General features: G+C 39.5%; 3 protein-coding genes and 1 non-coding gene across 4 annotated transcripts; 2 read left to right on the forward strand and 2 right to left on the reverse strand.

Annotated features, from left to right (window-relative positions):
- Positions 1-1999: 1999 nt before the first annotated feature.
- Blos4 (biogenesis of lysosome-related organelles complex 1 subunit 4) lies at positions 2000-7641 on the forward strand. The gene is made up of 4 exons (XM_019056589.2): positions 2000-2329; positions 3332-3403; positions 4595-4816; positions 5597-7641. Exons 1-4 carry the CDS (start codon positions 2246-2248, stop codon positions 5729-5731), a joined length of 513 nt encoding a protein of 170 aa, XP_018912134.2. The 5' UTR covers positions 2000-2245; the 3' UTR covers positions 5732-7641.
- Positions 7642-7926: 285 nt separating this feature from the next.
- Positions 7927-37589, reverse strand: LOC109040605 (uncharacterized). Its single transcript, XM_019056588.2, has 9 exons — positions 36679-37589; positions 30014-30457; positions 28055-28422; positions 24944-25178; positions 23547-23678; positions 20129-20316; positions 14031-14174; positions 12862-12986; positions 7927-11990 (listed from the first exon to the last, which is right to left on the reverse strand). Exons 1-9 carry the CDS (start codon positions 36934-36936, stop codon positions 11899-11901), a joined length of 1986 nt encoding a protein of 661 aa, XP_018912133.1. The 5' UTR covers positions 36937-37589; the 3' UTR covers positions 7927-11898.
- Positions 16721-16792, reverse strand: TRNAC-GCA (transfer RNA cysteine (anticodon GCA)). The gene has a single exon. It is a non-coding gene; the product is annotated as a tRNA-Cys (tRNA).
- A 1507-nt stretch (positions 37590-39096) lies between the features above and the next one.
- Positions 39097-57351, forward strand: LOC109040604 (uncharacterized). The gene is made up of 5 exons (XM_072305105.1): positions 39097-40679; positions 46763-46876; positions 48160-48405; positions 50235-50441; positions 57163-57351. The coding sequence occupies exons 1-5, from the start codon at positions 40412-40414 to the stop codon at positions 57333-57335; spliced, it is 1008 nt and encodes a 335-aa protein (XP_072161206.1). The 5' UTR covers positions 39097-40411; the 3' UTR covers positions 57336-57351.
- The last annotated feature ends 14738 nt before the right edge of the window (positions 57352-72089 follow it).

Raw genomic sequence — 72089 nt, forward strand, 5'->3', positions numbered from 1 at the left:
TTCCTTGAAGATTACGGTCCCGAATGGCCTGATCCAACTTCCCATCTGAAGTCAGCTTTTATTTATAATCCTCCTATAAAAATTACCCATTTGCTGTATACAATTCTAGCTGGAGCGCACTTCAGCTATGCATTCACCACTGCAAAAATGTCAAAGGAAATCGACAAGCACAGCGTGCATGGGGGCTATTTCCATTTAAATCTTCCGTCACATTCTTACGGCGCAATGATACAACTATTTGAACTCTCCGGAATGCGTGAGGTATCACGACGCATTTGAAGGCGTTTTCAAAACAGTTAAGTTTCGATACTCGGATTATCGTTTCGCATAGTTCATATTCTTTTGTTATATTCCGTACCACTCGTTTATTTTTAATCCTCGTAGAAAAACCACCCATTTGCTAAATACAATTCTAGCTGGAGCGCACTTAAGCGCATTCATGACTGCAAAAATGTTAACGGAAATCGAAAAGGCCAGCGTGCATGAAGGCTATTTCAATTGTAATCTTCCGTCGCATTTCTAAGGCGCAATGATACGACTATTTGAACTCTCCGGAATGCGTGAGGTATTACGCCGCGTTTGAAGGCGTTTTCAAAACAGCTTCGTTCCGATACCCGGATTATCGTTTTGCATAGTTCATATTCTTTTGTTATATTCCGTACCACTCGGTTATTTTTAATCCTCGTAGAAAAACCACCCATTTGCTAAATACAATTCTAGCTGGAGCGCACTTCAGCTATGCATTCACCACTGCAAAAATGTCAAAGGAAATCGACACGCCCAGAGTGCACAAAGGCAGGCCCGTCACAAGGGGGGGATACTGGGTCCCTGGTACCGGGCCCGGGCCCGGAGGGGCCCGCGTTACCCGTGAAAAACCACTACGAATTCACATGCAACCCTTGTTTCGTAAAAAAAAGTGAAAAGTTTACCCTAAAAATTTCGCAAAAGGTGAATAGATTTTCAGAAACACGCTGGGGCACTGTAGAATTCCTCTTAAATTTTCCAAGAAGTATACTTCTTGGAAAATTTCTATCTATTTTCAAGATTTTCAGTACAGAGGGATATTCTTAGTAACTGCGCTTCATTTTCTTCCGTCGTCAGATGCTAAGAGTCTCCAGTCTGGGTATCCTCGACTTCAATGGTTCATGGCTCAACTCCCTTGCCATAGACAAACGAAGGGGTAGTCCAGGGGGGCCTGGCTCTCTTAGAACTGAAAATAGTATCATATGCCTCCCCCCCCCCCAAAAAAAAAAAATTAATAAAAATTTTCCAGATGTTTTAAGTGCAACAATTTGCAAGTATTTTGTGTTGAAAGTAGGAAAAAAAAACATAATTATTCCGCAAAAATTGATGGAAAAATTCTCTATGGAAGCTTCAAAATGCGTCCGATTAGTCGTATAAATTTTAAAATTTCTAGGGGGATGCCCCTCGGACCCCCCCCCCCCCTCCGTGCTTGGGGCTTGGACCTTAAAACTGGTACCAGGGCCCGAGATGGGATGTGGCGGGCCTGCTATGGGGTAGATCATGAAAAACATAACGCTTTGGAGGGAAAGGAGGGTTTCAAGGGGTTCAAGGTTGCAAAACGTATAACGCCGATATCGGTATTGCTTCAATTTTTCGAAAACTGAAGATTCTTCCCAAAATCATCGAAGAACGAAAGTTTGTGGGAGGGGAGGGTGGGTGTTGAACAGAGCGTTACACAATTTAATTAATATGAGGAATGCAGACTTTTTAAAAACGTACCTATTCTTTGGAAGTTAACTGATTAGCATAAGAATGAATTGTTTTAGGTATCAACAGCCTGGTCAACAATGTTACGAGGCGAGGTAGCAAAAGTTCTGTGTAGCAGGTTCGATTTGAAAATGCCTACGGAAATAAACTACTACTGCAGTCTACTGTCCGAGAATTTAAAATTCCCGCGCTTAATACAGATGCCTCACTGCCCTACTAGTTTAGAGCCGAGAAGTTGGCAATCATATTTTTCTTATCAGCGAAGTGCGAACAGCTGATCATTGTTTTGATTTATTTTGTTGTGTGTGTTCGATTGTGTTATTGTGTTTCGTTGGCCTAGCATGTCATGTCTTTTTTTCTGATTTTCGAGTGTTAGTTTCTTTTTCGGTGTTACTTTTATTAGTGCTCTAATATCCTTCAGCTTGCGGTGCTAGTTTGCCTAGCTCGAAGACGTCCTTAGTTATTTATTTCAGCGTGATCCGACTTGGCATTACACTCAACTACTTCTGCTGCCATGGCCTCCGACAAAAGTGAATTCAATTTGGAACAACTTGCATTAGACTATTCAAAATATCTAAAAATCGAAACCAGCAAAGATGTAAGTAGCGCCTCTATCAGGGATTTTTTTTCTCTAACTTGTCAGTTAACAAAAGTTACCATGTCACTCGGGCGTATCGCTAAAGAATCCGAAAGCACTCCTTCGAGTGTTAAAAGATGTATGTGTAGAATATGGGCAGTTTTGAGTTCCTAAAGTTAGTAGACTCATAACTTGAACCAATAATATATATTCTTAAACTGATTCTTCAAGCTCTCCGATGTGGTCGTACTGGCGTGCGATACATCGCATCAATTAGGTTAAAAATCTTGGCAGATTTTTAACTTTTAGCCGGAAATAGGATGAATGCCCCTGCGCATGAGCCTAAAGAATCATCCTATACCAAAAAATTGGCATAATGTGGGGAAATGAAAGCAGAATCGTATTTGGAAGAAACCTCCCATTCAATATAAAAATCTACATCCGTTTTGAACGCAAGGCATTTTCCAGACAGGATTCGGCTTTCATTCCCCTACATTTTGCCAATTTTGTGGTTTAGAATGACCCTTCAGGCTCATACGCAGGAGTCCTCTTTTTGGCTACAAATTCAAATTTTACCCAGATTTTCAATCTCATTGATGCTATATATCGCAAGCCAGTTCAACATCACCACTTAAGTTTGAAGAATCACCTTAACCATCATATGCTTGAGACAAGTAGCTGCTCTTTTTAAGATCCTTTTACTAAATGGTGCACAAACAAAACCATAGTTAGGTAGTTCAATAAATCAAATGAAGTACCATGAGAGAACAAAGAACCTTAATAAAATAGTGCTGCATGAAAATTATGCAAAATGAACCCTGTTAGGGTGTGGAATAGTAATCTCATCCCCTTCCTCACCTTAAAACGCATTTTGCCTGGTTCTGTAATATTTTCCAGATTCAGTGGTTCTTCATGAAACTGTGTCCAGGTGTTGAATGACTCTCTGGTGGAGAGACAAGAAATGAAATAGTCGGCTGCCAAGAGTCCTGCCTACCTACATTAACAATTTTCTCTATTTTTCAGGTCAAATCCATTGAAGAAAACATAGATGACATGCTAACTCGATTGGAAGAATTCAGTGGAATAATGAATATGGTAAATATAAATATTTATATTTCTGACAATTATCACTGGTTTTATTTGGTAAGGATGGACACGAAGCTTTCAATCCTTCAGAGAGCCCTTTGGCTTTCGAAGATCTGAAATGTCTTACCCAGTGAAGAAGGGTCAAATGATGAAGGGCCGCCAAGGAGCTACATATCATTAGCCGATGATTCAGCATAATGTAGGGCTCTGTAATAGATCCAATTAGTCCTAGAGCCTTGCCATATAAGTTAACGCAATTTCAGACTGCGACAGAAGATCTACTATCTTGATTCTTCCATTTACTTTTCATGTAAAAGTGAAGTCAGACAATCTTTTGTGGCCATCTTCTATTCCATCAAAGTCTAATCTTGGCTAGCAGACAAATACATAGGTAAATCAGGATCTCTACAAGTCTGGGAAACTAGGGATTGTCATAGTATTACACCAGGTCAGAGAATTCATGGAAAGGTAAGGAGTATTTAAGAAAAAGACCGGCAATTTGGAACTTGAAGTCGGAATTAATGTAAGTGCCGTCCATTTAATCAAACTGATTGTGAGTCTCACAATCAGTTTGGATCAGGTTTCAATGCTCTAACTCTGAGTTACCCCCTAAATAGTTAATAAAGGAATAACTTTTGATGAGTAATTGAAATTTTAAGTAATTACATAATTAACAGTTTCACCTGCATGAAGAAATAGATGCAAGCGCTTCACCTATTTGGAGTGAAATTAATGCCAAAAATTTTTCATTTTCAGTTATACAAACGCAAATTGTAACTGTGAATAGTCAGGGAAAACCTGGAAAAGTCAGGAAATTTTCTCTGCCGAGTTTGTGATTACCCTATAATTTCAGTAATCAGCCTGCTGAAGAGCTGAGCTGCCATGCTAAGGAAAATCGCCATATGAACATTCGAGAGTTACCAAATTTCCTCTGATGAAATTTTTATTTTGGAGGAGGGTTGTTAATTTTCAGATTGTGTAAATCTGATTGCGAATAAAATTCTCTGAAAATTTGAAGAAAAATAATCGCAGATTTTCCTGAAGATTCATATTCTATCCAAGGAAATTTTGCAACGTCTCAAGGCGCACATGGGGTTCTTCCTTAGCACGACAACAAGTTATTCTATAATTTATATCTTATCCTTTGAAAGTAATACACATTGAACTTTCTGAACTTACACCAATGTTACTTTTTTTCAGATGTCTGTCGAAGTTCAGAAATGTGCTGATACATGCATACCAGACTTGCACCGGATTAGAATTCAACTCATGGAATTTTTTCGTCAAATTCATATGTTGGAGGCTCTGGTCGGCCGTGTCCATCAGGATTTGAATGTTGTCGAATCTCAAGTTATGGAAGCAGAATTAGATATTGGAGTATCGGATGGTCTTTTCAAAAATATTTTGAAACCATTCTTCTCGGTAAGTCTTCTGTTCTAAAAGTAGAAAAATCATCAGTGTTTTCATTTCAATTCATATTTCTGAACAGTTGTATGGGAATGTAAGGGAAGAATTAGATAGACGGCTTAATAAAATCCCCATTATTAGTTCTTAGTAAAGTCTTTTAAGGAGAACAAGGAATTGATTTATTGCTTCATTACGTTGGAAACTAGGATATTTGGACCAAATTTCATAGACACGCAGCTAAGTAATCCCTTTTTTAAGTCTGGAGGAAGAAAAGATAGGAGTAGTTTCGAATTTAATTGGTCGGAAATTTTCTCTTAATAAAATGTTAAGTTGAGAAAAAACATTCTGAACATGAAAACAGTTGTTAAACTTTGTCCTCAACATCGATTCCTAGGGAGGAAGTAAATTTCAAACCTCCATTTTTCAGTTCAAATGCGGTGCGTTGCTGTTGACCTCCATCCATTTGCTATTTTTTTGTGCCTCTCTTTTATTCTGTTTGATGGATTCCCTATTCTTTCTGTCTTGTTGTTGTCCATCTATAATCTTGCATTCATGTGCGTATAGTTATAGAAACACTTGCAAATCGGCATCGCTGTTCGGGCTCCATTCAAAAATATGCCCAACAATTGATATTTAGGATGGGTTTATATGGCAAAAAACCCTATCGCTAACTTGCGAGGATTGCCACTTTGTATGATGTGTTAGATTTTTAATCCTCAACACTTACCGTCAGTCATTTCAGATTGAACATTTTACAAATGCATATTTTATCAAGTCGTTAATTTTTTTTTTCAGAGTAAATCCACGGATCGGAGTAGAAATGAGCCAACCAGTTCAACAACAAAAAAGTCACAGATAGTATACATACCTCCTGCCATATTCAAAACTTCTGACTTTTTTCCCCCTCAAGAAGAGCAGCCAAAATCGTAGAGATCAAGATTTTGAAGCTAATTCATTTGGGAACCTCAATCAAAGAAATGTGTCATCATTTTGTAATTGTAAGCTTGCTCAATACCTTTGAACTTACTTGCCTCAGCATGTTTGATGTGTTTCAATCAAGAAGATAATATTTTCTTAAATAGTGGTAAGTAAAGACTATCTTCCAATAGGAGCTTTACTTTTTTAATTTTCAGAATTCAAAGGACTGTATCCAAAATGTGCCCGCAGACAGCCTTTATGGCCTAACTATTTCCAGGTTATTATGGTGTTTTTTAACGTTTTTCATAATGATTGTTATTTGCTCTTGAGCGATAATTTTGTATGTTTGTAGCAGTATCATGGTGAAAGATAGTATCAGGTGAAAATTTTCTACTGCTTCAGTTCTAGTCAAAATGGAGTTTCAATGAAGCACAACAAACGAATTTATTAAGTAACAACTGGAAGATAATTTCAGTAAGTTAGGAACGAAAGACAGTATTTTTAAGTTTAGTGAGAGCCTAAAATTGTTGTCCTTGTGTAAGTTTTGCCTTCCAGATTTCTGTTTTGTTCTTGAAGAATATGTCAGTGATTGTGCTCTGCACCACGATTTTTGTTTTCCTTGAATGGCTTTTTGACTAAACTGAATTAGGAACAAATATCTGTTGTGATGAAGCGTTTGATGGCTCTTACTTTATAACCTACCATCAAGTAGTTGATGATTAATTGTAAGTCTTTTTACTTAATCATCTTATGATCTCTAGGAAAAATTGTATATGTTAAGAAAAATTACAATTATAGTGGCAGCAGGCTGATTGTTGAAATTGATGGACAAAGCGATAGACAAAGAAGACATAGGGAGAATGGAGCAATCCTATCGGTTGAAATGGATGGCTACCTGAAACTAAGGGAAAAAATGATGGACATTTAGTTGCATAATTGCATTTAGTTACTCTATCATCCATCTTCTTTGTCTATTGTAACTACCCGCCTCCACTAATAGGACCCTGCTATATCCCTTTCGTAATCTTTGTCTGTAGTTATGTCCATAAATTTGAACAATCAGCCCGCATATTCAATGACTTTCCTAGATCCGTCGGTCAGTTTAATGAGACATTTTTGTAATTTGAGTGAGTAGCAAGAATGAAGGACAGTTCATTAGAAATTTTACTTGCTGGAAGCATTAGTTATGGGAGAAAATAAACTAGGTGCAATTAAAACCAAAGACAGAAACTGGAAACTTTTGTTTGAAGTCCTAACGAATGGAAAGTTCGAGGATTGTTCTGGAAGCTTTGACCAGTGCAACTGACCCGTTTCGGAATCTTCATCCGGATCCCTCCTTCATGACTCATCTACACACATTTTATTTTCATGGTGTCCAGTACGTTCAATTATAATTAAAGTCCCTGATCATGGACGATTTGCAAGGAGCAAATTCTGTCATTCTTCTATCAGTTTTGGAATCAAAACATGAAAAATTCTGACTGCGAAAGTGATTTAAAAAAATTCTTCGGCCAACTATTTGTTTACAGATTACCTGATGTTTTCCCAGGTTCTTTCTGATGCCCAAAAAATTCTTTGATAGATTCTAATTTTCCAGGTTGCTATACACCCTGATTTTTACTCTTCGATCCTCAGAATTCTTGAGAAAATCATTTAAATGTAGGAACTGTTGCCAATTCTCTAATTATATGATCGTTAAAATCTGTTAATATATATTTCATGTGCCTGTATAAATGTATTTGCATGACTTTTCGACTTTACTACTTTGTAGAAATACATAAGCTTGTCTTTAACAAATCTTTCTTAGAAGCAGTTATCTAAGAATTTTCAGCGGTTTAGCTGAAAAATAGTGAATAGTTATATTGTGAATTCGTGTTAAAGGGGATGCATTTGATTAAAAACATTTCATATATTTTTACCAACGGTGCATTATTTTTTCCAATTTTCTGTCGCTGAGAGACTCAAAATTTTAAATAAAAATGCCTCTCTCTTTCAACAAATAAAAAGGTTTTTTTTTTTTTAAAGGTTATGTCACATATTGCAATGGAGATCCAAAGTTTCGCCTTTGGCAATTGAAATGTCAAATCAAATTACATGATACGAATCTTTGAATTCCAAGGAAAAAACTTCAGAATCGTTTCTTGAAATGTTTTCCAACAGAGAAAAAATTTACTTGATAAGCAGTCAAATGAATGAACTAAACTAAGTTGTGGGGGAAAGAACTTTATTTTCAATCAAAATATATTTTTTCATTATATCTTATTTACATGCTGGTTATCTTATATACAAACGCTGATTTAAATGCGTGCTGAAATGCTTAGTTCCAAATGGAAAATGGCAGAATTTGAAATAAAAATTGTTGTTTTGATATAGATACAGAGGCTGAAACATTTGAAAGACAGATGACGGATTTTCAAAGTGCTGGAATAATAAGTATGTACCTTAAAAATTGTAGGGAATTACTAGAGACATTATTGTTGGGCTGTAGGATACAAAAACTCTCTTCTTACATGCGGACAGTTTGTGACACATTTGGACACTCATGAAATACAGAAAAAGAGAGACGTCCAACACGGGTGACGTTTAATTTTATCATTCTATTACATACTACACAATCCCTAAAGGCACTTTTCAATGAAAAAATTGCAATTGTGAGATTAGGTTGCGATTTTTTTACGACTTTTTGGTGATAATATTGCTAGGATCATCAACATCGAAGCGGTCATTCTTGATTTTATCGTAATTTTATCTCTATGAAATCGCGTTTGAAAAAATCAAAATTTTACCTCAAATTATCACAATTTTTCGTTCAATACTATTGCGATAAATCACTGTTGATAAAATTGCAATTTAATTTCAAATTTAGGCGATGAAATTGCAATTCATCACAATTTTTTATCCAGCAATGTTGCAATAAATTGACGTCGATAAAATCACTTTACATTCTTTAATCAAATCGCAACTTATTGTGATTACAGTGCACGGGAGACTGTCAAAAAAATGTATCATTTGTTAATTTTTGCTCAGAATAGAAAGTGGAACTACGCATTTCAGTATGATAGGTACTTTTCCCATTTAGATCTTTGTTATAAAAATTCAAACTTTGGACAATTTTTCAAGGAGACTATGTTCTAAAATAATATACGTACAATATTTTACAATTTCCTACTTATATAATACAGAACTCACTTCGGAATTCTCAAGACGGCCGAGAGTGATATTTCCCCCATTTTTTTTTAAAAATAAGGAGTGGCTCAGCAAGAGAAACTTACTGTGGCACATTTTGTAAGACAAACTTTTCATAGAACCAAAGAAATGTTAACTGTGATTTAATAACACGCAAGATTTCCCGGAATAATTTAATTTCTCTCAAACCTGTATCAGTATACTTGTTCAGTATTTCAAGCGCATGGATCATTGTAACTAAATACAGGATGTATTTAAATAAAAAGAACTATGTATCTACATCATGGATTGAGCTCATGGATTGAGATTCATGAGAATCCATGCATGACAAAGTCCATGGCATAATTGAGATAATTCCCTCCGATTTTAAAACAGTCCATTAAATGAATCTTCTACCATCTAAAGCACATTGAGTAAAAAATTAATAAACTGCAATGAGAAATGGAATGTTGAAACTTTGACAAGGGGATCTTATCTCGTGGAAAGTTTGCCTTACAAAATTTTGACTTGGTTATCTTCCAGATAGCTGTTTCAACAATTCTGAACAGAGCGGCGTGCACAATATTATAGGCTGCAGTAGATACGGCCGCCTTTTTGTCCTTAATCAGGTTTTTCAAACAATGTTCATCATTATTAGTCTACACTTTAATTTGTAGAGGAGAAGATTTCGGACGCCACTGTAGGAATCATGATTAGAGATGGTGTTTTTCGTCAATATCTTTAAATACATAAATTTTTGCGCACAAAAAAAATCAGATATATCGGACTAATATTTGGAGATTGATAAACATTTTTCTTCTTCAAATTAATGTCCTGACATGGAAGGAGATAACATTGATCGTCATTCGTCTTCATTTTAATTTTGATATTTAAGGAAATTGATCAAATGAAAAATTGTTTCTATGATCGATTTATCCTTCTCAATTCTTCCGGAACAAATCTAATCAAATTTCTAAAATCGATCCGTTCTCGAAAATTGCCATCCCTAATAATGATGTGACTTATTTCTATTAGTTAGAATCCTATCCATGACTGTGACAAGTCACTTGTACATGATTTTCTTTTATATCTAAATTTTAAAAAAAAAAAAAACAAAAGAAAAAAAAAACAGGAAGGAATAAGTTCCTTAATAAAGTACAAAACAAATTGTTGATGGGCTCTTACTTTGACTTACGGAATTTAAGTATGTATACTTGATCATGTTGTCCAGAGAATTCTCAGGATAGATTAAAGTCTTAAATATGATGAATGACTGCAGCAAACTCAGACAGCTTCACGCCAAAAAGAACAAACTTTTTTGACTCATCTTAGAAAAGGCTTATCTACCAGTGATTTCCCTGTGCAGATAAGTAATTATAGGAATGAGCCAAAGAAGTTTGTTTCCATTTGCATGATTTAATCTAATTATTTCACTACTATTTGCAGATTTTGTTTTAAATATAAATAATTATCAAATAATGGCCAACAATAACTAACATTTTGAGTAAATTTCTAATCCTACAATATGGCAGTGGTCATATCAAAAGGAATTTGCAGCGTTCAGGAATTTAAAGAGACCAAGTCTTACTTCAAGATACAAACACCTGATTAAGGTACTGAGAAAATAATTGTCAGAGTGTGCACACTTTCTGGCGATTTTGGTGCAAGGTCTAACAGCTAATTTTTTTGAATAATCGTGGAATTTTGAAAAAAAACAACAAAATGGCACTGAGTGGCAACCTTTCAGCTTCCGAAAATAGAATGGCCTAAAATGATATGATATTGATGATTTTTGAGCAGTCATAAAGATCTAATGAATTGAAAATGAATGATGGAATAAAATGAATTATTAGATGTAGTTACTATATCTATGAAAAAAAAAGAGAAGACACATTATGTAAGTCTCCCACTGGAGAGACACAGTTCCATGTTTTTCGGTATAACTTTTAGAAAATACAAAATTTTGTTTTTAGGAAACTCAAAAACACATCGAGCCCTCAATTTCTCTTCTTTATCAATTGTCTTCTCTTTTAAAGATGCAAACAAGAAAATTTACCTTAACAGGTATTCATCATCAGTGGAGTTGACAAAAAATTAAAAAAAAAAAAAAAAAAAAAATAAAATAATAAAGATAGAAAAATTTCATCCCTCTCCTTATTTGCATCCACAAAAATCATTACAAAAGCTTGATTCAAAAAGAACTTAAAATTAAACAATAATGAAAAATGGAAGACACCAGGAATAAAATCCTGAGGGAGACTTCATTCAAAAACTTTAAAATATTTTTAGAGAAAATACAGTAAAATTGCAGCAGATTTGATTAGGATTCTAATCTGTGAGGCATTACTGACGGGATCTATGATAAACAGGTACAGATTTTCTAACAATCGGAGATGAAAGTAAAGTGATGGTTAGAGGAACTGAACTAAGCTTTTGTTAGCTCTTTTTTGAGTTGAACGAAATTAAGTTTTAGAGCATTTTAAATTTTTAATTTCTTGATTGGGGGTACAGGAAAGCACCATGGGAGTAATCCTAAGATTATTGCCATTTTAAATTTAGTATTCATAAGAGGGAAGTAGATTTCTGCTTCATTATGTGAAGGCACTTAAATTAATCATAGGAAGTACAGCAAAAACTAAATAAATTCACCGCAATGAATTCTTGGACGGGCACCAAAAACAGGTTGGAAGAGCTATTATTAACTTGTCTCCTGCTTCTAAACGTAATATGTACCTACAATTTTCCCTAATCTTTTCCCTTCTTTTTTCTAACCTAGATAATTTATTGCACTTAAAGGAAAAGTTTCAGGAATATTACATATTCTTTTGCTGCGGAGGATAACCTTGGTAAATAATAAAACTAAAAACAACTTCAAGGTTTCAACTGTCACTGAATGTTCATTCAGCTTGGATGCTCTGATCATTTATGCACCAGTTTTTCTTTCGATAGTTTGTTTATCTTAACATTTTTGGTATTGATTCTTGATGGCACAGATAGTGCATCGCTTTTGCAAATCATGGTGAGTTTCCGGCCACCTTTGGTTTGATCATCATCGTTGACTTCTTAAGCGTGTAGTCCCATCCTCTCCATCTGAACCAAACAATACCTGGAAAAAGTACAAGTACAAAATGTTAAGAGTAAAAATCAATTGAAGAAGAAGGGAAGGAGATGAGGATAATCGTATCAGTAGAAAAGAGAATCCTTTGTAGCTTTGACTGATAGATTTGGACTCAAGAGGAATGTGCAAATTGCTTAAATGAAGAAGTTAGGGAACTCTTTTTCTCCTATTTTAAGTAAAATCTACATCGACTTTAGGTTGAATAAAAAGTTCTGAAAAAAAAATTGGCCTCCAAATTTTGTTGATTTAAGACCACTCATATTGATGATTAACACCAATTTAAAAAAAAATTCAATATAGGTAATAATCAAAACATCTCTGTAACATTAAAACAACATTGAACCAAACATTACAAACACACAATATGTGTTAACATCATCAAACCAAAGTGATCACGACACTTATAAACTAGTAAGGAGGCAGTTTTACATTAAAAAGAGCAAAAAGGGTCTCCCAGGTCAGATATTATTACGGTTTTTTGAGAGTTTTCTCTGTTAAAGTTAAAAATTGTTTAATCTTTATTTAAACAGATGTGTTTTCAAATCTATTCGAATAGTTCAGACAAATCCTACAATATCCGATGGTTGCTGAGAATCTTTGCTGAATTTTGCGCATCACACCCAAAATTCAAGCATCGGGCCAATGACTTCCACATTCAAGCCACATTCAGCAAGTGATTGCAGCATCAGGAAAGCTCCTATCTGCATGCGGAAACTAATGGCATATATGAACTTTCAAAAATGAGGAGCCAGGAACAGTGGTTCCTTATTGCAGAATGTAGGTATTCCAAATAATCCAAGATTTCTGAGTAAAAAACCTTTGTCCTATAAGTAATTGGTGACTTCATGTCAGCACTCACCTTGCCTAGCAGTCAAATCTTGAGGGTCATTCAGATAGAGTCCATTTAGCCCTCGTCCACACGACTTCCACCACCATCCTCCTTTCAGCATTGAGGCGCAGTTCAAACTAGACCGGTCATTGTCTCTGTAAAGTTAAAAACCTTCAGTCACAAAAAGTTCATACAATAGCCAACACAAGTGCTGTACTAGCAATATCAATTGTGAATCTAGATTATGACTGTCTTGTAAAAGCCCTTCCATTCCCTCTTAAGTAGCATCAGGGCGATGATAATATTGAAATAACTTTTCAATTGAATTGCAATTTTTTTCACCATAAAATTGCACTAGGTGCTTTTATATTGATTGTCAAAAATTGCCTACTTTAGATAATCAATACAATTAGTGAGAAATGTAGGCAATTTGAAGTGCAAGAAATAGCGACCTGTTTTAATTTTAATGCGATGGAGTTCAATAAGAGGAGCCCCTTCAATTAGTAGATAGGCAACATACATAACCCTCCAATAGAATATCACAAATTGTTTGACCCTGCAATTGCAATTTGTTGCAAGCTTTGCTGCTGGGGCTACATCCATAAATATTGTTCTCAGATTAATACATAAATGATTAAATGTTTCAAGGATGAACCCAAACCCCCAAAAGATAAAACCCCAAACAAGATTCCTGGTTGCAAGGAAAAGAAGAAAATACTGAACAAAGAGAAGGGGAAATCCTGAGAGAGAAAAAACATTTGCTACCATTCAGAGCCACTTCAGCCAATTCTTACTATACTAAGGAAAATTACTTCAGGCTCAGAATCGAAACTTAAAACTGAACGTGAAATCCCCCCTCCCTTCTCAGGTAGTATAATGCCTATACATAAAAAGAACATTTTTTTCGAATTCTTTTTTTTTTTAAATAGATAAATGATGAAAACCATGCAGCAAAACCAATTGAGAGACTTGGCCACGCTCAACAGAAAATTAGACGAAAAACGGGAAGGGAGAGCATCAGAAAAAAAAAACTTAAAAAAATTCACCCATTGTATTACGTCAAATTAAAAAAAAAAAAAAAAAAAAAAAAAAAAAAAAAAAAAATCTATGATCTTAAAATTGGATACAGATCACTTAAATGAAAATCCGAGCCAAAAAAACCGATTAAGGGCGAGTGACCATATTAAACGAAAATGTACCTGTTATACGTGGAGAAGGGGCTGTTATTGCTGCCGTACCAAGGATCATTCAGAGAGTCGCCAGCGTTACCTTCGTAGCCGTCGATTTCAAGTTTGTAGTAATCGTTTTCTGAGTAGATCTTGAAATGCGAGTATTGAGCATACCTGAGGACGAGAAAATTGATTAAAACATTGAAAAATGAAGAGATTTATCTCTCTCTGCAGACTCTTTTTTAGGGTTTCTAGAGGTAATTCGTTTGCAAAATTCGTAACTCAATCAGATCTAATGTTTGTCCAAAAACAAATTTTAAAAGAAGAAACCAGGACTTTTGCTAAACTTCGGACGAAATATTAAAATTAAGAATTACGAAACAATACATGAAGATGAATCAAGAGCAAAATACACACGTGCATAATGCGCGTATTGAGCATACCTGAGGACGAGAAAATTGATTCAAAACATTGAAAAATGAAGAGATTTATCTCTCTCTGACTCTTTTTTAGGGTTTCTAGAGGTAATCCGTTTTCAAAATTCCTAACTCAATAGATCTGATTTTTTCACAAAAAAAAATTTTAAAAGAAGAAACCAGGACTTTTGCTAAACTTCGGACGAAATATTAAAATTAAGAATCACGAAAAATACATGAAGATGAATCAAAGCAAAATACACACGTGCATTGGGTTTACGTGCTGCACGTTCTTTGTAATTTTATTCTTTTTGGCAGTGAAACTTCCGAACCACGTACTTATCTCGATTTGCGACGTTGCAGACTTCCTGTCATTCTTCATTTTTAAATGAAGAACAACTCAACGTCAATGGGCCTGTTGCATGCAAGAGATACAGCCGCGCGAATAGACTTTTTAGAGGTTAAATGACACGAAAATTACGATGGTCACATTAAAAAAGTCTGAAATACACTCCTTACTGCGCAATTTGCGTTGTTAGGAACGCGCTTTTTCAAATTTCCCGCGTCTGGGGGCAGTTTTCTAATCACCGGAAACGAGCAAACGGCGGGCTCGGTGATTTCCGGAAGATGTCGAGTCGTTGTTGTTGTTGTTATTTTTTCCTTCAGTTTGTTTACAAACCCAACGTGATCTCTTATAGTGGTCCATATACGCTTTATGCAGTAACCAAATCGATCAACTTTTAAATATCCAACGCAATCCTTCTACATTTCATTTCACGATATCACGAGCTCCGATTTTTAGGTTATGTTGTCAGTTTTAGTTGACCGGAAATAGCCGCGAGTTGCCGTTAATTGTTTCCGTTAGAAAACTGCCCCCAGACGCGGGAAATTTGAAAAAGCGCGTTCCTGACAACGCAAATTGCGCAGTAAGGAGTGTATTTCAGACTTTTTTAATGTGAGCATCGTAATTTTCGTGTCATTTAACCACTAAAAGTCTATTCGCATGGCTGTATCTCTTGCATGCAACAGGCCCATTCTCAAAATTTTCGTAATTTATTTTCTTCTCCGTGCGGAGCAAATTCTGATAATTTTTCAAGAAATGATGTTGATTTGTTCTTGATTTGAAAAAAAAAAAAAAACAGGTGTGGAGATTTTTAAACACCGAGAACGCAATGCGTGGTTTGGGGTTTTCACCGTCGATTTGCACATCGTTCCTTTCGGCGTAAATAAGTCCAATGGGCCTGTTGCATGCAAGAGATACAGCCGTGCGAATAGACTTTTTAGAGGTTAAATGACACGAAAATTACGATGGTCACATTAAAAAAGTCTGAAATACACTCCTTACTGCGCAATTTGTGTTGTTAGGAACGCGCTTTTTCAAATTTCCCGCGTCTGGGGGCAGTTTTCTAACGGAAACAATTAACGGCAACTCGCGGCTATTTCCGGTCAACTAAAACTGACAACATAACCTAAAAATCGGAGCTCGTGACATCGTGAAATGAAATGTAGAAGGATTGCGTTGGATATTTAAAAGTTGATCGATTTGGTTACCGCATAAAGCGTATATGGACCACTGTAGGAGATCACGTTGGGTTTGTAAACAAACTGAAGGAAAAAATAACAACAACAACGACTCGGCATCTTCCGGAAATCACCGAGCCCGCCGTTTGCTCGTTTCCGGTGATTAGAAAACTGCCCCCAGACGCGGGAAATTTGAAAAAGCGCGTTCCTAACAACGCAAATTGCGCAGTAAGGAGTGTATTTCAGACTTTTTTAATGTGACCATCGTAATTTTCGTGTCATTTAACCTCTGAAAAGTCTATTCGCGCGGCTGTATCTCTTGCATGCAACAGGCCCATTTATGAGAAAAAAAGAGAAAAAAATTGCACACAAGTTATTCGCGCTCACTCGAACGGCAGCAGTTGAAATCGGACTACATTTTGCAATTTGGAACTATAAATTCTCGCCCGGTTTAAAAACAACGTATGTGCCATTAGTTTCCCTATGCACATAAGTGTTTTTCCATAATAGTTAGAATTTATAGTTCCAAATTGCAAAATGCAGTCCAATTGCCGTGCGCTCCTCGTGAAATTCCCTATCAATTCCCAGTCGTAGAAAATTTTACAACTTTCCCGATTTCCTGCAGACCGCCTTTTCCTGCAGCTATTTTTTATTTCTTTTCTTTAAAGAAAATCTGAAAAAATCGCAATAAAATCGGTCTGGGCGAGTTGCGAAGCAGCAACGAGTTTCTACATGCGATCGGTCATCGATGGCTCTCTAAATCCTGACGAGATCAAAATTTTGAGGGGGCACTCGGGTTTGAACCGAGGACCTCTCGATCTGCAGTCGAATGCTCTACCACTGAGCTATACCCCCACGAAAATGAGGCGTCGAATTGACGGGTTAAAGACCAACCGGGTCAATGAATCTGGAGTAAGTTTGTGTGTGTGCTGGAGTATGAATAAACGGCAGTGGTAGTTGCTGTGAGTGAGTGGGTGTTAATGAGCGGCGTAAACAGTACGCCACGCCGCACAATTGTCCTGATAGTGACAGAAGAGCAGTTCGATTCTGATGCTGAGAAGGACCAGTCGCGTAGCACAGAATTGTGTTTGGATGGTTTACGCTTATAGGCTATCAGAGAAAAATGGTAAGGCCTCTACCTACGTCCGTAATGGCAACAGGGATATCACCGAAAAACATGACGTGAGGGGCTCGAAGAATAAGGCGCATAAGTGCAGGTTTTGAAAAATTGAAATATTAATGACTTCAAGTAAAACTAGCCTTGGTGCATATTTTGGGAAAAATTCGTTCCCGAATTCCAATTTTTACGCCACTTTGAACACTCTCCATCATTGGGAGGGATCCATGTGATTTTGAAACTTCCAATACGTATTTCTCGCGTAGCAAAGACTGCATTTATACGCCTTGTCCTCCGAGCCCCTCATGTATTACCTACGTCATCTGTAGTGATAATGAGTGCCATGGTTTCTTCCCCCTTGGTTTCATCAAACATAGATGTACACATGGACGGCCAAAGTGCAAAACCACTTATCTCCATTTGCGACGTTGCAGACTCCCTGTCATAATTAATTTTTCCTTCAGAGAGCAACGAAACGTAATTTCTTGAAAACTTCCTTGATTTTTCTTTTCGGTTAGCAGAATATTTGGTAAATATTTCATCAAGTTGGCTTACCTACTGCCCTCCGAACAAATAAAATGAGAGCGGAAATTTAGAAACACCGCATTGGAGAGGGGTACGTGGTTTTGCACTTCAACCATCGACATTTTTTTTTTTTAGAGTTTTGATTCTTGACTACTGTGCGTAGAAAAAAAGACGGCGAGGAAGCAACGACGCGACATCTCACAATCCGTTCACATTTGGAAGATGGGAACTGATTAGAGTTACACCGTTTATTTTTTGTAATAAGTGCTCGAAGCGACAACTGCGGAGATGAATGTAGATAAAACGGCGCATCAAACATTGACTTGGCGCGATAAAAAACGGAACAGAGAGAGAAAAAAATATTCAGCCAGATTTAGTCACTTTTGTTCACACGTGAGGGTGGGAGTATGTTCAATGCTGTACTCGATTCTTGGATTGTTTTAAACTGCTTGGACGCAAATAAGAAGCTTTTTCTTCACAGATTAAAAATTTCGCGAAAAAAAATCGATAGTGTCGAAAATTGGGTACGCGTCCGATCGCGATAATCGGTTCATAGATATTTCCTTGAAAAAAAAAAAAAAAAAAAAAAAACTAAAAAAAACCAACAGTTTCCTTGGTATTTTCTGTGAATTTCTTTGTTATGACACAGTAATAGTGATCGTTTTAGGAGGTAAAATCATTTTCCTTCACCTGCCTTTATTCATCAAGAATTGTGTGAAAAAATATTCACTCTCATTGTTGAAAGCTGAGTTCGTATTTTTCATGAAAAATAAAATTTTGAAATTTCAGCTGAAATTTCAGGTGAAATTTCATGAAATTTCAAGCTTTCTTTGAAAAATTGATTTTTGATACTATAATCGGTAAACCTGTACCCTTTAAACTAGTGAAAAGTGCTTCCTAGGCGAATTAATCACAGAACCATACTAATAAATACTTATAAGTTTCACCTAAATGCGAAAAAACGAAGAAACAACTAAGAATAAAGGAGAGGGTGAACTCCCAGACTCGCCACACTCGAGAGCGAGACTGAAGCATAAAATGAAGAGACTATTTAATCTATGAGTGAGGAATCCATGAATGAATGACTACTGTGTTCCATTGTGACACCTCTCTCTTTTCTCTAGAGAAACAAATAGTTGATTAAGGAAAGCCTACTCGTCCTATGCTATTCTATCAAAGCAAAGCACCTGATTGGCTCATTTAAATTTTGCCGCTCTCAAGAAGAATTAGAATTTGAATGAGTCGATCAGGGTTTGATTTGCTTTATTTGAGTAAGTGTAAAAACTTAGACTGAGAGATTTTATTCACATTTTAATGAATGAGAAAGGTGAGAGGACTTTTTCAAAAATTGAAAATAAATTATTACAAATGAAACTGTTTTTTTGCTGCAATATTCAAGTCAGATTTATTTTTTTCATCAAATGCCATGTGCTTCCCAATTTTTAGCTGAGTTTTTTTGTCATAAATCAAAAATGCTACTCTGCATTTTTATCCGTGTCTGTGATAGCAAATGTTTTTCATTAATGTTTTGTGAATAATTTATTTTTCATCTTAGGTAACATACGGAAGTTCTTCAGGCTGTTCTGAATTCTTCGTATTTTATCTTTGTATTTTCCCATGAAGGAAACAATACAATAACACAATTGAATTATGAAAAAATATCACAGTATTCACAGATCACAGCACAGCTACGAAACAAACAGCACGGTTTTGTTAATTTTTGAGGTTATGTTTGGAACCGGTAGTGCATGGTGAGGTGAGGGGAGCGGAAGTGGCGCAAGGATTATGGCGGAGCAACCTAACAACACCAAAATACACTTCACACGACTTAATATTTATCCAAATTTCCCCAGAGAGGTTCAACTTACACTAATTCATGTGCAAGTCTTATTTTGTGTATTTTTGGTAACAAAAATTCAATTTTTCAAAAAAATTGAAAAATAAAAAGCCTTTTGAAATTTCAGTGAAATTTCACGTGAAATTTCAGTGAAAAATACGCTTGAAATTTCAAGGGCGAACTCAGGTTGAAAGGGATTGGAAATCGTAAAATCACCGTCCGACGCACCGCATTCGAAATGCGTCAAAATACGTGCTGTTTGCAGTAATATTGATCGTTCAAGGAAGCGAAATCGCACAAGATTTTTCTTCACCTGTGATTAAGTATTCAATAAGAATTACGCACGTGCAAATATATTCGTTAATCTCTTTTAAAAAAGAGGAGAGAAAAGCATAAAATAAGATACCCCAGTCAAAATACGTGATTTTTCGTTTTACCACCGATATTTGCTCTCGGGAACGCATTTTTTCTATCTGAATACTTGGGCCCAACTAATTTAACTCAACAGTTGTCCATATTGCATTCGGAAAAAATGAAGGCGCTCTCTTTTTCATCGGCACGCACTGGCTGCAAGCACGGATTAAATCATTGCAATTCACTGCCGCGCTAGGGGAAAATTTCGAATGGAATTCAGATACTAACAAATTTTTTCCGCAAAACTACAAATTCTCTGAAGAGCTTTCAAACGTGAAAAAATAAAAATAAAAATGACCTTTTGTTGCCTTCGAAGTCCTCGAGTTCCACTCGGAGCATGTATTCCTCGTTGTTGGTGAGCATGTAGATGTTCTCGTTACCGAGCCAGAATTCTTTGGTCGGGTCGCCGAATCCGTTCTTGTAGTCGGCCCAATCACGGTTGAAATTCTCCCGAGGGTCATCGAAGTCGTCCCTTCGTTGGATCAGCTACAGCAAAAACCAGAGAAAAATCATCAGCGGACGCGCGAGTGAAGATGCTCACACGCACAAACAGAAAGTTTTGGGAGACGCCCTGGTAAAACTTCATCTGAGAAAACTTGATGAGCCAAGTCCGCAGTATTTTAGATACTTTTTTTTCTGATATGGGAAATGGACCACTAGACAAGGTACGAATTTAAGCGATCTGATACATGTTCTTAACCAGAATTTCACGTAGAAAACGATTCACACAACGAAAATTACGGAAACCAACTCCTAACGAAGATATTAACGTTTTTATTTCACATTGGTACGAGGAATTTGAACTGCCCGCTCACAAGAAACTCAAAACTCTACTGAGTCAAATCGCCACTAAAACGGTTTCAGCAAGCTTCTCAATCGAGCAATGCTCATTTTCCATCAGTGTTGTTCAAACTATTAGCATTTGCTATAACTGAGCCAAAGCGTCAAGATTGAGGTGCCAGATTTTTATATCGCAGAGACTGTCATGATAACGTTAGCGCGCGATGTGAATCACGTAGAGCATTGAGTTTTCATGAGCGGGTGGTTTGAATTCACGCATTAAGAATCATAAATATCTTCGTAAGGAGTTACTTTCGGTAATTTTCGTTGTCTGCATCGTGTTTTACGTAAAATTTTGGTTAAGAAACATGTATCAGAATGCTGAAATTCGTACCTTATCTAGTGGTCCATTCTAGAAAAGTAACTTTAAAAGTGAGGGAATATAACGTCTTGCAACGTCATCAGACGGCATTCCCGTTCAAACACATGTATTTTAGCAGAATCGATCGTTTGATCGTGTCACCTTAAAAAATGATTGTCCAATTTAAAAACCAAGGTGTTAAAGTAACTTTAAAAGTGAGGGAATATGACGTCTTGCAACGTCATCAGACGGCATATCCCGTTTAAACACATGTATTTTAGCAGAACCGATCATTTGATTGTATATCCTCCAATAATGACTGTCCAATTTAAAAACCAAAGGGTGTTCTTGGGCTCAGTTCAGTCAGTATAGCTCCTAGCTAAAAATGAAATTCATCAAATTTTAGACACCTACAAATTCCTTTGCGCAGATTTTTGCTAAATAGGTACATAAGTAGATCGCAAAATTCTCTGAATTTTTCAGGTTGCCGTATAGATTCCCTGACTTTCCAAGCTGTCCCGGTTGTTAGAAACATTGGCATTTTCAAGAAAAATTAAATAAAACAAAAGTGCATTAAAAAAATATCCAAAGGAGTTTCCTGAAACACACTTTTTCACTATTTATAAGCGTTTTGGGAAAATCCTCTTAATCGGACGATACGTATTGTTTCTTCTACGACAGATATCCATTTTCTGAATACAATCCTAGCTTGAGCATACTTAAGCTACGCGGTTAAAACTGCAAAAGCAGCAAAGGAAAACCGACAATGTTAATCTTCATTCCTAAGGCGCAGTGATACAACTATTCGAACTCTCCGGAATGCGTGAGGTATCACGCCACAATTGAAGGCGTTTTCGAAACTGCCAACTTTCCGAAACTGCCAACTTTCATATTGGGATTCTCGTTTCGCAAAAATTCGGAGCATGAAATAAATGGAGTGACTGATCTTACGAGATAATGCAACAGGTAGGCGCACTTCCTCTCAATCGGACGATGGTGCTAGGATGAACCTAGGTCTATAATGAGTCTTTAACACTCTTCACGCAGTCGACATAAATCGTCACCTCCCGGTCGAAGTATCACAAGTGCCATGCAACGTTTCAAAATTTCCTCAGACGTTTTACTTTTTTACGGAGAAGTTGTCGGTTGAAGCTGTTTGAAAATCTCACTAAATTTATCGGAAAGAAACTTCCGAGTTTCTCTGTAGAAAAATGAAATGGCGGCGGAAATTTTTAAGCTTCACGTGGCGCTTGTGATACTTTGACCGGAGGGTAACGCTGTGGGGAACAACGGGTCCGAGCCAGTGTCTGAGGAGGCAGTTCAGCGGGCCGATTATTGAAACTGATAGACAAAGCTATAGACAAAGAAGACATAGGGAGTATAGAGCGATCCTATTGGTTGACATGATTGGTCTTATAGACTAAGGAAGAAATGATAGACGAACTGTCGGTTTCTCGTGGGTTGCCGTTAGTTAGTCCATTACCTACTTCCTACGTCCATTGCCACCACCCGCTTCCACCAATAGGATCCCTTCAAATCCCTTTTATCGTCTTTGTTTATAGCTTTGTCTATCAGTTTCAATAATCGGCCCGCAGTACCGAAAAAACCTCGAGAGTGTGCCATCTGCGCTATGATGAAATTTTCTGCGCGAATTTCAGCGAAAAGAGCGCTCGCAAATGTCAAACCAAACCGGAACCAAGCTGGCTTGACGTCCGCGCAGTTGGAAAGAATTGCTACGACATAAAATTAGCTCAGACCACTATATATTTACAAGAATTTAACTGTGCGATTTTTGTCCAAAATTCGGCTAATTTTTGCATGTAATTAACAGGAAGAAAATCAATCAACCGTTTGGTTTGAGTCCAAACAATTTTACAGTAAAAATACATGTTTAGACCAATAGGTGCCGGGTTCGAATCCCGGTGGTGGCGACGAATTTTCACGGAACTGACGAGTGGATCTGCAGAAAAAGATTCTACTTGGCCTTAATTCCTGAAAATTTGAAAGCCGGAGCATGGATGTGCCAAAATCCTCCTGATGTCTACGGACAATAAAAAATAATCTCTACGTTAAGCTCTTGTCTACAGATGGCTGTAGAAACTGAAATATTACACTGGAAAAAAAAACACATTGGATTTAGAGTCCAGACTTTTAAAAACATCGACAAGAAAAAATACTCTTGATTCAATCAAATTTAAGCTCAAATCAAGAACCAAGCCTCTTAATTTGAGCGGATTTCCTTTCGAATTAAGCAAAAATCTGATTGAATCAAGAGTATTTTTTCTTGTCAATGTTTTCAAGAGTCTGGACTCTAGATCCAAATGTGGTTTTTTTTCCAGTGAGCCGAATAAACTGCAAAAAAAAGAAAGAAGAAGAAAAAAAATTACAGGTTATGCGTCGAAATTTTGCGACGCTGGTGTATAGTTACGTTTTCTCGTCTGGGAAACGACCGCGTGTCGTAAGACAGAATCTGCATTGACGTCGCCGCGTTACGGAGGATTTACGACGCGATTTTATCGGATTGGATATCCATCCATCATCGGTCGTCACATAACGATGCAAATAAGCCACTTACCGTCCATCCTCCGTCTGCTGTCTCTTGATCGCAGAATACCTTCAAGTACCAGAAAGTTGTGCCGCGTATCTGAAGGTAGTAAACGCCCGAGGTCTTCATTCCAGCGTTCCAGATATCCAGACATGAGAAACCCTGGAAATACAAGTTCATTTTTTTCTCAGAACCTTTCAAGTTTTTTGATAAGAGGAGGACTATGAGACATAAAACATTTGACTGCTTCTCAAAGGTGAGTATACTTTATTTCGTTAGCAGAAGGATATTTCCAGGGGAGGGGGGGGGGAGAGAGAGAGGGAGAGAGAGAGAGGGAGAGAGAGGGAGGGAGGGAGGGAGAGAGGGAGAGAGAGAGAGAGAAGATATTACTTAGCACGATAATTTCAAAGTGACAATGATAAAAACCGGAATGCGGCAATAATTATTGAAGAAAGTTGCCTCGCTCAATTTTAATGGAAAAATTTGAAATTATAAAGCAGGCATATAATTTTTTAGCGTAAACCCGTTGCTGAAGACACTGATAGGGATAAAAGAGGGTATTAAAGGTTTACACGATAAATTCTGCTCACTAAAGAAAAGAAAAGAAAAATAACTCGTCTTCTATGATTATGCAGCGCACTTCAGTTCAAAGTAGTAATGAATACAATTTTACGTGGGCGCATTTTTAAGTCAGATTGTGACAAGAATGCTCTTCAGCGCGACAAAAACATGCAGAGGTAAAATTACCATATTCGTGATGGTTCCTTTTATGAACTCGTAATTGTTAATAATGGTGTTTTTACCACTACGTTGATTATGCTACCACTACATTAGTAAAACTATCACTTGGTGGTAAAAATACAAGTCATTGATCATGATCATGCTTACTATGAATGCAAGGGGCTCGTATGAAGCACTACTAATACGGTAATTTTATAACATTAGTTTTTATCAGCGTGACAAATGATGAATACAGTGTTTCTCACTGTAGGTACTCAAATGAAATCATGCATGAATGAAATAAGCTGCCGTCTCTTGTCGATTTTTCACCGCATCTTTGATGACTTTGGGGTTGTTCATAAATGAATCAGTGAGTCCGAAAACACACCAACTCGGTAACTCGAAATTGCTCGATTTACAGAAGAGACTGTCAATTTTTATGAAAGTCATTGAAATTAGCACATATGTTCTAACTTGTACCTTTAAAATGCCTTCATTTCGGCACCAAAAGTCTCTTTCTAAGACTAATTTCTTCATTTACTGTTCGGTTTCGTGTGTGTCTTCATTCTTTTTATTTTTCCGAGTTAGTGTGTTTTCGTTCTCACTGATTCAAATTACGTGACCAAGGTTGGGATCACGCGTTACCTCTTGCCGAAGGTTGCACGAACCTTTAAAAGGTGTCACAGATGGAGGGAGGGGGTTCTTACCTTGACATCCCTGATGGACGGAAAGATCTCCGTGGCGAAGGTGGTGTTGGCGGGCGAGGGCTTGTTCTTGACGCTGGGGAAGATGACGCCGCGGTTCCTGGAGGGCGCCTTCGTCGTCGGCACCACGAACCCGGTCGTCGGCGAAACGGTCGACGTGATCGAGATCGTCGACGTCGGAGTCGTCAGCGTCACCGGGAGAGGCGGCTCCGTCAGGGAAACATCGTCCGCTGAATACCTGTCGATCGATCAGAAGACTCTTGGTTCAATCCACGTCGACGAGAGATTGTTTACACAGAGAGGAAAGTTGCACATATTTAAGCTAAAAAGAACATGTGCAAGTGGAAAGATGGGATGTGCTCGTGGAAGCTGGATAAGAAGCAATGTAAAAGTAGATATAGTTCCGTTGGAGAAAATGCACGGAAAAGACATTGGATCAATTCGATCAAAAGGGACTGAAGGCTGAGGGACGAGTTACACTGGAAATAAAAGTAGATATAATTCCGTGGAGAAAATGCACCGAAAAGAAACACATTGGATCTAATTGGCGACAATTTTACGGAACTGACGACGATCGCAAGAAACATATTCTACTCGGCCTTATCCCTGAAATTTGAAAGCCGAAGCATGGATGTGCCAAAATCCTCCTGATGTCTACTGACAATAAAAAATAATCTCTACGTTAAGCTCTTGTCTGCAAATGTCTGTAGATTCCTTACCTGGAATGTAATCCGAAACTCCTGGAAAAAAAAAACACATTGGATCTGGAGTCCAGACTCTTAAAAACATCGACAGAAAAGTACTCTGATTCAATCAGAATCTAGCTTACATCAAGAACCCAGCCTCTAATTTAAGCGGATCTCCGTTTGATTAAGAAAAAATCCAGATTGAATCAAGAGTATTTTTTCTTGTCGATGTTTTTAAGAGTCTAGATTCTAGATCCAATGTGTTTTTTTTTTTTCCAGTGAAAAGCGGAATTTGACATTAAATCAAAAGGGACTGAGCGCTAACTCGTGAGCCGTGGGCATGTGACAGGAGCCTTGTGGACAGGGCTCATGAGTTAAGACGAGCGAGCACGACAACGGAGACGGCTTCGTTGCCGCTGACGTCACTGGCGCTTTCAAAGTCCCACTCATTCTAATGACCCTCAACTAACGAGCACAACCCATCTTTCCACTTCCACATAGTTCCATTTGGACGTATTTCTATCAAACAGAACTATGTGCCTTAAGACATGAGCCCTGACACCCATGAGAATACATGCATAACGGGGCTCACGTCATAATGCACATAGGTCTGTTTGACAGAAATACGTCCAGTTATAGGAAGTTCAAGGTGGCACACAACCGTAGAGTACATAGAGTCGTAATGTAAATGGAAGAGCTGGCGCCATGTTCTAGTCGACGAGTTCCGAGCCCGGTGTGCGCCGGGTTTCGGGCACTTTTCGATACATCGATCAAAAATGGCGATGTAAAATACGTAATGTTTCCTATCTTCTTTGTTTACATCGAACATTTGCGTCCCCGTGTAACGAAAACAATCGATTCTGTGTGGAAAAAGTGACCCGGCGTGACACGGGAGACTCGGAATTCGGAATCCGAAAAATGGTCAAAAGTGGCGCCAGCTCTTCCATATACATTACGACTCTATGCACACAACGAACGAAATCGTGTCTACTATAAGTCCTGAAATTTTAAATTAAATTTCCTGAGAATAAGTTCACACTCGTTTGATTCTACAAAACAACATATCGACGGTAAAACTCCAAACCACGAATCACGTATCTCGTTTGCGGTGTTTAAAAAAATCCGCTTCTCTTTTCACTTTTTTAAATAATCGACACCATTCCTTGAAATGTCTTCAGAAATTGTTTGCACGGAGAGAAAAATTCATGGAAGTGTTCAAAAATTGACGTTCAGTAGTTCCCCGTTCAAAAAATAAGGTATGACAGGAAGTCTGCAACGTTGCAAACCGAGATACGTGGTTCGGGGGTCTCAGCGTCGAAATTTTAGTGTTTTGGGTCAGATGTTTCACTTTGGCATGTGCTCAACTGATTAGGGTGTCTATTAAAATTGGCTGGCAAAAATTAGGTATACTTTTCAAGTCACATTTTCAAAAAATTCAGTACTTTTTCGGAGCATTTAAATCGATTGTTGATTTGAGAATTTAGTTATATTTCTTAACGCTTGTTTATTTTTAATTCTTCTACAAAAATTATTCATTTGCTAAATACAATCCTAGCTTGAGCACACTTGAACTATGCGGTCAAACCTGCAATAGCAGCAAAGGAAAACCGACAAGGTCAGCGTGGAGGCTACGTTAATATTATCTTCATCGCATTGCTAAGGCGCAACGATACAACTATTCGAACTCTCCGGAATGCGTGAGGTATCACGCCACAATTGAAGGCGTTTTCGAAACTGCCAACTTTCATATTGGGATTCTCGTTTCGCATAAAATTCGGAGCATGAAATAAATGGAGTGACTGATCTTACGAGCTAATGCAACAGGTATGCGCACTTCTCCTTGCTATAATTTTTTTTTTTCATAGCTTTCGTTCCAGTTGATAATAATGAACGTGTAATTTTCTCGGATGTAATTCCGTTCTGTTCTATTTAAGCTTTTTACACACATTTTTTACTGTGCTCTCTTGTGTTTTATCGTTGGTTTGATCCTTTTATTTAGTTATATTTCTTACCGCTTGTTTATTTCTAATTCTTCTACGAAAGTTATTCATTTGCTGAATACAATCCTAGCTTGAGCATACTTAAGCTACGCGGTCAAAACTGCAAAAGCAGCACAGGAAAACCGACAATATTAATCTTCATTCCTAAGGCGCAATGATACAACTATTCGAACTCTCCGGAATGCGTGAGGTATCACGCCAAAATTGAAGGCGTTTTCGAAACTGCCAACTTTCATATTGGGATTCTCGTTTCGCATAAAATTCGGAGCATAAAATAAATGGAGTGACTGATCTTACGAGCTAATGCAACAGGTATGGACGCGAGAAGATGCACGAAAGATGGCAGCAGGATTCGCAATGTCTTCACTTTTAGTACAAAGGGACTCTACTTTTCCCGAATGAAATAAGGGTGGAAGAGTTTAGGGTACCTGCTGGCGTCGTACTCGACGAGTCGGTCGATGGTGGGGTCGAGGAGGAGCTCGGCGGCGACGGGGCGCTGGGCGAGGGAGACGACGTCCTCCTCCTGCTTCTTGAGCCGCTTCTCGACGCTGTCCAGGTTGGCGATGATCTTGTTCGTCTTCTGCCGGAGGTCGGCGTGGATGTCGCTGATGGCCCGCTCCTGCCGCTGCGTCTGGGTCAGGAGCTCGTCCGACTTGGGCACGAGGTCGTCCACCGAGGACTTGGTCCCGACCACCACGTCCCACACCTCGTCCATCTTCTCCGAGACCGACAGGATCGGCGACATCTGGTTCATCAGCTTGTCCAGCTTGTTCCCTTTCAGGACCGGCTGCGGGGCCTGGGTAACAGATCAAAAATCATCACTTTCCCAGAATATTCTCTCCCGAACAGAGACAAGAGACCCTCCACTGGCCTCTTGGCGACAGGTGGAAGCTTTTACTTTCGGGGATTCAACAGTTCCTTATGGACAATTATTAGGGAGCAACAGTCATCACCCTAATTTCGGCTGTTGACCTACCTACATGGTCGATGATGAGCTTCGGGTGACGTCATGAGCCAAACAAGTTTCCTAAACTTCGCCCATTTTCGGCTTGCTTGCGAAACGAAACTGCCAACACGTTGAATATCAACCATGTAGGTAAGTCAACAGTAGAATGCTGAAATCCCGAAAGTAAAAGCTTCCACAATGACCAAGATACTAGTGGAGGGTCTCTTGTCTCTGCTCCCGAAGCTCCTACATTCTCCACATTTGCGAGTTTTCTTTCCTAGAAAATGACTCATAACCTGCGGACTGATTGTTGAAATTGATAGACAAAGCCATAGACACGGACGACAAAAGGGATATGGAGGGATCCTATTGGTGGAGGCGAGTGGTTGCGATTGACAAGGAGGGTAGGTAATATAATCGACTATCTAATGGCAACCCACGAGAGACCCTTCAGTTAGTCCATCATTTCAATCGATAAGATCGTTCCATACACCTAGTGTCTTTTTTGTCTAATCGCTTTGTCTATCAATTTCAACAATTAGCCCGCTGGTTCATCAACTTGTCCAGCTTCTTTCCTTTCAGAACCGGCTGCAGGGCCTGGATAACAGATCAAAAATAATCAGTTTCCCGGAATATTCTCTCCTGAAGCTCCTTTAACTTTGCGTTTTATCTTTCCTGGTCAAGGACTCAATAACTCTCCCGAAGCTCCTCGATTCTTATGAAAAATCGCTATATATTGCGATTTTATCGTTATCGCCTGGATCATCGACATCTCAGCGATTAACCTCGATCTTATAGCGATAAAATCGCGCTTTCATCGCCCAAAAATGTATCGTGATATTTCCGAGATAAAACTCGCGATAAATGGCGATTGTGTCGACGAAAATTGATCGTGATTTTATCAAAACAAAAATTGCGATATGTATCGATTTAATCGCCTTATATCGCACACTGGTAAAAAAAAAAAACCCTCTTGGACCAATATGCCGCATTGCATTGACTTAAGAGTGCAGTTTCTCGTCGCCGGATTGTTGCTTGAAACAAGAGTCTGGACTCTTGTTTCAAGCGGATTTGGAATTGAATCAATGCAAAATCCACTTGAAACAAGAGTCCAGACTCTTGTTTCAAGCAACAATCCGGCGACAAGAAACTGCACTCTTAAGTCAATGCAATGCGGCATATTGGTCCAAGAGGTTTTTTTTTACCAGTGCAATTATTAATGCGATAATATCTGAATATATTGCCACCGATATAATCGCGAACCAACCGATGAAATCGCTATTAATCGCAATCACTGCTACTTAGGACTTGGATACGGCGACGGATACAATTTAGGAGGAAAGAATAAATCGCCATTAGTCGCGATCACTGCATCTAGCACTTGGGTACAGCGACAGATACAATTTAGGAGGAAAGAATAAGTGCCCTTACTGGAACGTACCTGAGTGGTAGTGGTGGTGCCGTTCTTGTGCCTGTGCGGCAGCGACGCGGGTTGCTCGACGACGGCCTCGTGGACATCCTTGACCATGTTGAGCATCTTCTGGAGGTTCTCGGAGACGAGGTTGATGTGGTACTGGAGCTTGCGGTCGACGTTGGCCGTGTTCCCGCGGATCTGGTCGAGCTCCGAGGTGAGGAGCTTGGGGAGCTCCCACATGTTCATGCTCACCGGCTTCTTCTCCGAAGCCTCGGCGTTGATGTCGTCGGCGGCCACGAAGTTCGAGTCCAGCTGCGTCTTCATCGACGCCAGCTTGTTGTCGATGTTGTTCACCTTCGCCAGCAGCGCGATGAGCTTCATGTCCAGGTTCGTGTTCACCTGGATCTTCTCCGCGTAGTCGTCTTTGCCGTTGTTCACCGTGTTCACTTTGCTGATCGTCCCCGGCATCACCTGGGAACAGATCCGGAGGTGGTTAAGATAATGCAGGAATCATGTCACGGATCCGAGCAGTGGCGACTCTTGAAAGTTGACAACACACTATAAATTAACGAGATTTAACCCTCGAGTCACCCTTGAGAGATTGAGTCACCTGCAGATGGGCGGCCTGCCCGCTCGAAATGGCCATAGTTCGTAGAGAACAATAAAAAAGTAAGTGCTATATAATCGGTTTTCAAAAAAGTTTTAAGTTAATCAAATAATTTGTGTAGTGCCGATAAAATTTTAAAAAAATGTGCAATATGCAACAACATAGAGATTTAACCCCCCTCCCCCTCCAATGATTAACGCCCCAATTTAAGAAAGGCGAAACGTGTCTGCAGTAAACTAGGTGAAAAAAAGGCCAAAATGCTCGTGAGTAATTTTGTTGACAACACTGTTTGCTCTCCATTTAAAGGTGCACAAAACAATCGATACTTGGCGAAACAGCTCAAGATAATCCGCCGTTTTTGGTCACGGATCCGAGCAGTGGCGATTTTAAAAAATTGACAACACTAGGTTTTTCTCCATTTAAATGTTTGTAAAACGATCGATACTTAATGGGACAGCTCAAGGTAATGCGCCGTTTTTCGTCACGGATCCGAGCGGTGGCGATTCTTAAAAGTAGACAACACTGTTTTTTCTCCGTTCAATTGTAAATGTATGTAAAACAGTCAATACTTAATGGGACAGCTCAAAATAATGCGCCGTTTTTTGTCGCAGATCCGAGCAGTGGCGATTCTTGAAAGTTGACGACATTGCTTACCTCACTTAAAATCGAAGATTCGATGTATTTAAATGGAGGAAAAAGAGTATTGCCAAATTTCAAGAGTAACAACTGGATCCGAGCCTACCTCGGAGAAAACATTTCTCTAATTTTTCGATGTTTTCCAGACCGCACTGAAAGATCCTCATAACTTCTTCCGTGGAAAAATCTCAAACCGGCGGTGAAACTACCAGACCACGTATCCAATGGATGTATTTCTGTCAAACGAGTTAAGCGCCAATTTGAGTTCCTTTGAGGAATTTAGAATGCCGGATAGCGCGTTCTGTCAAACGGAACTAAGCGCCATGGAAAAGCATTGCGAGTATAGGACGGAATGAGCCCGACGCCCGGTTTCGCCGCCAATCCAAGCCCCCCGCTACCTTGCTCCACCGATGGCGCTTAGTTCCGTTTCACAGAAATACGTCCAATTTGCTACCGTAGACTTCCTGTAATACTTTATTATATAAATGGAAAAATATTCAAAGTCAATTCTTTAAAACTACCATGATTTTTCTTTTCTGTATCTCAGTGCGAAGAAAATTCTGCGAAAAATTCGAGAAATTATGTTGATTGAGCCCCCTTCAAATAAATAATATAAGAGCGTAGATTTTAAAACATCACAAACGAGATACGTAGTTTGGGAGTTTCTTCGTCGATATCAAAGGCATGTAATTCCATTGTAGTGGCGGGGCTTGGATGATCGATTTTCGATATTTCCCCAGTTGAAGCTATGGTAAAGAATCGATCATTAAGGTGTTCATTGATAACACCCTGTATCGATCCTTTTTCATAGGTTTAAATGGCAGATCAATCGCAAATCAAAGCACGCCACGCCACCGCCATTGGGTTCCGGTTTGCTTTGATACGGCCTCCGATTTTGTTATCACGGGTGAAAATTTACTCACAATAGCTTCTGCTGCTTGTTTTCATTTAATTTTCGATGGACTGTTTTATTCGAATATTTTTGTCTGCACTCTGCACTAACCATTCCATCAATTTTACCTATCAGTTTTTCAAACTTATTATCTCTCCTCTGTTTCTTTCAAAACTAATGCTGTATCATCGTTTCTAATCTCGACAAACCTGGTGCGGACGCCGCATGTTAGCGCCTACAAGGCTGCAGGGATACTTCATGCATTGCGCCAAATATCAGCGCCTGCTACAGTGCAGGAATACTTCATGCATTACGCCTTAACACAATGCGGTCGCTACTCGGCGCGACGCGCGAGTGAATTTCGTACAAAACCTGAAGCAAAAGTTAGGTTAGGACGAAGATAGTAGCTGTTCATGCCGGCAATACTGATTCGCATTGAAAACGAAAGGGTAAGTGATTGTAACTGATGAAAATGTGCTTAATTAAGTAGTTAATTCAGTTTTGGATGCCAACATGACTTTCTGTGCCGCAGTCAACTGTGGTAACTCCCGGGAAAGAAGTTGTCAATCCCCCCCCCCCCCCCCATCAGGTGGGGCTTCTAAATCCCAGAAGCCCTGTTCTCTGGGTAAGGAGCGAGTGGCTCCTTAGCCACGTAGTAAAATAGCTATAGGTAAAATCTTTTTGAACCGCCATCAAAACAGCTCTGTGTTGCTTACATTTTTGTGTACAATTTTTCAGAAAAATTTACCGGAAAATGTATCTTTGCAAAACCCGAGTAGAGACTTGCGAAAGGTTTAATTCTTTAGATGTGAAGAAAAACGCAGTGGCAAAGCCGCTAGCCGTAGCTGTAAATGGCAAGTAAGAAGTAGAAATTCATCATTTGTTGATCGAAGTGTCATGAAACTGTCGTGAAGTGTATACTTGAGCCCTTTCTTCCTCAAATTTTCAGAGATCAATGTAACTTACATTGATATAGAATTACTTGCGAGCCGAAGTGTTAGCAAAGCAGAAATTCATAATGCACGAGGGCTGTCGTTGCAAAACCCATTTAATTGACGATGCTTTTGATGACATTTTTTTGCGTGATTTCTTAGAAAGATATGATGAAAAATTTTCATTTTTAGTGGGTCTGAAATAGACGCTTTACTGGACATGGCACTAAGCTACAAAGCAGCTGAGCCGAAGTATTGGAAAAGCAGAAATTCATAATACACGAGGGCTGTCGTTGTTGCAAAACCCATTTAATTGACGATGCTTTTGATGACGTTTTTTTGCGTGATTTCTTAGAAAGATATGATGAAAAATTTTCATTTTTAGTGGGTCTGAAATAGACGCTTTACTGGACATGGCACTAAGCTACAAAGCAGCTGAGCCGAAGTGTTAGCAAAGCAGAAATTCATAATACACGAGGACTGTCGTTGTTGCAAAACCCATTTAATTGACGATGCTTTTGATGACGTTTTTTTGCGTGATTTCTTAGAAAGATATGATGAAAAATTTTCATTTTTAGTGGGTCTGAAATAGACGCTTTAGTGGGCATGGCACTAAGCTATAAAGCAGCTGACGTTTCAGCACGAGTTTCGAAAGATTTTTTTTTAATTTATCGGAAAAGAATATGAAAGTTTGGACAGGTTTGACTAAGGAGGAATTTCAACGCCTCACAGTCTCTGTTACCCGAGGAGATAAAAACATTCCGACGGTTGGTGTGTATTTAATGTACCAGTACGGAGGTTTAACGCAGAGGCAGGCGGCTGCAATTTTAAACGTCCATCAAGCGACAATATCTCGCTACACATGCCGAGGTAGAGAAATCTTAACGGGAAGGTTTGTACCTCAGAACCTTGGTCCGTGCATCACGCGAGAGGAAATTCGGCCTGAAACGAGAGATATTTCCAAGGTTCTGAATCAGGTTGCTGCCGAAGAAGATAAGCTTGTAACAGGACGGGACGTCACTTATTCACACTTGGCAAAGAGTAGCCACTTCTGGTTCCAAAGGAAAACTTTTTTAATAAATTAAACTGGATTACAATACAAAAATATATAAAAGAAATCATTTTAATCAAATCCCTCCAATACCGAAACCCTCGACATTCCAGCCCTCTACCCCCCCCCCCCCTCCAGCCGAAGATATACCTTCTGGTAAGTCCGGCGTGTCTCGGGAAGTCATCTCCTAATTAATTACTTTACTTGCACACTTATTCTACTTCATTTATTAATTAACTATTTGTATTTTCCAATCTGCTATTTACTATAATACTATACCATACACTTAAGCTATATCTCCACTTAACATCTATTACTATAGTTATTACCATGTCGTTAAATACTTTCTGTTATCAATTTTGTTTAAATAAATGACTTATCTTGACAAGAAGAAGAAGAAAAAAAAATTTACAGCGGGCAGAAGAAGAGGAACTACGCGAAGCCGATGGTAGTCGTCTCTACGAACGGGTTAAAAATGGATGTTTTCGGACCTGAGGAGCTATGGGCCGATAGTGTCTCAGACGCCGATATGATAATGTAGTATTAATTACATAAAAGAACGGCAGGATCACTTAGAAGAGATTCTATAAGTTAATGTCGACCGCAATGGTATCAACTTAGTAATCTTAGTAAGTAATCTTAGAATAAGACTTACCAAATCAGAAAGCAATGTAAATTTCTCTGCTATACAGCTCTTTAATGCCCTACCGCTTTCACTAAAACTATCATTTAAAAATGACCATCCAAATGTATTCCTTAAACTTCTTAAAAAATTCTGCCTAGAAAAAGCGTTCTACCACATAAATGAGTTTCTAGGTGATAGCTAAATACAGAGATGTCTGAGTGAAGATTGTTTCTGAGGAATTTCTGTATATAACTGTTAAATACTCAACAATTGAAAACTAACCTATTATTGTTGTAAATTTTATTGTACATGTGTTTAAATTAAGTGTTTCGAGGACAAGACCTGACACGTACCATAAGCAGTTTCAACAGCTTTTGTATGTACTTAATTGAAAAAATAAAATAAAAATAAACTTGTGAAAATATTGCTTTGGTATCATGAAATCATTGCGATGATTCCTGATTTGGTAAAAAAAAAAGAAAAATGGCTGTTTGGATTCAAAGCATGAGAATCAGAACTTTCTGTCTTGTCTCTTTACTTCTGAATTTTCCCAGTTTCTATATTCAATACTCGGTGGTTTCTCATCCCCTGTGACACCTTTAACCGTAACCGTATGGTTGCGTAGACGATTTGCTTATTAGCAGAGTGAGCTGCCGTAGGATAGGTTTTATTTATACCACGACGGATCGGACTATGATTTGTATTCATTCGTTATATTCGATGGGTGGCATGAATTAATTTCTCCTTCCCTCCTCAAATTCTAGTCTCTCAATGACTTGTCTTGGAAGTCTTATTTTTTTCTTGAAACTGCGCTGGTTGGATACGCTGATCCATAGTTTAAAACTTCTTAAGCCTTTTTTGGGTACCTTTGAATTCAAAATAAAACATGAGAGAGAATTTATGAAGACCGGACACATTATTAATACAGCAAACTAACGACGTAATAGATATCAATGCTGTAGTAGTTTTCATCTGAATACCAACGTCATGATTTTTATCCTTTTTTTACGATCGTTAATCAATTTTTGTATCGACTAATGCAAATATCTACGATTATCGATTTTTCATTTTTCGAGAAAATCGATGGACCATCGTCAATATTTGGAGCTGTATTTCGATTCTGCACGATTGTCAATCTGTATTAAAACTATGTAAATTGACTAATCTTCAATATTTACCATCGTTAATCAATTTGTTGTAATAATTATTTTTCTTTCTTACTATGTTCATTTAATCTCTTTATATTTTTTTTAAAATATGTTTATTTCCTTTTCTTTAAATTTTTATACACATTTCTATTTGTATCTCAACTTTTTGAAATATCGACTAATCTCTTCCCTTTTTTCTTAACTAGATTCATCCCAAGACTGGAGTAATCCAAAAACGCGAATTTGCGGAGGCGATCGGTAAACTTCGGCCTACAACTTCCCGTAAGGGGAAGTTGGAAAAGTTAAAAGCCGAAACACAACAGGCTAAAGACACACAGCCTGAAGTCGAAGAGACTTCTTTTGAGAATTTCATGTCCACTTTCGTTGACGATTTACTCTGCCATGCTGAAAATTATGATTATGTCTATATATATTTGTACTGCAATTTTTAACTACTGAATTTATCAACTTTTATCATTATAATGAAATAAAAATTAGAGTTTGTATATTTATCTCTATATTTTTATTTATATTGTTTATTGATATTTTAGGTTTGGTTCCTTATATTTTCTCTTGTTCTTCACATTCCTTGTTCCCTTGTTTCTTGTTCTCTTGTTCTTCCTCTCTACCCTAGGAGAGCGAGAAAGTAAAAAGGCAAAAGTGTACGGAAACGTCGCGCGTCCATCGATAGACGAAGTTTGCGGAAATTCCGGGGGGGGGGGGGGGCGAAAAATCCGTTTTTGCATCAAGCTCTTTCAATATCTTTTACTCTAACCGGAGACAAAAGAACACATTTTTCACCTGGAAGAGCTTCACATCGAGCGTTCGCAGTTTGGCGATGATGGAATCGGTCTTGTCGAGGTTGTCGGCGACTCTCGAATCGAGGGCCTCCACTCGTCGCATGAGATGTTCGACTGCTTTGTCGAGGTTTTCTATCCTCTGCAGCTTGCTCTCCAGCGTCGAGACGATCACTTCGAATACGTTGAATAAGTACTGCTCCCTGAAACACAAACGACACGCACGGGTTAAGATCGGGGGTTCGTGAACACACGGCATCATACGACTTGCGTCCCGCGGTCAAAAAAGGAACGACTTGCGTCCCATGGTGGATTGATTTGATTGTGATTCATATCATATGGCAACGTCGCTACCGCAGCTCTACAACAAATGCTTCAACACCTGGTCATGGATTTTCGGTTAGTCTTAGTAAAAATTTAGTCCAAAAATTACATAAAAATAAAAAGTATCAATACAAATCGAAGAAAAGGGAGAAAGCAAACTGAAAAAGAGGAAGATTTAAATGCTCTTATGCAAAGTTATTTAGGGAGCGAGGAGTATTCCCGACTAGAATCTGTGCGTGAAACGTCTTTTAAATTTTTACCCTCGTTCATCGATTTCAATTGTTGACGTGCTCGTAAAACACAAGCGAAATTTTTAATTCAAGACGTGCACTTCCAATGAGTATGAAGAAATTTCGACGCCCGTTTCCTCATCTTATCTCAGGTAATTTTATTGTATATTTTCCAATTTGAAATGATAGTATTTTGACTCAGGTAAGCGGTGTTGCCAATCATGGTGGCAGTTCAAATTCGGATTTGAGCGCGGGCAAAACTCGTGTTTCCATTCTCACAGCGGGACGCTAGTCGTATGATGCCGAACACACACATGCACACTGAAAAGGTCGTGAGCGAATCTCGTATTTCGCCTGCAAAATCGAGCGTATGCAACCCGACCCACCGCGGAGTTAAAATAGTTGCATGTTGGGTCCTGTCATGGTAATAGGTATAGTGGTCTGAGTGAATAAGATGAATCTCATGATATACGTTTACACATACTATTCTCCGGGGCGAAAATACAAGAAAAGCTCTCCGACGCTGGGGAAGGGGGGGAAAGCGACCCACGATTGCCCGTAGGTGGCTACGCTCTACGAGAGTCCCGTTGAGCAAGGGAAATCGCCCCACGTTTGTACGTAGGGAGAAATGGGGAACCAGCTGACCAACCGAGCTAGGAATTGAATCAGTTGGCTGGGCACTCTCTCGATACAGTACGCTGTTGAGCTTTTATACTCCGGAGAGAAGGTCGAGCATTCGAGATCAGAGGCCAAGCCGCGTAGATGCTGCTGTAGTCAATGAAACTCGAAAGCTCTGACGTCAATCTCCAAACGTACACAAGCCCAACAACGCACCGCTCTTTCTTCCCATCACAGTCCGAACCCAACTTTGTACACTCTTTCATTCCGTTTGTTTGTTTTGTTCTTCGTTCACTCTTTCAAAGGACGATCACTTAGGATACGTTGAATAAGTACTGCTCCCTGAAACACAGACAGTACGCACGCGTTTAAGTACAAGGAAAACGTTTAAAACCTTTGGGTCAGGACTTTTTCATTCGGTGTTTGGTACGTTTACACACATGCCTAGGGGGTGATAACGATTCGAATTTTTTTATTAACTAACCTATTTACATATTCATTTACAGTTTCTGCTCAAACGCAAAGTCAGGTTGTTCGACTCAAAACATCAAAGAACCCAATCCCACGAAATGAGAGTGAATGCGAAAAACCCGAAGAGGAAGGTGAAGCAGCGAAAAGGACACGCGAAGAACAGCAAGAAGGAGAAGATTCATCCGTATTCCTGCCGCCGCCGAAAAAAAAGGCTTCGAGAGAAAAAGGTAATTTTTTTTTTGTAATATTAACACTGTAGGAATTTAGCCATATTAATATTAACTTTATTACTTCATTAGTAAATAACACATAATTTTTATTTATGTCCTTGGTATTGATCCCGAGGGTAGTACAGAAGGGATGATCAACCTACGAACCGCGTGCGAGCGCTCCTCTGTCGTGCTAAGGAAAAACGTAATATGAACCTTTGGGCGTCGCCAAATGTCTTTAATAAAACACGAATTCCTTGGTAAATTTATCAATATTTTTCTTCCAATTATTTAGATGATTTTGTTCGCAATTTTACCGAAAGATCCTGAAAATTGAAATGAAAAATATTCGTAACTTTCCTCCAGAATAAACTATTTGTCAGAGAAAATTTGACGACTCTCGAATGTTCATACTACGTTTTTCCTCAGCACGACAGTGCGGTGCAATGACAATGACCCAGGCAACACTCACAAGGATTGTTACTGCTTTGCCCCAATGACGTTTGCCCAACTAATTAATACAAAAAAAAAAAAAAAAAAAAAAAAAAAAAAAAAAAAAAAAAAACTAATTAATACCGAACAGTCACGGTCGGCGCCCTGTCAAGAAACTCAACAAGCTCTGTTACGGCTTGACGTTTCAATTGTTTGATTCGTCTTTGCTTACACGGAATCCACGCTCACCTGAGAAACCGCAGTCGTAATCAAGGACCCAAAAATTGGCCGGAGATACAATCGAACAGTATCATCTACTCTCAGTATTGCAAAGTGTGGTGAACACGGGTGTTTTGAGGAACGCAGGGAATGTTATACTATGGGCGATTCCAACTTGGCCTCGGAGCAAGTAGGTAAATACTATAACATTGGTGAACGACAATAGTTGGACCTATAAAAATAAACCTAAATCTACACTTAAAATAACAGACAAACGAATTATGCAGTTTCGCACGACCAAAAACTTGAATGCAGGAGTAATGTATTATTAGAATTTTTATGAACAAAAGAAGGAGGGGATAGGTATTATAAGTATAGCAAGTAAAAACTCGCATCGATTATAAAGCATTGCAATAAAAGTTGAATATTCCCGGCTCAATCCTCCTCCGATACCTTTTTTTCGATTTCTTTATCAAACATTTTTATTTCAGGATTGCTACAGAATTCGGAGGATGAAATTCCCTGACATTTCCCTGATTTTCCAGATACATTTGAGTAAAATTCCATGGCAACTGAAGATATGCCAGACGGTTAAAAAGACGTAATTTGAAAAAGTTTTCAGGCAATATTTGCAGTTGTTCAAACGTCAAACCCTTCCTAAAAGGCAAATTAAGGCGAATTAACTTTTTTCTCTGACACTTTCGTCATTTCCCCTGCGATTTCCAGGTTTCTCCTGACTGTACAAAATTCCCCGGCATTTCGCGGTTTTTCCGGTATTCACTGCTGTAGCAACCCTGTAAAGTTGAAATAACGATACTTCCCTCACACTTTCATCATTATCCCTGACATTTCCCAGTATTCCCTGCACTGGAAAAAAAACACATTGGATCCAGAGTATCCAGACTCTTAAAAACATCGACAAGAAAAAATACTCTCGATTCAATCAGATTTAAGCTTCAATCAAGACCCAAGCCTCTTCAATTAAGCGGAATCCGTTTTGATTCAAGCAAAAATCCAAATGAATCAAGAGTATTTTTTCTTGTCAATGTTTTCAAGAGTCTGGACTCTAGATCCAATGAGTTTTTTTTTTTACCCAGTGAACCCCGTAAAGTTGAAATAACAATATTTCTCAGTATTCCCTGACTGTGGTAACCGTGTTGTTTCTGTTTCGGGTTCATCTTGTTTCGAACAATTTTTCCGATCGCACCTCTCTGCCTCCTGCTGAGAAGCGCGAATGGACCCCAGGATCAAGAGTGGCGGGAAACTGGCGTTTCTGATAGCGGGGGCGTTGGCGGCGTGGGGCGCATGCGCAGGACGGAGCGACGAGAAACTGATGCGATGCGCGGAGATAACGAAGAAGCCCGCGACGAGATTCCACTTGGTCCAACCGTGCAGTTTTTCCCGGATGGTCATCGTCGGGCTCACCAGGGCACCCTCCTTGGAGAGGTGCGCCGTCTTCGCTCACCGGAAGCAGGGCTTGGCCATCAATTACAATCAAGCCGGTAAGTCGTAAATCAGACAACACGGAGAAAAACACTTCGTAACTAGAAATCTTCGCGCGCCCCCGCTTCAGATCTGAATAAATGGGAGAAAATCAAGGAGGCACAGGAAAAAAAAACATTGGATCTGAAGTCCAGACTCTTAAAAACATCGAAAAGAAATAGTACTCTTGATTCAATCAGAGTCTAGCTTAAATCAAGAGCCAAGCCTCTTAATTTAAGCGGATTTCGTTTTGATTCAAGCGAAAATCCGATTGAATCAAGAGTATTTTTTCTTGTCAATGTTTTCAAGAGTCGGGACTCTAGATCCGATGTGATTTTTTTTCCAGTGTGAGAATAGAGAGAAAAGTGAAGAGGAAATTCATGTCCCGAAAAAGTATGAAAAAATGTGAAACTTACATGAAATGTAATTCTTTACGCCCGTGGGAGTGTTAAGTACTTGTTCTCCTTGATTTCCTCTTTCTTCATCTTTTCGGCTTCTCTCTCTTCCTTCTTTCTTTTTCTCCTTTGTTTCCCATTTTATTTTCCCAAAATTTCGCGTCCCTCGCATCGCTGCGCCCCCCCCTCCCCCCCCCCCCCCCCGGGGCGGTGGCGGCAAGTATGATAGTTACGCCACTGGGACCCGTAGTTGAAGTCATATGGATGTCTGAAGTTATCGGATCACGTATCTAAAAACTTGCGGTCCAGCTGCCGAAGTTCGGGTCAGACGTCTGAAGTACTTCGATATATGCCGAAGGGTTCGGGTCACACATCGGAGGTACTCCGGTACATACCGAAGTGCCTCGATGTCTGACCTGAACTTCGGCAGCTCGACCTCAAGTTCCCGGATGTGTGATCAGAAAACTTCAGAGATTCGTATGACCTCAACTTCGGGTCCCACGCACGAAGTTTTTTTTTCCGTGAAATACTGCGAAAGAGGCACCTCGTTATATTGAGAAATTCAATTTCAGTCTGGTTCGGGAATTCCCGGGGTGCTGACACGTTGTGGGGGCTCCTGAAAATGACGGATCCAGCAAATTGGCAACATTGTTTTTACTCTACTTAAACCTATGGAAATGTATCGCTTCTTTGAGGGGCTAGATGCTCCGACCAGAATCGATTATTTGACAAAAGTTTAATTGAAGAAAAACTGGTGTCGCCAAATTGCTAGAACCGCTTCTGAAGTGCGCGGGAATAAACAATTCATGGCCAACATGGCGCGGCGCGGCTTTTCCAGAATGCAAACATTTGGATTTCATTGTAAATGCTTAACGACCACGTGGGGAAGTTCATGTCAAACATGTTATGCTAAACTTTAAGGATTTCAATCATATCGAACACTTTCATAACGGAATATTTGCCCTTATAGCCACTTGCCTGAGGCTTTTGTCGCTTACTGTCGGTGGCTAACAAGCTGAAAATACGGAAAGAGAGTGAACCAGATTGGCTTAAAAATTTTCGTTTTACCGGTGATTTTACAGATATGAGTCCTTCAACACAATCTAGAATTTTTGTTGGTACAATTTATTTTTCTTGCGGCAACTTGCTTGCACATTTCGTCGCTGTATGTCACTTACTTACAAGTTGGGATCCTTACATCATCCATTAAACGAGGATATTAAATTTTCATGACTAGATTTATTAAAACAGCGTCCCAATCAGAAAATTTACAGAAATGAGGCCTCTAATACAATTTTAAATAGGTTACGATCCCAATAACAGCTCAATTACGAAACATAGTAAATACAGGGAAGACATATGACCTTCCTGTAACTTTTCGAGTGATTAACAAACCTCTGAAGAAGTTTGTTTTCAAGGTAACTACGAAAGAAGGTTGACTTAAATAAAAATTGAATCTCATTTGAGGCTAAGTTACGGTTGTGAATCTCTTACAAAGTAGGGGTTTTTACCGATTAAAATTTCTTGTTTTTTCACGAGGGGAATTAACATGGTAAGCGCTTAAAACTGTACTCTTATTCCAAGAAATCGAACCTAAAACCGATTTATCTAGATGGAAAGTTCTGTGCAAAAGCACACGGATAGAACATCTATTACAAACTGATTTGTTCTATATTTTGTTTTGTAGTACGGCAAGGCGTGATATTCGCCCAAAATCATGCATGTGAATTCTCTTTTATATTCCCTTCACGTTGGTCTGATTTCCCTTCGTGCTCAAGGCATTCAGATTTTGACGCTATTTCCGGAGAGCGAATGGGATCCTTTAAATTCAATAGCTTTCAACGCATGTCGAAGCATTGTCGACGAATCGAAACAAGACTTATTTTACATTTACGAGGACGGATTGCACTCCAAACCTTCATTCGAGCACTTTAATCAACAGTTGCATGAAGCCTCCATTAAAACAATTTTGATATCCCACCACACTCAACTAAAAAATGCTGTCAATACCAATCATGCCAAAAATTTCATATTCATTCTCAACGATGTGAGAGAGCTGATGAGCTTAATTCTTTACACAGTGTCACAACCAAGACTCTTGGAGGAAAACGGGGAAAACACGAAAAGTCTCACATACGATAAAATTAAGCCAGAACATCAGTCGGAGTGTATTTTACCTCTATACTGTGTGACTGTAGATGGTCGTTCGTTTTGGACGCTAGAGGCAAAAACATGCAGTAAAGAGTTGAGACTATCATCAGCCGAATTGGAGCCCAATTCGATTCTAAGCGATCGAGTGTTTAATGAAACTCGAGGTTTGTACATCAACAAAATTTGGAATTCTAAGAATTATCTGGTATTCATCATAAAAAATTTCGATCCGATTTACAAACACCCGGCATATACAGCACCATTAAATATAGGAATAGGGAATGGAATGCAAAAGTACACAGTGGATACAGACCCGGTCGCTAGGCTAGTATTCTGTTTCAAATTTTTTTGGCGCTTCTTTAAAGGACTAAAATCAGTCATTTGCCACTCGCAGGGTTGTGTGAAATATAGTCCCTTCATGGAAAAACTCATCTCAACTGAAGGTGAGACCGATCAGTATTTTTTCGACTTTTCTTGGAACGATATGCACAGAAAATCAATCAACATACTCTACACTTCAGGAAAAATTCATAATTCTACGGTTTATCAGTCTTCGTCCTCATACCATTGGGGTTGAATCGGACAAATTAATATTGAATGACTTCAAACGTGCTGTAAATTGCACATTGACATACCCATCACATACGAATTACAATTACATGGTAGACCAATTCAACAGTTACGGTACTGAAGCAGGCTTGAGATTCGACATTGACTTGCAGCCGTTTGAGTATGGACTCAGTTTAGAGGGAACTAATTACTCCAGGTATGATTTTTCAGTCAGCATTGATACGAGATCTCTCTGCATTGCAACTCCACATAGTGGTTTTATGTCACAAGGTCTGGTGATTTTCAAAAGCTTTTCGCCAATCGTATGGACACTCATTGTTCTTACGATTGTTAGTTTCTGGATCATACTGGGCACTTTCCATTACTTACAATGCAAAGTATTTTACTTCTTCTACCCAGACGCAGAAGTTGAATTTTACAGAAACTTATCTTCTCTGTTCACTGTTTACGCGTACTTCATGTGTGGTAGCCCAGCAAACCTACGCCTGGGCCATCTTTTGACTGGAAAAGCCCTCTTCGTAATTTTCAGTTTTTCTGCGATCATAATAACTAATGCTTTTTTGGGTTGCATGACAACGCTTCTCAGCAAGAGAGTTCTGTATCCGGAAATTGATTCACTGAAAGCCTTGGAGGAATCAGATTTGCTCATTCAAATAATCTATGATGATGTTCCAACGGAAAAGGAAATGTTTTCTCAGCAAAACCATTCAGAGGTGCTTAGTGCCAAATTGGCGCATAATTTATACTCTTACTCTGTAGCGGAATTCGGGGAAGTCATTCTTAATTATTATAGTTTCTTTGAAGATGATGAGTCTTCCGCAGAATCTAATTTTACTAAAAATCGCTTCATGGAGATTAAAAAGAATATTATTTCTATGGCTGCGATGGATGCCATAATGATCAGTGTACCGTTCTCTTCCAAGCGCAGGGAAAATGTCCGTATAAATCATGGATTTCACGTAAATATTGAGCATCATCTGATGCAAGAGTGCCTCATTACGTATCCGGTAATGATTCCATTCCTGAAAAATTCTTTTCTCTATGATAAGTTGAATCGAATAATTTATCAAAATCTAGAAACTGGGCACATGAGAAGAATGCTGGAGAGATATGATCCCTACGCAATGACATTTGCATCTGAGGACACTGATGCAGAGGGTGGTGAGCCTAAGCCATACGATCTAAACGATTTGCAGTCAGCTTTTATAGGACTCATATTTGGTTTATTTGCGAGTTTCCTCACCTTTATAGGAGAAATTTTCACTGACTTGTATCCAAACGCTGTCATTCTGAAATATTTGAAAAGTTTAAAATTCTTCTGGTCACGGAAGGTGAGAATGGACAAAGTGTAATCTAAGTTATAATCATGTGTATCAATGATAAAAAGCGGCTCTACTCTTGTAACTTAGACGAGGAAAAAAACTCAAAAATGGCCCGAACTGTAGCTAACAAGGTTGAGAAATGGTGCTGGGTCCACACTATTCCGCGGGGAATACACACTACACAGCCAAGAAATTAAAAAAAAAAAAAATTTACTTCGAGTCAAAAATGTTTTTGCTCAATAGTACCAGTACAAGAGTGAGGCGGGAAGAAGACTAATTAACCGATTCCAGTTTCGCTTAGAATATGACTCCACTTCGGAATTTCAAGTGGAAAATTAGGCAAAAACTGTCGTTGTGCCTAATTTTCGTGATTATAGCCTTACAATTAGTAGCCGGGGAAAGTATCGTAATTATTTGAGAGCGTCAAGCGCATGGAAATAAGTTCATGACTTACGAATGGAACACTATTCTGTTGGAAGAAAGTTAGGAAGGTCTGTGGTTTTTCGGGTGTTTGAAGCAAAGAAGGTTTTTAAGAAAAAAAGAAGAAACAAGCAGTGAACTCCACACAATGTGTTGATAAGGCGCGTCATTGACTCGTACGTATCAACTTGGTTAGTTATCATCTACAGAGATTCCTCTTAGAGAGTACAATATTAGTGAAAAGATTAAAAAGGTGGGAGACCTTTGAACTCTCATCAAGATTTACTTTGTAAGTAGTCTGTAATATATGAATGGAGTGCGAAAGGAAGATTGTTAAACAATTAGACTAAAAACCTCCATGTATTAATATCTCTAAAAAAGAACGCAGAGAATTTTACAATTCCTGTTTTTTCAAATAATCATAGTATTATTTAACGTTACCCTGTAAATTGAATGCAAATCATTTAGTTTTAGTTTTAAACCATGTAGATAGATACAAGGAAATACCTGTAGTAGTTACGTTGTATTTAAATAAAGTTCCTTTAAAAAAGTTATTTTTCGAGAATCGATGATTACTGATTGCGATCCCAAAAAACGATCGATTTTCCGCAAAAGATCGAAAAAATCGAGGTAACAAATCGGAATATGTCGACTCCCTGACGTGAAAATTTAATCCTACGTGTAATAATACTTACGTCGCGATGTGTTGAACTGAGAACATGCGTGAACAACGATTAGAAGCCCTCGACAACGCATCGGTTCGACAACAAAAAACGGGGAGTTTGAATTTTTCTAAAAATAAAACATCTAGATAATTTAAATCAATACCGTAGGCTGAATTCTGCGCATTCTTTTACTTTGTTTTAAGAGGGAGGAAAAAAAAACAATTGCCGTGAAACATAGCTTTTCATCATTCTGTTGCCAGGCTATAAATCTAGAAACATCCTCTTTAGAAATTTTAAAGAATCCCTATACACATCTTGAAGAACGTACCATAAAAAGAATGTCACGAACTAAAACATTACTCACCCGCAAGGATCGGCTAGAAAGTACAACAATAGAAGACCCTGCTCTCACACGCGGGTGAGGAAGCGCCTTCAACGCCTCCCATATCACATAACGCTCAGCCGCCATGCAATTCATAAAGCGCCCCCGTCGTGTTTCTGCCTAGTTCCTCTTTTGAAGGCGTTTCGGCGTTCGGCACACGCTCATGGATTATTATTGAGATGACGGTTCTCATTGCAGGTAACGACATGGCTTCTAACTGCTTAGTTTTGGATTGTCCCGAGTATGATACCTTGCTGTCGCTTCAACCACATTCGTCCTTCGACTACTACAGTTTATATTCGCGACCAATACGTAAGTATGAGCACTATTAATCCCATTGGTGATATCTCTTTAGAAAGAAGTGACTTTTTACTTTCGGGAGGGATAGTTCTAACTTTAGCCGCACTGGGAAAAACAAATTGGATCTTGAGTCCAGACTCATGAAAACATTGACAAGAAAAAGGACTCTTGATTCAATCAGATTTAAGCTTAGATCAAAAGGAAATCCGCTCAAATTAAGAGGCTTGGTTCTTGATTTAAGCTTAAATCTGGTTGAATCAAGAGTATTTTTTCTTGTCGATGTTTTTAGGAGTCTGGACTCTAGATCCAATGCGGTTTTTTTTTTTCCCAGTGCGAGAATTTTCCCCCTCGGTTAAATGTTCTATAAGAGAGTAGAAAATCTTCGTCTAGGATGTTTCGCGCATTGCGAACTTGATGCAGCTGACTTGTTTTTTTACGAGTGGGAACGCTGAGTTCACGGGTCAAGAAACATTAATTGGACCGCGTTTGGCAGAAAGTAACCAAGCCACATCAGCTTTCGCCAAAATTAACTGGGTCGTTATTTTCTTACAAGTAGTTACAAGAGAACGTTTGTGTAGATTTTTTTTTGGAAATTTTAAGGAATTTGCCTCGTACTTCGCGGAAAATTCCCTGAACTTCGCACAAAAATCCGCACGATCGTTTTCATCTAAAAAATTAAATTTCCCCATTAAAATCGGCGACAACTGATGTGGCTTGGTTCCTTTCTACGCGGTCCAAATGTTTTAGTCACGAGTTAATTCTAGTAATTTTCGTCCAAATCATTTCCTGCGTCAAACTGTAATAAGAAACCATAAGCGAATTTTCGCGATCAATCGCCGTTGAATGATATTGGACTTCTTCGTTGGTCTCACCGGAGACCGTTGGAATCCATCAATTTGAAATTTGAAATTCACCTCGGGACTAGAATTTGATTTTTGAATTGATGCAATCGATGCCAGAAACTTCACCTTTCACCAGAATTTTTGTTTCGTCAATACTTTTCCTTTTGAGTTTCGCCAATTCAAGTCTGGTGTTTCTGCAATTTGCTGTGTTTTAGTGTTCCGTGTTTTCTTATTTTCTTCTATTTTCATTTTAAAAAAAAATCTGAACTCTGATTGGCTCCTGCTATCGCCGATCATCGGCATCACTCAGCGCTGATCAATTCTTTTGATGAATGATATTCGATCGCGAAAATTCGCTTCATGCATCAGAATTCTTTAATTCGTAACTTGTCTACCGGTCCATTGCGCTATTTGATAATGGTCCCTGCTTCTATTTGTATGTTTCGCTTCTAGCCGAAGAGAACACGACGTGCATTCCTGGCGTGGGTATGGTTTACTTGCACCGCGGCAAAGTCAACTACTCCGAGGCGGAGGATCTCTGCGAGAACAAGGGAGGCAGATTGGCCAGCGTCGTCTCCGAGAGTCGAACCAACGGCCTCTCTCGGCTCGTCGCAACTCTCGGCACCCAGAACAAACTCACCGTCGCCTACGTTGGTCTCGCCGACACCAAAGTCGAGGGCCAATTCATCAGCTCGAAGAGTAAGAATCCTTTATAATGGGCCTGTCTTAAACTTCAGCGGGAGCAAACCGATGAGTTTTATCGCGTAGAGAACGGCTCCAAAATCGTCATGACCTATATTTTAGGAGGATCGATATGCTCTTCACTGGTAAAAAAATCACATTGGAGCTAGAGTCCAGACTCTTGAAAACATTGACAAGAAAAAGTACTCTTGATTCGATCAGATTTACGCTTAAATCAAAAGGAAATCCGTTCAAATTAACAGGCTGGGTTCTTGATTTAAACTTAAATCTGATCGAATCGAGAGTATTTTTTCTTGTTGATGTTTTTAAGAGTCTGGAATCCAGATCCGATGTGCTCGATCAATCTGACAGTGGGTCAGTTGCACTGGTAACAGAATTGTGTTTTGATGCTTAATTCTTGTGGATTAGCTAAAAATAGTAAGATCTGTCAAAACCGCAACTCTCTTCAACATTAACCGAGGTATCGATCTTCGGAAAGTCGGGTTTTTGACGTCATCGACCACGGTAGTGACACCCTTGGTTTCTTTCACCTTGCTTTCATCCGAGTTTCATATTGAGTAACCAGTGCAAGTATGCGTCACACTGAATAATGGAAGCAAGGTGGAAAAAACCAAGGGTGTCGCCACCGTGGTGGATGACGTCAAAATCCTGACTTTTCATAGGGTGATATCTCGGTTTATTGAACGTAGAAAGCTGCGGTTTGGACAGTTCCTTTTACTTTTGGCTAATTTGCAAGAATCAAGCATCAAAATACGATTCTGTGACCAGCGCAACTGACCCATAGAGGTTCTCTGCGAAGTATTCAGAGACTTTGACGCTGCAATAGAACAGTGACCTCGTGCCGACTTCAGCCGCACGGCAAAAAAATGAAATGTTACATGATTAAAATCGCTCAAAAATCACAATGAGCGCATTGGGAAAGTCTGGAAGACACTCCTAACATTACAATATGCATGAGACATATGCGTTTTATATGCATCCCGCCTCGAAAACGATACTACGATACAGGTGAATATTTCGGAAGAGGAATCGCTCAATACAACCCCTTTTTTTTTGCAACAATTGCAACGACGAAACCTAGAAATGAATTAAACAATATTAGAGGTTGCAGACGACTCGAAGGATTATTGTTTAAGCATATATATTTTTGTATATAATTTTTCCATAATGAGAGATTAATAATGCCCTACTCCGTTCCTGGCTCCCTTGTAAGCAGGGAGTGAAGTCCATCCCAACGTTCTTTTTCAATCTAAAAGAGAGGATTCACGTGAAATTGTCAACTAAAGTATTTTGTACATTTAATTAGCGTTTAGGAATGATTCTTCAACATTCATTAGAGCTTCGTTAGTTGCTTTTGCGTAATTTACGAAGTATCACTACGAAATGAAACATCGATCTGTTTAGTTATGTTCCTCTCCTCTATCCTTCCCTTGATGCGGCTTCGGATATGGATTCTGTCCTCTGATTATGGATAAATCGGGGGACCATTCATAAGTGGTCCTCGATGAATTCACGCTGGCCATAGAATTTACAACACTTCTCTGCTAAAAGTTAGTTGAGGGGCTTGGAGAAGTCCGGAGTTGTTTTAAATAAGTTTGTATAATCCGTTCTCATCACGTTTTCTACAGTGGCGGGGCGTGAATTGCGATGTATCGATTGTTATGCCATTTAAACCTATGGTAAAGAATCGATTATTAGGAAGTTTGCTGCGAACACCCTATTTATCGATCCTTTTCCATAGGTTTAAATGGCAGATCATTCGATACATCGCAGAGCACGCCACGCCATTGGATTTCTGATATTATTAATGACATTTGTCCCCGCAGACGAGCCGTTGAGGTGCTTCCCGTACCGAGCGTGGGCCCCGAGCGAGCCGCGACACAAGAAATCTCGGGAGGACTGCGCGGTCATCGATTCGCGCAACAGCTGGCGGGTCGTCGACTGCAAGTCCAAACATCCCTTCCTCTGCGAGCTCACCCCTTCGGGACCACTCCAAGACGACGTCCAGGCTTGCTACCGACTAGCAGACATCAGTAAGATCAATCATTATTTAAGACCGAAATAAACATAGTTAGAAGACCCCGCACAAAAAAGTTAAACAGGGTAATCGGAGCAGGCAACGATTAAGATCAGAGAATTATTGCCAGATGGTGCTGAAGAATTAGCCATTTCATCCATTTAAACACATATTATATATCCATATTTCGGGTGAGGCAACAGGTGAGCGCGGAGCATTGTTGTCAGATAGTGCTGAAAATCACTTTTCCACACTTGGTCACATATTAAAATTCTGAAGTTGCTAACGTGTAACATCTTCGTAGTGGCACTTGGTAAAGTTGTAGTTTTGGAAAAACTTCGATTTGTATAACCAATAATTAAACAACTTTCTATGGTTACCCCAAAACAACAAACAAATATAAAACAACAGATGCTGATACGGCTTAATGTTGGTGCAACAATGGGGGATTTGCACGATAAATGTTTAATGCTGCATCTGAAAGTGCTTAATGAGCGGAGCCCACGGTTTTTTTTCAAATTGTGTGAAAGTAGGTGGGGGAGAGGGAGGGTGAAGGTGCGTTTTTTTTCCCATGATTTTTCTTTTAATGGAACATTGTAGAAAAATAGATTTTAAAGTGAGGAAGTATACCGCCTTGTGAAGTCATTTGTATCCCATTTAAACACATGTATTTTAGTGGATAGATAATTCTTCATATCTTCGTCAATACTTGTTCAATGTAGAAATCGAGGAAATTCTCATTTTCAACAGTCTGATTGTTGCAACTGTAACTGGCTTTGTCGGTGAGATATTTAAAATTCATTAATTTAACAATAAGCGAGAGCAGAGGCATCAAAGATAGAATAGGGTGAATATCGCAAGGATGACGTAGCCACTAAATCAGTCCGTAACGCAGTCAATTTCGCGGGGTTTCGCGTTCTGGTTTCTGGCGCGTAAAAAATCGAAGGTGGCCGTCGGGCAACTGCGCCCTAGCGCGATCTATTATTTTACAATTCCCCCGGTCGGTGCCGGTGTGGGTCGGAAGGTGTTGTAAAGTATACCCCGCCGCCGAGTTGCACCAATTACGGTGGACACATTTTTGCTCGGCCCGACACCCGGAGTAAGGGAGCAGCAACGGTTTCGCGACGGAATATATTATTCATGGAAAAAATGACAGAGATTTATGCCAACGCCACGGAGAGCCCGCGCGTGAGGCGATGTTGCCAGTACAGAGTCGCCTTAAAAAGTAGTATCGTGAAACGCCTGGCAGAAAGCGGAATAGTGGTAATGATGTGGCGGAGGAACGTAGAGGAACAAGTACATCAATTCACATGAAACACTGAAGTTTTCAGTGAGCGCAGCATAGTTTCTTTCCGCATAAGTAGGTCAAACGGGTATATTGGCCAAATGCAAACTTCAGCGTGGAGAAAAAACTTCGTGCACGGGACCTGAAGTTGAGGTCATATGGATCTCCACAGTTTTTGGATGACGCATCCGAAAACTTGAGGTTGAGATGCTAAAGTTCGGGTCAGACATCTGAAGTACTTCGGTATAAACCGGAGGGTTCGGGTCACACATCTGAAGTGCTCCAGTACATACCTAAGTACTTCAGTTGTCTGACCCGAACTTCGGCAGTTGGACCTCAAGTTCTCGGATGTGTGATCCGAAAACTTCAGAGATCCATTTGACCTCAACTTCGGGTCCCATGCACGAAGTTTTAATCTCCGTAAGCTAGATCAGAAAGAATACAGTAGTTTTATATTGAATGACTCAAAAATTACGTTGAGTGCATTGGTAATGCCTGGAATTATTTCTTAACCTCACAAAATCCGTAGCGTGGCCATGTGGGGGGAGGGCCATCAGAAATTTTTGAGTTGCCCCCCCGCCCTCCACTCCCCGAGGGGATCAAAAACTGGAAAATACCTAAACAAGTTTCCCCCTCGATATGAGGAAAAACGTCTTAAACCGCAAATCGATATCATAATTACACTGGAAAAAAACACATTGGATCTAGAGTACAGACTCTTGAAAACAATGACAAGAAAAAGGACTCTTGATTCAATCAGATTTAAGCTTAAATTAAAAGGAAATCTGCTCAAATTAAGAGGCTCGGTTCTTGATTTAAGCTTAAATTTGATTGAATCAAGAGTATTTTTTCTTTGCCGATGTTTTTAAGAGTTTGGACTCTAGATCCAATGTGTTTTTTTTTTCCAGTGTAGAACTGAAGTTATGGCCAGTGGTGCGCAACATTTGAATAACCCTTTATTTGCCGTCCTCCCGTTTTTGAAGCGGGAGCTTAAAAAGAGGCATATATTTCTTGCGCAGATTGTGAAGTTAGGAGTGCATTTCTAACTTTGCTGATCGTGATTTTAGATCCATCTTCCGTAAGAAGCTATACCCCAGTCTGCTTAAGCTGAAGTTTGCAGCAGGCCCGCACTTGAGAAACGATCGGCGATCCCCTCACAAGACAACGCGTTGACGGAGTACGCACCTACCGCGGCAACGACGCGACAATTGACGTTGACGTGTCGGTTCGCGTCGAACGCCTTGCCGCGCGCCGCGCCGCCGTGACATGGACAGAGGAACAGCTGAACTATGATGGACTAGCGCGAGCCCATTGCGCGACAAGGTACAACAACTCATGTCTCATGCTCGTTTCCTCGGACGCGCGCCGCACCGCGAGTATGACGCTAGTCCATCCTCGACACGACACAGCGACGCAGGGGGCGATTTATCTCCGCCGCACCACCTGCTCCCATGCGAATCACCGCCAGTGCCAGATCATCGGAATTAAATAAGTGGATCACTCACTGGAAAAAAAACACATTGGATCTAGAGTGCAGACTCTTAAAGACATCGACAAGAAAAAGTACTCTTGATTCAATCAGAATCTAGCATAAATCAAGAACCAAGCCTCTTAATTTAAATGGATTTCGTCTTGATTCAAGCAAAAGTCCGATTGAATCAAGAGTATTTTTTCTTTTCAATGTTTTCAAGAGTCTGGACTCTAGATACAATGTGTTATTTTTTCCTGAGCTGGACAAGAAATTAAAGGGCCTGTTACAAACTTTTGCCAGAGCAAAAAGAAGAGTTGCTTCTATCAGTAAATGTCTCAAAAATCACGATGAGCGCATTGGCAAAGTATGAAATGCACTCCTAACTTCACAATCTGCGAAAGGAAATTAGCGTTTTATTGAGCTTCCTGTCTCAAAAACGATACTACGATACAGGTGAACATTTCGGAGGAGGAATCGATGAGTAAAACCCCTGACACTGGGATGGTACACAGTAATTAACATAAGACTGACGCTTCCACGCGCAAATCGTGAGGAAGCGCCGTATAATCCGAGAGCCCGACAACGCAGGGTTCCCACAAAATTTTGGGATTGAAATTCCCTTATTTTCATGGTACAGTTGACTAAAATTCCCATCTACCTGTAAATGTCTCAAAAATCACGATGAGCGCATTGGCAAAGTTTGAAATGCACTCCAAACTTCACAATCTGCGTAGGAAATTAGCGTTTTATTGAGCTTCATGCCTAAAAAACGATACTACGATACAGGTGAACATTTCGGAAGAAAAATTGCTCAGAACAACCCCTGACACTGGGATGCTGCACAGTAATTAACATAAGATTGATGCCTCCACGCGCAAATCGCGAGGAAGCGCCGTATTGTCCGAGAGCCCGACAACTTTTTGAGATAGACAAAGGGTTGCCACAAAACTTAGAAATTAAAATTCCCTGATTTTCCTTGTACAGTTGACTAAAATTCCCTTCTACCTAAATGTCTCAAAAATCACGATGAGCGCATTGGCAAACGTTAGAGTACCTGTATAGGGAGAGTAGCGACAGATCTGAAACTCCGAAAGTCCATCAGGCCTTCACCGATGCCTCCGCGAATAAAGTTAGGGCCCAAAAGGGCAGCCAACCTATGAATTTCGAATGTCCAGAGCGATTTACAAATACAATTGTTACGAACCGTTGTTTAGAAAGCATGTATTTGGTTTACTTTCTGCATAAATTTACTTATTTTTGCGAAAGAACGCTCATTTATGTACATTCTTAGCCATCTTGGTTAGAATTGAAATCTGTAGGCTGGCAGTGAAATTTTGTGTGTTAGAAGTTGCTCAGAAGGGTGGCTGCACTTTTGGGCCCTAAGCCCTCCATGAACCGATCTGTCGCTACTCTCCCTATACAGGTACTCTAGCAAACGTTGAAATGCACTCCTAACTTCACAATCTGCGTAAGAAATTTGCGTTTTATTAAGCCTCCCGCACTGCAAAAACGATACTACGGCATAGGTGAACACTCCGTTAGAGGTGTCGACCTATCCAACCCCTGAGCACGAAAGTACTACACAATATTCAACATGGCCGACATCAATCCGCCAAAACTTTAGTGCCTGGCCGAGATTCTAACCATTTGTTAACAACTCAGCGTGTTTACATACAGGGTGAGCGAAAAGTCCCCGACCCCCCCTCTAACTTTTGAACGAATTGAGCTAAGGAAATGAAACTTTGGGAATGTTCCTATCTCAAAGGGGACCATCTTTTGAGGGGGTCAAAATTTTGGTCCCCCCCTCAGGGGGGGCAGGGGCCCCCCAACTTTTTTTTTTCAAATAGCAACCCCTATCTTGTGATACCTCATCCGAAAGAGCATAAAAAACTAAGAATTTTGGCGCAAACCGCAGATCAATATCTCAATTTTTGACCGAGTTATGATAGGTCAAAGGTCAAATTTGACCTATTTTCAAAAAATCATAACTCCGGTTCAAATTATCGTAAAGAAAAAAATAAAACGGGAAAATTTACCAAATTGTGTTCGCTTTTACGTAAAAATTTCAGAAATCACTTCGATTTAATTTTAAGGGGGGGCTCGGACCCCCAAATACGTCAATTCAAAGGTCATTCAATTTTCCCGCGAAATAAGCCAATTTCCTCTGGATTTGCCTCCACATTATCTCAGTAAGGTCAAAATCAGTTCAACATTACGTTGGCAAGTCCCCAAATTTCGGGAAAAGTTAAAAAAACGAAATTTAAGGTGATTAAATTTGACCGTTTAAATTTCGTTTTTTTAACTTTTCCTGAAATTTGGGGACTTGCCAACGTAATGTTGAACTGATTTTGACCTTACTGAGATAATGTGGAGGCAAATCCAGAGGAAATTGGCTTATTTCGCGGGAAAATTGAATGACCTTTGAATTGACGTATTTGGGGGTCCGAGCCCCCCCCCCCCCCCCCCTTAAAATTAAATCGAAGTGATTTCTGCAATTTTTACGTAAAAGCGAACACAATTTGGTAAATTTTCCCGTTTTATTTTTTTCTTTACGATAATTTGAACCGGAGTTATGATTTTTTGAAAATAGGTCAAATTTGACCTTTGACCTATCATAACTCGGTCAAAAATTGAGATATTGATCTGCGGTTTGCGCCAAAATTCTTAGTTTTTTATGCTCTTTCGAATGAGGTATCACAAGATAGGGGTTGCTATTTGAAAAAAAAAAGTTGGGGGGCCCCTGTCCCCCACTGAGGGGGGGGCCAAAATTTTGACCCCCTCAAAAGATGATCCCCTTTGAGATAGGAACATTCCCAAAGTTTCATTTCCTTAGCTCAATTCGTTCAAAAGTTAGAGGGGGGGTCGGGGACTTTTCGCTCACCCTGTATTCACGAGTTCTTCGCGTTGATGAAGATCCGCTTTGGTTGACCTTGTGCTCCCGATTGTGATTTACTCCCGGAAACGTCGGCTATGTTGGGCACTTCTATTAGGAAAGGGTTAAATGGAATGGTACCTTTAACGAAATGTTCACCTGTGCCGCAGTTTAATTTTTCAAGCGGGAAGGTAAAAAGACGCAAAGATGCAAGAATCAAGATGACGGGTCTTCCGTCGCAGTTTCAAAGTGCGTAAACTTAGTTGGCCCGGATTCTGACTGATTGGGAAACTTTTGAGTCCAAGAAGGATTATCATAACATCTTTTTTAGGAGCGGTGAAATTCATAGTGGTGTAGAATAATGTACAAACGGATTTGGCCATTAAGGTCCACCGCGAAGCATTCAGAGACTTTAACGCTGGGTTAGAACAATGTACCAGGAGACTGGGTGCGAATTTAAGCACTCTGATGCACGTTTCCAGTCCAAAATTTCACGTAGAACACGATTAGCGCAACGAAAACTCCTGAAATTAACTCCTTACCAGGATATCAACGGTTTTTAATTCGAATTTGTTACGAATATGTTGAAATTCCCGCTTAAATGAAAGACCAGACTTCACTGGAATTAAAACGCGCACTACAACGGTTTTGGCGGGCTTCTCAATAAGCAATTTTCCTTCCCTATCTTATTTTCTCCTAAGTATAAACAACAAGCTATAGCTAATTCAAAGCGCTGGAATTGAGATCATTACATTCTCTTACGGCAAAGACTGTCACGGTGACGATTTAACTCAAGTAAATTAATGTTTATTCTTCAAGCGGAAGTTTGAATTGATGAGTCGAGTATAATTGATATCTTTGACAAAAGGTCTTTCATTAATCATCGCTGTGCGAATCATTTTCTACGTGACACTTAAATGAGAAAACATATTAGAAGGCCTAGTTTCAGTTTCGTATTTAGCCTGGTGGTCCATTTCTAAAACTTCACATGATGACATCTGAAAACTTTAATGAAATAAAAACGATATTGTTGCTAATTTAACTAGGACTTTCCCGAGGTTATTTAAAAACTATTACTCAGGATATTTTTTTGTTCCTCTCATTTGCAGAAATGAAAGCAATGTGTTTGGCGCGGGCAAACTACTCCGAATTCTTGTCAACGACAGAAAATCCAGACCGATGCCAGGAACTGGAAGCTATTGGAATGGCCAATTTGAATAGAACTTTATCAGCAGAGGGTTCACTTCACAACGCTACGATGGGAACCCAGGGAGCTACATGAAGAAATTCGATCATGTATTTTTACTTTCTCGCTCCCATAGGGTAGAGAGGAAGTATTGTCATCCTCCAAAAAAAAAAAAAAAAAAAAAAAAGTTGAAATTTCATCATTTCTAGATGTTTTAAGGTCCCAGGAGTAAAAATAACCATACTTGAAAAAATGTGTGTCCGTCCGTGTGGCGTCCCCCAAATCTGTCTACAGCGATATCTCAGAATCTATCTGTTCGATTTCATTCAAAATTGGCACAGGACACCTTATCTATGGTCTCCTTATGCACGTCCAACGATTTTGAGGTACGCTAAAATTTGGGGGGGCTACGCTCAATTGTCCATTTTTAGCAAAATCACACGGAAAGCTCATTTTGAAAGACTGTAAATTTTGAAAAATGTCTTTAATTCTTTAACAATGGGCATCAAGCACATCACCTGGGTCATTAATTTAAGTTCCAAAAAGATCTTTGGACTAAACTCAAAATTCAAGAGATACGAGGCCCAAAAGTAGGGCACTTTGCTCCGCGAAACAGCTCATTTTCAAGGACTGTAAATTTGAAAAAAAATAAAAAAAAATGCCTTCAATTCTTCGAAAGTTGGCATAAGAGCACCACCTGGTTCATTAATTTAAGTTCCTACGAGGTCTTTGGACTAAACTAAAAATTGAAGGGTTACGCGTCATTTAGTGAGGGCACTGCGAAATCACACAGAATATATGGACTAAAATTTTGAAAAATGCCGTTAATTCTGTGAAATTTGGCATCAAACGCAATTGAATCATTGATTTGAGTTCCTGAAAGATAGGACTAAACTCAAAATACGAGGAGTGCAGACCATCTCAAGGGGGTATCGAGATCACTCATCGGTGGGAAGCTCCGCAGTCTGGGCGTAACATTCTAACAAATGGATTAAATGTATTAAAATTGGAGATAAAAAAGTTAGCAACTGCTACATACCAAAAAGAATCCTTGCACAACTATCCTACTCAGCTTAAACTGTGAGCGAACGGATGAAATGATGATAACATGAGACCAGGTAAAGGGTTGAGGAACAGAAAGTAAAACACTATACCCGATTATATTCACGATATTACGATGCAAATCGTTTATTATTGTTTTAATACTACTATAATGCATTGTTACCCAGCGAATGATGAAATCAAATGTCAAAATTAAGAACTAATAACACAAAAAGTAGATAAAATAAAATAGAAACACCTTGACTAAGATGTAAACAAAGATCCACGTTATCACAGACAGGAATGGAGAAGGAGATTGAGAGTCGGAATGCGGGAGAGTAATGCCATGCCCATACCGCTCTTTGATTGGTTCAAACCCGATTCAACCAACAAGATGAAGATTCATTCCAAAGCGGATAAAGAATGGTAGTCGCATTTCGTACCTTCTTGACGTCACACGGCATCGTGTACGTTTTGGGTTCATCCTGATTGCATGGCACACCATGTACCCTCTGCGCGTCACAGCCTTTAAAATGGCGGCTCAACTCCAGTTGCGACTACCTTTCTTCCTTCACCTGTCTCTACCTCGCTCTCGCCATAGAATAAATAATAAGGCTGGAATTTGTTCTATGCTCTCGCTCATGCTCACTTTCTCATCCCGTCATGATGACGATAATGATGATGATGATTATCATGAATGTCGAGTCAATCGAATTCTTCTTCGACCTATTCTCTACACCAAAACCTAGAATAATAAAGCTCCAAGAGGAGTGCCTTCTTCATTTGAAATGCATGTGCTGTAATGTTGGGTGTCAGCGCTGACGATACCTACTGATCTATCCTGCGTAACCACTTAGATCTCCTATTTATTCCCCCGATACTTTTTGAACATGAAGAGAAGAACATTGCTTTCTGTCTTCTACTTTCTGACATTGCGGTGAAGTTCAAAGCCGAGCCCAGGTAACGATGCAAACTATTCAACCTCTGCCCGTTACAGTTTTCTTGGACACAAAGTATGTAGAAATAGTTGTTGACTGTAATTAATGGCCAACTCAATATCTGCTTGTGTCTGAGGAATGGTATTGGCAGAATGGATTAAATCTTCCTCAGCGACACCATTGGTTGACCTAGGAGAAATGATGAGGTATGAAATCAGGAATGTTTGTCACCTTTGCGCTTCCAAGCAATTTTTACTTAGAATTGTTGACGCAGGGTCTATATGTGTACCAAATGCCATACTTTACAGTTGTTGATATAAATTATTAACTCAATCACAACAACCTTGCAATTTCCTTCCTCCGAGTTCACAGAGTACCTCTCCTCGAACGCAGCATAAATGACCTGAAAAAGTTCAGAGTATTGGACACAAAATGTGTAGAAATAGTGTTTGACTGTACTTAATAGCCAAATTAATATCTGCTTGTGTCTGAGGAATGGTATTGGCAGAATGGATTTAAACTTCCTTTGCGACATCATCGGCTGACCATGGAGAAATGATAGGGTATGAAATCAGAAACTTTTGCAAGCTCTGCGCTCCCAAGCAATTCTTACTTAGCGTTGTTGACGCAGGGTCCTCTGAGATAAATAGGTATAAAATCCTGTTTTGGGAATCCTTAAGCTCATTTGAACAGTGATATTTAGAAATGAATCAAGTTCCATTGCTGTTTTGCAGGCTCTGCGCTCCCAAGAAAATCTTACTTGGCATTGTTAATGCAGGGTCCTCTTAAGTAAATAGATACCTATAAAATCCTGTTTTGGAAATCCTAAAGCTCATTTGAACAGTGATATTTAGAAATGAATCAAGTTCCATTGCCATTAAAATGATGCAACCTGACCTTAAGGGAAACTGAATGCATGCATTCCCGTTCATTTCATTTAAAACCAGAATGTTTGGGTGGAAAAACAAAAATTATTCAAATTCTGGGGCATTTTTCACAAAAAGGAAAAGTTGCATCTTTTTGAAAGCAATTCAATAGACTTGATTCTTTACTGCTATACGCAGTCCATATTTAAACAGTTATTCCATCATCCAAATTATGTTTGCTGCTGGGATAGGTTATTTCAGTGCTAAAAATGAGGCCACCAGCTGCGGCCCAATTATTGAAGCTAAGTGATGCTGCAATCACACGCTGAATTTAGCAGCTGTGATGTGGCACGCTGTCGCCTCAGCACGCTGAATGTGGAAGTCAACAGTAATCGTCCAACGGCTGAAATTTAGCAGATTCGAGTTATTTTCATCCAGATGTGTATCAAATCTGCTCGAATAGTTTAAACGAATAGTTTAACTCGAATAGTTGAATAGTTGCGCGTGACGCGCAAAATTCAGGCATCCGGCCGATGACTTCCACATTCAAGCCACATTCAGCATGTGATTGCGGCATGAACCTGAAACTATAAGACATAGCCCTTGCTCTAAGCCTTCAATAATCGGCCTGCTGATGAGTTGCAACATATTTCCACTTCCAGACGAATGATCATGTCTTGGTTGATGCTCTCGATAGGTTCAGCCGCAGCACACACCAGAAAATTCCTTCTTCGATCGGACCTTTGATGATTCATTGTCGAAATAGCTTTGAACTGATTAAAGATAAATGACACTGCACGAGTGACATTTAGTGATGAATCAGAGATCAAAGTATAAATTTGAAGCTGCTAGAGCAGTAATTTTATCAAACAAGAGTGACCGTCTAAATGCAAAACCCACTTTCGACAGATCTCAGAAACTTTGCATCACCGCAAGGAGATATTAACAGAATATCTATACACCAAATTATTTACGCAACTAGGTGAATTTCTTTGGTAAATTATTGCGCTTAAGAGAAAGTCCTGACTGTAGAAAACAAGAAATAATACCTGTACCGATAGCATAACTGTGTATATGCACTACAGTGGTCACTTACAAAGAACAGACACGAACAAACACTTATGACAAACATTGAACAAGAGAGCAGAACTGGATTAAGTAACTGTAGTCTCTGATTTAGTTCTAAACTGCGAATTTGAAGAGCCATAAGACACAAATCCGATGTGTAATCACTTGGTTTGGGCCAAAGAAACCTTGAACTACATGAGATCATATCGGTAAAGCTTGAGAGGTCAAAAGACTATAATACTAAATAAATGGTGAACTTCTAACTCTTGAATGAATTCAGGACCACATACTTAAGACAAAGAAACTGCAAAACATTTGATTTGAGGCGGAAATGAAAAGAGAATGGTCAGAAAAAAAGAATGTCTGGGTTTAGACATTAGACTTGTAAAACTGATTAGGTATCAGAATGCCCTTTAAAATGAGCCGATAGGCCGTGGCTTCAGGTTGTAAAACACGATGAATATTATTGTTAAATGCTTGGTTGTAAGTCGAAAATGGATTTAAATTAATTAAAATTAAGAGATTTCGAGTTGTTTGGATCATTTGTGTTATCAATCTTCGTTTGTTTATACGACACACGTCAGAGGCATGCAGAGGTACCTCGCCGGCACGCCGGGTCAAAAGTGTGGCCACCGCCGGACGGAGAAAATGGGCGCCATTTTGAGATGGGCCAAGCGGCGCGCGTTTAAATGGGAGCCCAAAATACGGACTTTTGGACTCGTATTTGGTGGGTTAATATTGCTCAAAAAAATCGGGGAAAATTCCTGTGAACTATGTGCACTCTCTAGTTTCCAAAAATGCAAGAATTACGAATTACTGAACAAGCTCATTCTTCATTATGAAAAACACAAATGAAGCACTCATTTGCTACATCTTGAACGGGTTGGCTGGTATTGGCTGCACTGCTGCAAGATTGCTCTCTCGTTTTGAATCTATTCTTCTGGAAACTGAATAATTTTCTGGATTAATCGTTTCTTTCCTCTTTTATATCCATAAGAACTGTGATTTAAAGTGCGAAGTCAGTGTTAATCATTTTATTTTCTTGAACAATAGTTCCACTGAACACTGAACTTTATTTTTGTGTTGTTTATGTTTCGTTGTCTCCGTTTCTCGTCAAGAATCTTAGAATTGCTAAGATTTTTAAGGATCGCAGTCTTCACTGTGTGGCATTATTCGTGTCTTATTTAATCGAAGATGCCTCTCAGTGTTGACAAGCGATTCTGAATATGTTCATCACATATCATTGAGGAGTTCCAATTAAGTTTCAACAAACACGATAAAAATGGTATTTACAGAATCAGATCGTTGAGTGACAGGTGGCGCAGCCACCAAGATGCCGGCGCGAAGCGCCGGCTCGAGCGAGAAAGTCCCGTGCGGTCCCCGCACCAATCCGCGAAGCGGATAGGGGGGCGAAGCCCCCCGAATGCCGGCGCGAAGCGCTGCGCATAAATTGGCCGGAGGCCAATTTTGTTTACATTTGAGAATATACACCATTTTGAATTCCTGGATTCAACGATGTTTTGTCGCGAGACGTTTCATCGCAAGGACATTTCTACCGTATGAACATTTGAAAGTTGCCAAATTTTCTCTCAGACAATATTCATTCTTGAGGAAATTCATGAACATATTTCATCGAAATTTTCAGACACTTTAGCTCAAATTTCGAACAGAATCCTCCAAAAAATCGAAGGAAAAATGTCAACTAATTTATCTCATTCTATTGCAGGGACATTTCTGCCGTATGAACATCCGAAAGTTGCCAAATTGTCTCCGTTTCTCCTCAAGAATCTTAGAATTGCTAAGATTTTTAAGGATCGCAGTCTTCACTGTGTGGCATTATTCGTGTCTTATTTAATCGAAGATGCCTCTCAGTGTTGACAAGCGATTCTGAATATGTTCATCACATATCATTGAGGAGTTCCAATTAAGTTTCAACAAACACGATAAAAATGGTATTTACAGAATCAGATCGTTGAGTGACAGGTGGCGCAGCCACCAAGATGCCGGCGCGAAGCGCCGGCTCGAGCGAGAAAGTCCCGTGCGGTCCCCGCACCAATCCGCGAAGCGGATAGGGGGGCGAAGCCCCCCGAATGCCGGCGCGAAGCGCTGCGCATAAATTGGCCGGAGGCCAATTTTGTTTACATTTGAGAATATACACCATTTTGAATTCCTGGATTCAACGATGTTTTGTCGCGAGACGTTTCATCGCAAGGACATTTCTACCGTATGAACATTTGAAAGTTGCCAAATTTTCTCTCAGACAATATTCATTCTTGAGGAAATTCATGAACATTTTTCATCGAAATTTTCAGACACTTTAGCTCAAATTTCGAACAGAATCCTCCAAAAAATCGAAGGAAAAATGTCAACTAATTTATCTCATTCTATTGCAGGGACATTTCTGCCGTATGAACATCCGAAAGTTGCCAAATTTTCGCTCAGAAAATATTCATTCTTGAGGGAAGTCATGAACATTTTTCATTGTTTGCAGACACTTAAGATCAAATTACGAACGAAATTCTCTGAAAAATCGAAGGAAGAATGTCGACCAATTTTTCCGAAAATTCGCGATTTGTCTAAGGAAGTTTGGCAACGTGAAGAAGCTCAAAAGGAGTATTTCCTCAGCACGTCAGATTAGAACATGGTGACTCTTCACCGCCATTCTTATACTCTTTTCGGTAAGGATTGGACGAAACCGAAGAATCTACTTCGAATGCTCCCAACAAAGCTTCCTCTTCAGTAAATCCTGGTATGATATTGACGTATTTATGCCAAAAGGAACTATGTTACACGCGTTTCCTATGCGCATAGTTCCTTTTACCATAAATATGTTAATATAAGCTTACCGACGATTAGATCTCTCAAACGGAATGCTAACAGGAGCTGGGTAAAAGCTGAGACGGGACTGCTAATCCAACTAGCCTGGAAGATTAGACCATTTCTGCCTGTTACACGGAAACAAGTGATAGAAAACCGTTTTAATTCCATCGACAGCAGTGCAAGGGAGAACAGGATTTTAAACTTAGCCGCGCAGCGCTCAATCGAAGCAGATCCTATATTGACGGATGGGACTTCTGATTCATCCTCCGAGATCTGTCAGAAATTAAACGGAACCCTGAGATGGTCTTCAGATGACTATTGGGAATTTTGCATTTAGAGACAGCCAACATCATTGCAGGTGTCCTGGATACATCCCTTGTTATTGCGGCGATCAGCTGATCTTTCAGAATCGGTTCACTAGCGCGCTGTAAGAGGCACTGTACTTGTTTCTGTGATAGGTTTGTGTAATTTGTGACTTACTTAACGAGCTGTGTGATATTTTTTAAAAAATGGAAAAACACTACTTTAGACGCACCGTAAGCACCCTCGCCCCCCCCCCCCTTTACACACCCTCACACACAAGATGTAAAAAATTTAATAATCTTTCCCTCGATTTCACTTTGAGGAAATTCATTATTTCAACCAGTACATGTGGGAATTTTAAGAAAAAATATACATAGCTCAACTAAAAAATATACATTGTGCAACAGGAAATTACGCAACATTTGAATCCTTTGGTGGTCTACTAGTGACGCATGTTATGGTAGGCTTCCGGGCCGGATTTAGGGGGTGGCCACATGGGCCGCGGCCCATGGCGGCAAATTTTGACTTTTTTTTTAAACGTAGGTATAACAAATCGAATTCAGAAAAAAATTGCAAACGAGAAAAGACGACAAAATCTCTCATTTCCTAAGAGTATAGTAATTTCTAATTTTGTCGTCTTTCGGCGATACAAGAGGCAGCACCTTTAGTTAGTCGAGTTAAGAGAGAAACCAAGCACCCAATTTGGCCTGGAACGGCGCGGCGCAGAGTGAAATGATGACGAGGACTTGAGATTGAAAGGAAAAGCCCTCGGCGCGGCTGTCGGCGCGTTACACATATTAGCGCCTACAAGACTGCATGAATACTTCACGCATTGCGTCAAACACAGTGCGGTCAGCAGCGGTCGGTGGGAAACGCATGGCGCCTACAAGAGTGCATGAATACTTCACGCATTGCGCCAAATACAGTGCGGTCAGCGCGGCGCGGCAGCGGAAGTTAAAATTATTAAACCACATTTATGTTTCGCACATTTTTTTGTCCAACACGAGTAAATATGTCTTATGCAACCCGCCTCCTCCGGCACGTTCACTTGATGATGGTTTTTATTAAAGTTTCAGAACGAATGAGAAGGGGGCGGCAAAATACAGGCGGCTCATGGGCGGCAAGTCGGTAAATCCGGCCCTGGTAGGCATCAGAATTTTTCTGGTGATTTAATTTTTGGAGGATCCACAATTTATTCTGGTTCAGATGATATTTTTAAGAAAAGCATAGTTCCAACTAAAGAATGAATAGCGTCCGACCGGTATAAAAACAACGTGCAAGTGAGTTTTGTAATGATAACTTCAAGCATTAAGCTCTCGTTCGAACCCCACCCTAACATTGGAATTGTAAAATAAATATTTGTTCCAAGGAAATTAGGCAACATTTGATTACCTATATGGTATTCAGTCTAAGCATGGCAGCAAGATAGGCAGATGGATGACTAAAATAAGCCATCTTGCTGGCTACCTTAAGAGGATCCAAGACGGCCAGATCTGGAGCCGTAAGGTGCAAAGTGCAGGGTGCACTCGATGTAGACTTGTGTAATTAATTTTTAAGGGCACCTAAAGTTACGGAACGCGTCCAGAATACTGCCGTGCTAAGGAAGAACGCCGTATGAACATTCGAGAGTTGCCAAATTTCCTTCAATTAAGTGATTATTTTGGAGGAAAGTTATGAATTTATTTGTCCTTGAAATTTGAAGGGGCCATAGGTGAAATTGCGTACAAAATTATCTGAAAAATTGGAAAGGAAATATTCATAATTTTACCAGGAAATTCATGTTTTATCAAAGGAGATTTGGCAACGCCTGAAGGTTCATACGGCGTTTTTCCTTACCGCGGCAGAATGGAGGCAAAACCCGAGAAGGAGCCATTAAGTTCGACGGAGAGTAGTAAACTCCAGCCCAGGACCCTACCACCAGCGCATCCCGGTAATTATCCCTTTGAGCCACAGAGGCTATACTTTTAAGCACCCGCTCCGGGTATAAGACCGAAACAAGTTCAATTTCTAATGAGCCATCCGGTTCATAGGAACACGTTCATTCCAGGGCTCATCACATATCAGGTTTAAGCAGCGACGATTCCGTAAAGAATTGAGTCGGCTACGTAACAAACGCGCGACCTTTACGCGATCGTACGGACGAGAGAAAGTGACGGAAATGGAAACTGGCAGCGCCCTCCCATTACGCACGGGAGAATTAGGATCAGCGACAATTAGCCGCGTGAATCAGGTTCAAGAGTTTGAGAGGCCGACTGACTCCCGCTTCGGTTAATTAAAAGCTTTGCGTCGCGTCGATGCCTCCGTCGACGGATATGACAGCTGGAGCGACGATTTGCGGAAATTGAGGATTATGTTAGACTGCAGGCGTGGAAATGTGTCGTTAATAAGTTCATGGCGTTTGTTTCAGGGTTGCCACAGAAATAGAAATCCCTGGAAAAATTTGGAAAATACAATTTTCTGATATTTTCCTGATTTCCCTGACATATATCGGTGATGTTAGACTGTAGACGTGGAAATGTGTCGTTCATAAGTTCATGGTGTTTGTTTCAGGGTTGCCACAGAATTTAGAAAATACAATTTTCTGATATTTTCCTGATTTCCCTGACATATATCGGTGATGTTAGACTGTAGACGTGGAAATGTGTCGTTAATAAGTTCATGGCGTTTGTTTCAGGGTTGCCACAGAATTTAGAAAATACAATTTTCTGATATTTTCCTGATTTCCCTGACATATATCGGTGATGTTAGACTGTAGACGTGGAAATGTGTCGTTAATAAGTTCATGGCGTTTGTTTCGAGTTGCCAGAGATATAGAAATACCTGACACAATTAGAAAAATAGAATTCCCTGATATTTTCCTGATTTCCCTGACGTATTTTAGTGAAATTCTCTGACAATTGAACAAATGACGGACTGTTAGGAAGTCATGGCTAGAAATAGTTTTCCGGCAAAATTTGTTGTTCGAAACGTCAAACTCACTCGAGAAAGCAAATAAAGTGATAATAAAGTTCTCTGACATTTCCCTGATTTATTTTGGTGAAAATTTCTGGCAATTGAACAAATGCCAGACTGTTACAAAGACACAGCTAGGAATGGTTTTCGGGCAAACTTTATTGTTCGGAACGTCAAACCCGCTAGAGAAAGCAAATGAAGGTGACTTGAAGATTTGTCGCCATTTTCGCTGACATTTCCAGGTTTACCCTAACTGGGGCAACCCTGAACGTGTTAAGCACTGCTGTTTGATTAAATCGAAGGCAGGTTTATACCGAACACTGGACTACATTTTGCAATTTGGAACTGTAAATTCTAGCCCGGTTTAAAAACAGCGTATGCGCCATTAGTTTCCCTATGCACATAAGTGTTTTTCCGGAAGAACCAGAATTTTTAGTTCCAAATTGCAAAATGCAGTCCAACTGAAGATGTGACGGATGGTTAAGAAGGCGTAATTGAAGATAGTTTTCAGGGATTTGTTGTGCAAAAGCTCAAACCCATTCTAGAAAGCAGATGAAGGTGATTTTACAAATTTTCCCTGACATCTCCCGAATTTCCATGGCTGTGGCAACCCTGAGCTCGTCAACCTGCGGTGCACTGGATAAAAAACCACATTGGATCTAGAGTCCAGACTCTTGAAAACATTGACAAGAAAAAATACCCTTGATTTAATCGGATTTTTGCTTGAATCAAAACGAAATCCGCTCAAATTAAGAGACTTGGTTCTTGATTTAAGCTTAAATCTGATTGAATCAAGATATTTTTTCTTGTCGATGTTTTTAAGAGTCTGGACTCCAGATCCAATGTGTTTTTTTCCCAGGGTGGCTTAAAAACCGACAGAATATGAGCCTGTCTGCGGTGTGCTATAGGGAGCAGTTGACCGTATGGTGGTCCCGATACGTTTTGAGCGGCGCACGACAGGACGCGCGCGACGCGACGTTACGCGGCACGTGACGTTGCGATGATTCATGGACGCGCGGGCGAGAGGCGGGATCCGAGCGGCAGGTAGCGCCGTCAAGCATCGTTATAATAATGCCGCCGTGTTGCCCTATCCATCTCCCACAAGGCGCTCATCAGTCAAGCGTTTAATCGGTTTCTGAGTTACTTCTTTGCGTTTTTGGTATGCATATTGTGTTCTACGCGTCACTGGCCTTTGAAAAAATGTATTCGCGAGACAAAATTCGTTCAAAGCTTGGTGACTCATATTGGTTATTGAATATTGAATATATTGCATTTGTTTTTCCTTTTACTTGAAGCTCGATATATCATCGTGCCTCCTTACCTTTATTTGATAGCAGAGCCACAAGGGAAAAAAAAATGCTGATTCAACAATGCAATTGATAAAAACAGTGAGTGCAATGTTTCAACGCAGATTTTACAACAAAAAAAAAACGCTACTTTAACCACCCCCGTGGTTAAATTAGTTTACAATGTAGTTAAAGTAGCATTTTTTTGTTGTAAAATCTGCGTTGAAACATTGCACTCACTGTTTTTACCCATTGAATTGTTGAATCAGCAATTTTTTTTTCCGTGCATCCAAATTTTTCATTCCAATCTACACTGGAAAAAAAAGAATCTTAAATTTGCCGCCAAGAAGTATTTTTTCTTAAATCAAGAATTTTTCTGGTTAATATAAGCTACTCTCTTGCTTAACCCAAGCATTATTTATCTTGTATCAAGAAAAAGTTAGCTTGAAGCAAAAAAAAAAAAATTTCTCGGCGGCAAATTCAAGATACATCATGCATGATCCAAGCTACTTTTTTTTCAGCGTATGTGTAAAGAATAAAATGGTAAGAGTAAAACACAGTTTTTTTAAAGCGGAACATTGGCTGGTTTCCGGACAACAAGCCGTAAAATTCTAGGCTACATGGGAAAACTTGTCAACCTCGCGTTGCGTTTCCGCACTTTCCTGGGAGCTTCCTAGTAAACCCCTGTTGGTGCGGATAATTCTGCAGTTGGTGGCAACTAGGCCGATGGCTCGTCTCGGAGGCCGGCAAAAAGCTAAAGACGTCGATGTCGGGACAGGTAATTAACACGGTGAAATTATGTAAACAACGCAGCCGCGTTACGTAAAACGCGACTATTGTGACCCGCAAAGTGGCAAATTACCCCAGAAACGAGGTTCTTTTCTCCTCTATCCCTTCGGAGCGGAGGAAATAACGGATCTTCGCAGCGATGGACCCGCTGTAATTTTTTAACGCGCAGTAAAAATAGGATGAAGGGGTGATCGCTGGAGGGGCTTGTTTGTTGCAATCGCAACATTGAAAGTTTCACTTTAAATTAATCTGCTCGAGAGCGCGGACGAATATTTTAATGGTGATGATAATGTCAGAGAAAATTTGCATATTAGTCGCAGGCAATTAGTCAAATCAGGCATTTTATCAAATGCAGAGGCTGATAGTCATATTGTGACAGTTCGAGAAATTTTGTTAATTTTTGACAAATATCTCACCAGCGAGCTGATTGTTGAAATTGATAGACAAAGACGACGGAAGGAATATGAAGCGATCTTATTGGTTGATATAGGTGGTTCGAATAGACTCAAGGAAGAAAATGTCTCTCGTGGGTTGGCGTTAGTTAGTCTATTGCCTACCTCCTTTGTCAATTCCAACCATCCACTTCCATCAGTAGGATCCCTCCATATCCTTTTTGTTATCTTTGTCTATCGCTTTACCTACCTATTTCAACAATTAGCCCGCAGTTGTCAACATTTGGAGAAAAATGACTCATCAAATCTACGAACCCTTCTTGTTCCTTCCTTTTTAAATGTTTCTCATACATTTTCATCTTTAATAAGTTCGTATTTTACGACGTTTCAAAATTCCCGCCGCAATTAATTTCATTACGGAGAAAATGTTCCATTAAATGAAGCTGTCTAAAAATATCACTGGATTTTCTTTTTACTCCAGATAGAATTCAGTGAGATTTTCAAACAAATTCAACCAACAATTCCTCACTGGAAAGAAAAACACATTGGATCTAGAGTCCAGACTCTTAAAAACATCGACAAGAAAAAGTACTATTGATTCAATCAGAATCTAGCTTAAATCAAGAACCAAGCCTCTTAATTTAAGCGGATTTCGTTTTGATTCAAGCAAAAATCCGATTGAATCAAGAGTACTTTTTCTTGTCAATGTTTTCAAGAGTCTGGACTCTAGATCCAATGTGTTTTTTTTCCAGTGTGCAAAAAAATAAAATGGCGGCGGAAATGTTGAAATGTCGCAGTCGCACGGCGCTTGTGATACTTTGGCCGGAAGGTGACGATTTTTGAACCATCAAGTATAATGAAACCGTGGGTTTGTGCAAAGGACCTGGAATCGAGGGGCGGGATAGAAACTTCGAGGAAGAAGTATGAGCGACGTTAATTGCAGTTGATTGAGGAATCTGAAGGAGCGAAAGGCAGCGACGAAGGTAAACGAGAAGTTACATTATGTATATAAAATTCTCGACTCCAATTTAAAACAATATCTACGATTTCCGTTCATGATGCAGAATGACAGTATTGACAGTCATCGCACAGGTCCGTTGGAATATATGAGGTTCTAGCTACCTATGCCTACAATTATTGCTGAGGTTGTCATGAAAAAAAAAAATTCCTTAGCAGCAGCATGATAGTTGAATTTATGTTGGCTCAACAAGAATCGAAAAACGATTTATTACTTAGCGGAGATAGGGCTATGTCTTATCTTAACTTGCCGACAAGCCAGTTAAATTTTCAACAATCAGGCTACAGTTTCCAGCTGCGCTGAAGAGAACACCGAACTGTTGCGTCAGGAAAGCGCTTTTAGTGATTGTTATCGCCAGATCCTTATAATAAAGGCAAGGAAAAATCCGTCATCACAATTAAGACTTGCTTGCCGCCACTATAACTTTCCTAACGCAATGAGAATTTTCCACGAAAGGTCGTCACGAGATGAAAAAAGTATTCCTCAGCAGTTTCCGGTTGCGCTGAAGAGAGCACCGAACTGTTGCGTCCGGAAAGTGCTTTTACATAGTAATTATTAATTGTTATCGCCAGATCCTCATAATAATGACGAGGAAAATATTCATCGCGATTAATAACTTTCTAGCCGCTAACGCAATAAGAATTTTCCGCAAAAACGAGTGAAAAATGTCAAAATAAATCAAGAGGCAAAAGCACTCATGAGAGCTTTATGAAATCATCCACGTTTAGAACCTTCATGTAATAAGTCTCCTCAAATGAGGGACTGGGAGGACAAGGCGAATAAGAGCTGTTTTAGCTATTTCAAGAAATATATTAAGTTTCGAAATTACATGAATCCTTAGAACTAGGGATTTGGGGGCGACTTTTCAGAAAATACGCATGAAGACAAGTTTAACTTGAAATCATGAATATTTCAATTCTCTGAAAACTGCACTCATGCGCTTTGTCCTCCAAGCCCCTCAAATCTACCTTCGTCACCGTACACCGTACAGGCTTTTCCTACGGAAAGAGCACTTTCAGGAACGACTATGACTACAGTCATTATACTCCGATTATAAACGTGGGACCTTTCTAAGGAAAGGACCTGTGTTAAGAGCGACTGTGAATACGACGTTAATCTAATTGTGAACCACACAGGAACCAATGGAAAGGAGCTGCTTAAAGAGCGACTACAAACACAGCCTTTACTATTGGCTTGTATTAAACCCCATTTCTTATTGCAAATGAAAGCCTCTCAATGTAAATGGACCAATTACACTTTTACTACACTCCAAGTAATCATCGCCATCGAAGTAATCCTTGCAGCTTGGGTATACGCGCGGCGAGCTCGACGGTAACTCAGATATTTTACGGTGGACATTCTCGAACACTCGGGGTC

The sequence above is a fragment of the Bemisia tabaci genome, chromosome 10 (genome assembly GCF_918797505.1).
Source record: "Bemisia tabaci chromosome 10, PGI_BMITA_v3".
NCBI classification, from domain to species: Eukaryota; Metazoa; Arthropoda; class Insecta; order Hemiptera; family Aleyrodidae; genus Bemisia; species Bemisia tabaci.

Coding starts and splice junctions, on each gene's coding strand:
- Blos4 (XM_019056589.2), top strand. CDS start 2,246: ATGGCCTCCGACAAAAGTGAATTCAATTTGGAACAACTTGCATTAGAC. Junction 2,330..3,331: donor AAATCGAAACCAGCAAAGAT/GTAAGTAGCGCC, acceptor TCTATTTTTCAG/GTCAAATCCATTGAAGAAAA. Junction 4,817..5,596: donor TTTTGAAACCATTCTTCTCG/GTAAGTCTTCTG, acceptor TTTTTTTTTCAG/AGTAAATCCACGGATCGGAG.
- LOC109040605 (XM_019056588.2), bottom strand. CDS start 36,936: ATGATGCCGTGTGTTCACGAACCCCCGATCTTAACCCGTGCGTGTCGT. Junction 25,179..28,054: donor GTCGAGTACGACGCCAGCAG/GTACCCTAAACT, acceptor ATCGATCGACAG/GTATTCAGCGGACGATGTTT. Junction 12,987..14,030: donor CCCTTCTCCACGTATAACAG/GTACATTTTCGT, acceptor TTAACTTTACAG/AGACAATGACCGGTCTAGTT.
- LOC109040604 (XM_072305105.1), top strand. CDS start 40,412: ATGGACCCCAGGATCAAGAGTGGCGGGAAACTGGCGTTTCTGATAGCG. Junction 40,680..46,762: donor CATCAATTACAATCAAGCCG/GTAAGTCGTAAA, acceptor TTCTCATTGCAG/GTAACGACATGGCTTCTAAC. Junction 50,442..57,162: donor CTACCGACTAGCAGACATCA/GTAAGATCAATC, acceptor TCTCATTTGCAG/AAATGAAAGCAATGTGTTTG.